Source organism: Quercus lobata, chromosome 9, assembly GCF_001633185.2.
Source record: "Quercus lobata isolate SW786 chromosome 9, ValleyOak3.0 Primary Assembly, whole genome shotgun sequence".
In the NCBI taxonomy this organism is placed as follows: Eukaryota; Viridiplantae; Streptophyta; class Magnoliopsida; order Fagales; family Fagaceae; genus Quercus; species Quercus lobata.
In genome coordinates this window covers 1,475,540-1,547,292 of record NC_044912.1, presented here as the reverse complement: position 1 = coordinate 1,547,292, position 71,753 = coordinate 1,475,540, and the positions used below count along the sequence as shown (strand labels likewise).

Sequence of the window (71,753 nt, the reverse complement as noted above, 5' to 3'; positions counted from 1 at the left end):
AGAAATGTGAACGACTCTTGTTTTTTATCATTTTGGATAATTCAAAAATTATTATTGATATGAAACACACCAATACAAACAGAAACACTTCAAACACTGAGACTTTAGCTAGTCCACTACAACAAAGGCATCTGCCCTGACATAAACTCCTTTCTCAGCATGAAAATAGTTTTATATCATCCCAACCCAGATCTACACAGAGACGCAAGTCTTTAGACTAAACTACAGCACTTGATTGGTGCTAATCATACCCAACATCGTGTTTTTACAAACAAAACAATCACAAACCCAACTACTAGCAAACTTTTAACCAGAGGTCATGAAGGATGAAACGAGGCACAAACCAGTTACAACGGAGAACTCTGTTTAGGATAAAGTTGCAGCACTTCCTTTAAACATCAACCTAAACTTGACATCTTTTCTCAAAATCTTCATATGCTTTCCTCTATTTTGACCTCTCCAAGAATTCTTGAGTTTCTCTGAGATAATAAGGAATTTCTGAGGCTCTTTCCTTTGATACTCTGGCTACCCACATGAGTGCCTATTAGGCCCAAGCATGTCCCAGTGCCAACAAGAGGCATATCATGATGACATCTAGGACACGCCTCTACCCAAGTATCCTATGTACTTTTTGAGAAGCATACTCAACTAAAATTTCATCAACAAATGTCACAAAATCAAATCCCCTATGACATATCATTCTTTCATCCTGAAGAAAAATGCATCATGATATTAGTCAAGCCAAAAACATATGGGCAACACCCAAAAGGATGTGATACATACTACTAAGCATATGCAATTACAGTACAAAATCAGTTGACATGATGTGCAAATAGCAAGGTGAAAAAACCATGCAATCAATTAGCACCAGGAAAAGCCTCTGAAGAGTTCTAAATTTGAATTTGCATCCCAAGATGAATTTTGTAGAATATTTTTCATTTGTTTTCCATTTAGTGCTACCTCTAAGTGTTCAATCATGTGTTCATTTTCTGCCTTGTAGTCACATCTCAACATCTTGATTTTAGCCATTACTAGTCTTGTGCAATTTTGAATTTTTGCTATATAGATAAGGTGGTAAAAGTATCTCTTGGCAAGCAAGCCCATTTAAAACCTTGAACAAACCCAAGAAGGTTTAACAACACATCCAATTACATGCTATAGTAGTCAAGAAAAAAGATGCAGTAAGTAATATTCATCAACAAACCCTCTACACCATTCTCAATTAACCTAATGCAAATCCACAACTTTTACCATGGGAAGATACAAGTCCAAAGCATGGCCAAACTTACTGAAATGCAACTGCACATTATCAATAGTAGCTTCAATTGGAATACATCCTATGAAAAGCCTCTTTCCCCACTTAGCAGCTGAACTCATCAAAGGACAGCACAGTTATCAGCAGAAGCAGAACCAACCACCATTTCTGCAATCATTTGGCAAGTCCTCTTTACCTCCAGAAGATAACACTCAATTCACTGGCATTTGCCTAGTTACATGAGCATGATTTGCAGGAGACACAGTGTCAACAACAATCTGCACACCCCTCGCCCCCCAAACAAAAAAATTGACAACTTGAGAGACAATATATTAGCATAACTCTAATTTACAGCAAGGACATCCTTAATGACTGTAAGAAGAACTAATTGATGTCTAGTAAAATGGAGCACCAAATTAGAAAACACAAAGATGCTTGGGAATTAATTGAGAGCCAGAGCATCTATGAACAAAGTTTCTTTGGTTGTTTCATTTCCTGATGTATGTTTAAAAACCCACTAGAGAACCAGAACATTAAGAATGTCAAAAACGGTGGTTTGCCAGCATTGAGGCTTGTATAAAGCTTCTCATTCTATCATTTTTCCTTAATTAAAAAACCATTGTTTAAGTTTAAGAAAAATAAATAATACATAAGGGCTCATATAACTTTTGAAAATATATTTTATAGTGCAGGTTGAGATACAGAGAAGAGTACAAATCATGCACATGAGATCTATCAACACAATTCCAAAATCCCATTAAAATTTCTATGGACACCAGCATTGTACCCAATCCCACACAAATCATATATACAAACAGTATGCTTCTCTCATATGTTACTTCCATGACCACTTAAATGATGTGGAGTGTTGGCAATCACATATTCTAATTTATTTTTCTTTTCTATCTGTGCCAATCTAATTCAACTATAACCTACAAACAACAATCATCACGAACCTCATAAGTTTTAAATGTATATGATGTTTATCCAAAAGAATAGAAAGCATATACATATGGCAATGTTAATCTATCTATTTCTGAAGAAAGGTTCCCTATTTTGCAATAAAATTTCCCACGTTTAAAAATTTCTTAAACTTCAAATCTTCAACAATCAACATCCAAATCCCATCAATAATTAATCAATAGGCCAGAATGCCAGAGTCAATTTGACTGGCCAAAACCTATATATGATCTAAAATCAAATCAAAAAATAAATGACAGATCATGTAGGACAGATCTAAGTTTGGAAAATTTGATTTACAAGGAAATTTAAAACAAATAAATATTTTTGAAAAATGAGGCAGTGTTAATGTGGGTAAAAGGGATGGAAAAGTAATTTCTCACCAAATCAGAAAGAAAAGTAAAAATAATTGAGATCTTTTATAAAAATTTATGATAGAAGGAAGAGCACAGAAGTAATGAAGGCAGTAGTGTGAGTAGTGGACACATTATTCTAAAACTTGTTTTCCCTCATCTTTAAGAATGGGATCAAGGGGTTGTCTCAGTCTCTCAAGGTCAAATTCCTCTTTAGAGCTTTTAGTTCTACTAGGTCTTGCCTCATAATTACAGTTATGCTTCTTTTTTCTTTTTCTTTTTTTATTGACTATTATGAATCATCAATTGACAAATAAGACCCAAATTATCAAATAAAGAGGCCATGCAATGCCTTATTATTTTCTTAAACTCTACATATCACCATGTTGTTAGAAGAGTAAGCCCACGCTTCTGCACAATCAAGGTTGACTAATTTCTAGCAATTGAATCATCAATGCTAGAAATTGATGATTATGTATTTTCAGGTAGTCCAGCCTTTTTTTTTTTTTTTGTTAATATTTTTCAAGGAGTAATGAGCTCATAGTATAATCATGATTCAATTTATTAAATGCCAAACTCCCTTCCAAGGTGAAATTGAACCAATTAAAATCAGAAAGCCCCTAATTAAAATCTAGAATCACAATAAGAAATTGCATACATAAGCACTAACAACCAATAGCCCAGCCCCCTCCTCACAGCCTGAAGCCCTTCCACCTCTGCCAAGCCAAGCAGCACACAACTTCATTACTGTGCAATGTACCAGCCATATTAACTAGAAAAAATGCCTCAAACTTAAATACAGCCCAAAACTGAACATAAAATTACAAAACCAACATGTTAAATAGTAGCTAACCTGCTGAACCAGCGCCACCATAGGGGCAAAAAGATGCATATCTTCTTCTTGGGCTTCCTTATCAAGTGACTCAGCTTGTGTATAAGCAGTACAGCAATTTGGGTCTTCCCACAAACTGTCCCCAAATAAACAATTATATTCTCCTCCAAAGGTTTCTAGCATTGCTCCGACTGGTACCATCAGAAAACATATATACAAAACAACATAACCTACAATAAGTAATACTTTCTTAGTATAAAAAAAATGCATTTTATGTTATGGAAAGAAATTTCTAGCAAAGTCAAACACAACTAGCTTGCTGGAGCTGTGCTTATGTGTTCTGAAAGCAAAACCATTAGGAAGAATAAACCCTAGAATTTTGTCACTCGTCCAGTTTCTATGAAAAATACATGATAAGAAAACAAAATTTATATGTTTCAAAAGAAACACAAAAAGTTGAGAACTCAAGAACTAAGCCCAGAACCACAATTTCAGCCCATATTAGTTGAGCATTATGATTCCCCAAAACTAAAACATCAAAACGAGATAAAATTCAAAGTTTTGTAACATTTCTACATTAATTTTCCTCAAGTTTCCTTGCAGCCAAACAGAGAAATAGTCACATACACAAAAACAAATGTTTAGATGAATATGTATAGATACACATGCTTTCGGTGATCTTTGTGGGACTTTTTTGATCTTTTGAATTTCTAAAACCAGTTCCACTCCATCATCATCATCAGCCTCAACCCCAGAGACACCCAAAGACCGATTAGTGGTGGTAGTAGCACCAAAACCCGTACTACTGGCAGTAGGACGATCATCTCTGCTGTCAAGCATTCCATGTCCCATTTATCTGATCTTGGTTTCTGAATGACAAATTAGAGGATGAGATGTTCCTCATTCCAAATTGTCTAGACTAAAAAAGTTGCATAGTTAACAAATAAAACTAAATAAATAAAATAAAAGTTTGAGCTGAGTACGTCAATAAAGATGATTCTAATCAGTAATAATTCAATTAAAGAATAAAGGAAGTTCATTCAATATATTCAACTTAGGCATTTGACCATTACTTTAGTCATATGGATTTGCATGTGCACCAAAATGGACCAAATAGACCAAAGTGGACCAGACAGGACCAATGTGGACCAAATTTTTTTTTTTTTGGATGACATAGGAGAACTTCACTCAAATTAGTTGCACGTCGCAGAGCATACTGTACAACTATCCTCACTGTTAATCAAACTCCTACGGGCAACTAACCCCACCTGCCAAAACCAGTTACCGGGTAATCCAAGGGCTTTTCACCCTTGATGGGCTAAGCAGTTTATCCTCATGCCTAGGATGCTAATGTGGACCAAATTAAACTAAAGTGGACCAAAATGCTACAATGATGTGCCTCAATAAGAGCGTAGAAGTAATAAATGATACGCTTCAATTTTTAGATATTATATAGATTTGTATCCAATAATTATTTTTATCTAATAACACGTGAATATTTGAACACCATCAAGAATCACCTACCAAATAAATCTTACTTAAATTAGTAAATCTACTTAATATTATATATATGATCATAACATCACTCATAAAATTTTTTAAGTGTATTGAAGGAAAACACTTGTCTGGAATCCACTTAGGTCCAATTCTCTGGTTTCTATACAGAGTAAACCTCCTCTGTAGGACATTGGAGAAATAGATAGACCTATTAGGGCCAAGGGGAATTTATACAATACTGTTAGGTCCAATTATAACCAGTGTCACACCAAATGCATCCATGATATCCTGTCAACATATCATACATGTCGGAACTATGTAATGGGGCGCTTATGTTGTATGTAGAATTGGGCAGAAGGTAGTATTTTCCATTTTATCATTTGAAACTTAAAAATAAAAATGAGAAAATGATAATAAGCTTCTTACACTTAACTATCACCCAAGTAAACATGCTCAAGAGCTACTAATTTTTAGACTTCCCTTCTCACCTTGATAAGGTAATAAGGCATGGCATGGTCCTTGTTCCTTATCATTGACCTCACAAGACAATGGCCTTAGACTAATCATTCAGTCAATTAAACCTTTGCAGCTTAATGTAAGATAAATAAACTTTTCAACTCCAAGAATCCATTGCTTTCTGTGGAAACTAATCAATCCGTTGTAGTCAACAATCTTTGAATTCATCTGCAAGAAAAATTCTGAAACCACCTATTATTTGGAAAATGAATTTATTGGACAGAGAAAAGATTTTATTATTTTTCCTTAACTTATAAATCTTATTCTGGTTTGTGATTATTCATCTTGAGCAGAAGCAGTAGCTGTACCTAGATTGATGGGTGTCACCCTTCAGAAAGCTAGTTCGCTATGTAAAAAATGTGATGTCAACAAATACCATAAGTTCCTTAGTATCAGATGTTGAGACCAACTATATTTTGAATGCAGTTTGTCAAAAAGATAGTGGAGTGAAGTTATGAACAGATTCTTCATAGACTCTCCTGAAATAAGCTGAAATAAGGTTGCGAAATGGGGGTTGGAAAGTTTAAAAGGTAAGAGTCTTAAAGCTTCCTTATGTAAGTTAGTCCTCATGTAAGTTAGCATGGTAGGTGTTATATACCATGTTGAGGAAAGACCACAAGAAGTAATGAAGACCAAAACAAATTTTGATTTCAAATTAAAGACAAGACACTTCTGCATAGACGCACGCCACACTTTGCTTACACAGTAGACACACACATCAACTTTTGCCTTTTACACTTTTTCCAAAACTAAATTCTTATAATGCACACACCAACTCTCTTGCACTCGCTCCGCACAATGGACACATGCAATTTACTTTACCACACTCACTCTTGTAAGGACATATACACTCACACTAGGAATTGGTGCTTACACTTCACACACTAAATAAGCACCATCACTTCCTATTTATACTTGGTTCAAGTCGGTTAATTTACCGACTTTGATATTTCTAGCCCAGTAATAGTAAACTGCTCTCTCTATGCTTCTAGACATCCTAAAATTGTGGCTGGACTTTAATTGTGCAAGAGAGTCTTGTAGAAAGAAAATTCCAAAGAGAGAGCAAGAGAGAAATTTCTAGAGAGAGAGAGAAGCGGTGTTTGATTTTTAACACACCATTTATGGGGTCATAGAAATGCCAGAATTCATGGAGGGAATATTTAAAGTAAGGAGCAGTTGAAGAAATGCGAGATTGGTGTAAGGATGACAGCTAGAGGGAATTTCATAGACTCTGGCAAAGACTAGCATGACTATTTCTCTATGTGAAAGTTGGAATATTCCACTATCATTTCTCAAAACGAAGCCAGGGAATCCTGCGCAGTCGTGCTAAATTGTTTCTTGCCGCTGTGTTTCCTGCTACATCTATAATTTTTACGCTAGGTGCGGTTGTGATTGAATTTGGTGTCCTAGTAAGATTCAATATTGCATTCAGAAAATCCAGAAAGTGTTTCTTTAAAGAGAGTTTTGCCAAAAAGATATAGACTTACAAAAAGTCAAAGACAAGAAAGTTGATCAGCCAATTTCATCAAAGCCACCAATTTCACTGGGATTTCTCTTCCTCGCAATCAGAGTCACCTTGTTCTCGTGTGCTTGAATTCCCAAGCCAATTTCCCAAACGTGGAAATAATCTTTCAATCAAATTAGGGAGTCTTATCCTCTTTGGGTGTGGTTCGTCTACATCATTAGAGGTAGCTTCTCCACTAGGTCCAGCCCCTTCCCCATCAGAGTCATCACGGCTTCGCTTAATTTCGGTATCTTTTTCTGAATCCTCAAAACCATCCTCATCATAAGGAGTGATGATGCAGCTGCTAGACCCAGCCTTAGTTTGGTTTATCAGGTATTCAATGTCTTGCTCAAATACCAGATGGGCCCCGCATTTTGTAACCTCTAAGCCTGGACCTTCGGGTTCAAATTTAACTTCAATCTGGCTGAATCCGTTAGCGTCGACTTGATTCAATATTTTTTTCCAGTTCGCTCCAAAGTGTGTAGAGGGATAATAATGATACAACAGTTGATACGATTCAATCTTACCAAATTCCTCTGATAAACAAAGGCCTGATCCTACAAATCCACCAACGGAACACCAAAGACGATGCGCACATATCATATATCCAAAATCGTGAATATGAAGTTGGTGAAGTGGATGATGCTGGCGGAATACAAAAACAACGCACACAGCAATTCCCATCAATTTGTTACCTAATAAATCTGAGGGCACTTGCAGAATCACTGAACCCCCCACATTTTGATGGCTAAACCATTTCAGAATTTCACTCCCAGGAATCATGACACAGTAACCAGAACTATATTGCTGACCCTGAAACATATAGTTCATGATGCTTAGAACTTTACATGTGAGAGAAAGGGAGACATGGAGAGAGAGAGAGAGAGAGAGACCTGGGTATTAATGATATAACGTCTTAGCATTGTTGAAAACAAGTCATCGTAGTCTTGATTCTTGATCAATTTGTTGCAATTGAGAAAACAAAATTTCGGCTGAAAATCGTATTCTGGTCTTAACGATAATGTTTCCAGTGAGGTACACTTTGTTGCATCAATACACTTAATATTTAATGGAAGCTTGGGCAACATTCGAAGATGAGTGCAACCACCCATATTAAGAGCTCTCAGATTAGATAGTTGAACAATACTTTCAGGAAGGCAAACAAAATTATTTCCCCTTAGATTTAAAAATTCTAAAGATGACAAGCACCCAAGAACATTAGGAATTGTCCGAACATTGCAATAACTTAGATCAAGTGTGGTCAAAGAGCATAAGCCTATTAAAGAACGCTCTAGCATGCCCATGGGATCTGGACTTCTTCTAGGTTGCATTAAAGGAAACCAAGTGAGCTTATTAAATGATTTAGATGATGGCCCCACGCATCCGGAGAGAGATAGTACTTTGAGATTTTTTAAGTGAACAACGGATGAAGGTAGACCCGTTATAGCAGTCCCACTCAAGTCTAACACCTCCAAACCTTCGATTTCTCCCAAATTTTCTGGCAATTCATCAAGTTTTGAGTAGCTAGATAAATTGAGAGTTTTAAGAGACATCAAACTACAAATTACAATAGGGAGACTTGAAAGGTTTTTGCAATCTTTTATAGCAATCTCACTCAAACAAAATTTTGACAAACGTGACATATTTTCCACAATATCTGGAAACTTCTTCAGTTTTGAACAACCACTAAGATTGAAAAATTCAAGAGCTTCCAAGCTGATCTTGTGAGGAAGGCTTTCGACACATTTACAACCGTTTAAATCCAATCGAATAAGCCTTTTGAGATCTCCAAGAGATGCATGTATCTTATATAGTCTTGTACAATGTTGGAGAATTAATTGCTTAAGATTTGGGGCTCCACTAAGGTCCGGGATCTCAATCAAGTTTTAAGAGTCACTGAGGTCAATGAGTTTTAACTCGTTTAAAATCTATTATAAAACAAGAAATAATTAGACAAACTCAAGCCTTAATGAAAAAGCAGAAATACAAATTAGTATATATGAAAATCTTACCATAATTCCTTTCCATAGTTGTTTGATGTCACTGCAATGCATTCTCAGTTCAACAAGTTTATTTGGTTGGAAACTAGTTGGCAGAGATTTTAAAGGATATCCATGCCAATCTATTACACATAACTCATTAGAAAGATAATTAAGGCCTTGTGGAAGTTGGATAGGACCTCTAATGAGTTCTCGTGGAAGTTGCACATAACCAATTTTAAGGAATCTCAAATTTGTCATCTTTGAGAAGGCTTCAACACTCAAGTGTTCCTTTTTAATCGTAGGTGTCTTTAAGACTATACCTTCAACAGACTTTGTTCCCTAGTATACAGGAACAATAAAATTAGAAAAATTCTTAGAAGAATGTGAAAGAATATATGTTCTTCTCTAAATTCAAGTTTAGACATGTCAACTTACAATATTATTTTTCAATACATGTAGGACATCCTCATAACGCCATAACTTGCTACGTCTACCAAGCTCCTTAAAGGATTCACAACGAACAATGTCTTGACCCATTTCTTGTAGCAAATCATGCAACCACAAAGTTCCATATTCATCAATGGTTATGAGAGATTTGTCTACAAGAAAACCAATATTGTAGGCTGGACAAAAACCAAAGCTTTGAACTGTATCTATTATGCCATCCCTGTACTCTCCTTTAAAAAAACATGCAATATCCAAAAATAATTCTTGTTGCATTTTTGTTAGCCCATCAAAACTTATTTTAAGAATATTAAAAATTTTGTTATCAGGTTTCTCTTTTAGTTTTTCTAGAGCTCTTTTCCATTCATCTATTCTTTTTCCAAATCACAAAGAACCTAAAACTTCAAGAGCTAAGGGAAGGCCATTTGCATACTTCACAAAATGCTTAGACAAATCCACATAATTTTCTTCAGGATGAGGTTTCTTGAAAGTCTTCCAACTAAAAAGTTTCAAAGCTTTATCGTCATTCAACTCTTTAACTTCATATATATGTTTCACTCCATGCCTTCTCAACAAATGCCTATCTCTACTAGTTACAATGATTATACTCCCTACACCAAACCATTCATCTTTCCCAGCTAATGCTTTTAGCTGTTCTTCTTCATTCACATCATCAAGAACAATAAGAACCTTCTTATTGCGGAGTCGCTTCCTTGGAACATTGATTCCCTCATAAACATTTGATATATTTTTTTGGGTACTCATGAGGATCTTAGAAAGAAGTTGTTTTTGTAAACAAACTGGACGTTGACTTTCAGATTCTTCTCTAATATTATCAATAAAGCTGCTAGCTTCAAAGTCACGAAAAATTTTATTATAAATTTCTCGAGCAAGAGTTGTTTTACCAATTCCACCTATACCACAAATCCCAATAAAACGGACACAATCTAACCTTTCACCCAAACATAAATCTAGCATTTCCTGCACACGAGATTCCACTCCAATAAGGTACTCAGAAACACTTAGGACTTCACAATCCAACCCATTATTTATCCTCTGAATGATTTTTTCGATAACCGTTGATTCAAGCCTATAAAAAATATAGCAAAACATTAATTTTGAAGAGGTAGAGCTAGATACATTAATTTAGGGATAAAACATTAATCAAAAGTAAAATCTTAGCTTTGTTCAGTAGCAAAAGGGGAACTCATATGTGGTACAAATTATGCATGCAATGTTTTTCAACCAAAGTACAATTCGAGCTTATAATTTTTTCCTAGGTTTGTAATATACAGGAGACAATGAAAGTTGTCATGTGGCCAAATAAAGAAAGTAGCGAAAAATAGTAAAAAAAACAAAAAATAAGAACAAATTCTTACTCATCCCGTAAATCCCATCCAAAGATACCAGCAACTTCCGTCACAGCATCTTTCCAAGTTTGCACATTCTCAGTGTTATCAATGAGATGTTTTGCAAAGGCATCCTCAAAAGTCCCCCTTAGTTTGCGCACATCACTAGGATCCACGTCATGGAAAACAGGCAGAACAATCAGCTTCTTCTTGCCCATGCACTCGTAGACCTTTGCTAGTTCAGTCAAGCACCAACTCGATGAAGCATAGTCTCTAGAGAAAATAACGGCAGCAATCTTTGATTCTTCTATTGCTTTCAAGAGTTCTGGTTTAATGAATGCTCCTCGATCGAGACTTTCATCGTCCCTAAAAGTGGTTATGCCATTCCGTTTCAATGCTTCGTACAGATGGCTTGTAAATTTTTTGCGGGTGTCGGAGCCTCTGAAACTGAGAAAGACATCGTATTTGTATGTCCATCTAGGCGTAGAAGTAGAAGAAGAAGGAAAACATGAGGAGGAGTGCCCATCGATTTGCTATCGGAAAAATACTAAAGATCTGTATTAAGAAAATGGTTAAACTAGTAAGAATTAACACATGAAAGGAAAATAAATTGGGGAAGAAGAAAGCAGAGCACTGGATGGAGTGTTTGTAAGTGGCAGACACAGCACTGGTGCAGTCTACTTGCAATTACGTGCTCACAGATAGGAGAAAATATATGTCGGAGATTGGAGATCAAAGCTCACAGATCGGAGCTCTCCCTATTTGACGTTGACCACGGTGGATCGGAGTACGTTGGCACAGTTGATTTGGGTTGTCTGTGAAGGAGTAGATCAGGGTTGATAGGAAGAGAGAGAGGAACAAAATTCAGAGAGAAAAAAAGAATTAAGCAAAGCAGAAAAGTGAGACACACAGGAAATTTCCCACGTGAGTCAAAGCAGCGTAAACAGCCATCACTGTGGCTAATTTTTTCCCCTATAAGGCGTTGTTTAAGATGCTCAAAAAGTAAAAATTAGAAACCAAACAAGGTCTCCATCATTCAGTCCTCAAGCCCAAGAAAAATCGCCTCCCTTCAGACCCTCCCTCACTTGAGAAGAGATCACCTCTCTCCCTCGTCGGCCACCGCATTCCTCAGCTCAGTCAAATCTCTGATAATATCCGCTGCTGTCCTTGTCGGCGTTGATGACCAGCGATCGGATCTTTCTAAACCGGTGGAAGACTCGCTTTTTCTCACTGTGTTGCTTTTTTTTTTTTTTTTTTTTTTTTTTTTTTTTTGCTGAGATGAGAGGGAATGGGCAGAGTAGCAACCACTGGCACAAGTATGTAGTAAGTTAGGCAACGCTTTAAAGAATAAAGGAAACTAGCATCTCGAGTTTTAGAAACTCAAGATCTACATTAAAAAGCGAGTTTTAAAGACTCGCTTTCTAAGTATTTGTGCTGCTGAGTTGGCAATTTGAAACACTTGGATCTCGAGTCTTAAAGACTCGTTTTCCACAAAACAAAAATCGAGTCTTTAAGACTCGATTTTCTTAGAAAAAATCTTGGTAACTAAAATAATCGGTGATGCTGATTTTCCAAGGAACTCAAGTCTTAAAGACTCGAGTTCCACTGGGCAAAAAAAAAAAAAAAAAAAAAAAAAAAAACACTCTTACAATTAGAACTAAAGAAATAGTTGATGATGAATTTCAAGGAACTCGAGTCTTAAAGACTTGAGTTCCACTGGGCAAAATTATAAAAACTACACTCTTCACTTAGCCTGTAAAACACAAGTGCTCACAGACTCACCTAGCCTTCTCACCCAAAAACAGAGCATCCTCACTAAGTCTCTCAGCCTCACTAACTCTCTCACTAACCTATAACTCTCACACCACATTGCCTCTCACTCTCACTCACCACATTGCCACTCTCACTGCTCTTCCCTCTCAACAAATTCATATCTCAGGTAAGGGTTTGCTTATTTGATTGTCATTGTAGTTGGGTATTAGTTATCTATGGGTGTGGGTTGAGTTTGACTATTTATTTTATAGATAGTTGACATAACTTAGTTAATTTTCCAATATTGTGAATCATAGAACTTTGTTTTGTTAGTGTTAATTTTTGAGTATTTATTGCCCATTTTGTTAACAAAATTTTATTCATCATTTCTAGGCTTTTATTTTTATCATGATCTTACAAGTTTTTTTTGACTTTATTCATCATTATTTTGGGTTGAAATGGGTAGTGAATGAATGTAATGAATGGGTATCATAAAGCTTGAACAAGCCATTACTTGCCATTAATCAGTTAATGCTTTGGATAAAACTTGTTAATGCTTTGGATAAAACTAGATGTGAGTAATAGCATCACATGTATGGTGTCAAGTAACATTAACTGATGCTCTTGGGGTTGCTCTAGTAGATATGTTTCAAATTTTCTTCTGAAGCCAAACTTAGAAACCATGGGTACCACAAGTTACATAATGGCTATAAAACTGGTAATTACCTATGAAAATTCTGGCTTGAATATGTTCAGCCTTAAGATCACATTACTTTTTTTCCCCCACTTTACGACTGTGATTTGACTAAGATAGTAACTTGACTTGAACAAGTGCACAATGCCTAAAATTGATATAATCCTATACTACGGCGGTCCACTTAAGAATGCTAATGCGAACAAGGGATTGCCATTTGAAGGGCCGGGTATAAAGACCTATTATACCCAAATTGATCGTAGGTTGAAGACCCTTAACGAATTGAAGAAGATTTTCCTGGAAGAGTTGTGTGAGAATCCTGCTATGCACAACATACAAATTACTTATCGTATGCCAAATGAAATCCTGAAGCACCAGATTAATTACAAGTATATGGCGATAGAAACAGACAAACATGTAAAGATCATGTTTGACAAGTTGGAGAGAATAGCTGAAGTAACTAACATTGAGTTGTACATACAGTTGGAGCCGCGTGCAGTCTGGCAAGAGGATATCCAACAAACAAGCACAAGCTTACAGGTTACTGTTCCGGATGCTCAATATGAGTATTCTACACATGTAGAGGATGAAGATATTCATGTCGATGGTGATGTTCATGCCGATGGTGATGATGATGACGACGACGACGACGATGATGATGATGATGATGATGATGACGACTATGTTGATGAGACTACTGCCATTAACAATGATGATGACGATAATGACGACGACTATGTTGATGAGAATATTGCCATTAACGGTGAAGATTTTGTGGATAGAGATGAGTATGAAGACACGATTGGCAGAGACCTTGGGGACTTTGAGAGGGACATTGATGACGATGAGACATTGGGTGATAGTGAACCTTATGCAGACAATGTTATTAGTGTCCAAAACATTACGAACACAATCCCTGCCTACGCAAGCCGGGTATAAAGACCTATCATACCCAAATTGATCGTAGGTTAAAGACACTTGATGAATTGAAGAAGATTGTCCTGGAAGAGTTGTGTGAGAATCCTGCTGTGCACAACATACAAATTACTTATCGTATGCCAAATGAAATCCTGAAACACCAGATTAATTACAAGTATATGGCGATAGAAACAAACAAACATGTAAAGATCATGTTTGACAAGTTGGAGAGAATAGCTGAAGTAACTAACATTGAGTTGTACATACAGTTGAAGCCGCGTGCAGTCTGGCAAGAGGATATCCAACAAACAAGCACAAGCTTATAGGTTACTGTTCCGGATGCTCAATATGAGTATTCTACACATGTAGAGGATGATGATGTTCATGCCGATGGTGATGTTCATGCCGATGGTGATGGTGATGATGATTACGATGATGATGATGATGATGATGATGATGACTATGTTGATGAGACTACTGCTATTAACAATGATGATGACGATGATGATGATGACTATGTTGATGAAAATATTGCCATTAACGGTGAAGATTTTATGGATAGAGATGAGTATGAAGACACGATTGGCAGAGACCTTGGGGACTTTAAGAGGGACATTGATGACGATGAGACATTGGATGATAGTGAACCTTATGCAGACAATATTATTAGTGTCCAAAACATTACGAACACAAACCCTACCTACGCATCTCCTGCATTGTCATTCTCTGCAAATACTTGGGAAAATATGGTTGATCCTTCACATATTGATATGCCATTTGTGTCTACTTGGAGAAAGGGGATGAATTTGTGCAAAGGGTTGACTTTTGCCAATAAAGAGGAGGTGAACCGCGTATTAACAACTTGTGCCCTCAGGGAAAACAAACATTTTACGATCATTAGGTCGACGACGAAAAAATTTTGTGCGAAATGCGTGCATGAGTCATGCAAGTGGTATGTCTGCGCAGTTATGAAGCCCGATCTCTACCAACTATGGATGGTCACTGTGTATGTGGGTCCTCACACGTGTATACCGACTGGGGTGCGAAATGATGGTAGAATGATGAATTGTAATTTTATTGCATCAGACATCCATCAGAAGTTATGTGAGGATCACACTACCCCAGTTAAGCATCTCAAATCTATGATAGAGACGAAATATAATGGCCAGAAGCCTTCTTACTACAAGGTATGGGATGCGAAACAAAAGGCGATTGCGAAGATGTTTGGAAATTGAGAAGAGTCTTACCAAAAGTTGCAAAAATTGCTAATGGCATATATTGATCAGGACCCGACTACCCAAGTGTTCTATCGTATCACATCCACTGATGAAGATGACGTCGTATTGTTGCATTATGTGTTTTGGTCTTTCGGTCCATGCATATCAGGATTCAAATACTACAAGCTGGTTATCAGAATTGATGGGACCCATCTGTATGGTAAATATTAGGGAAAGTTGTTGGTCGCAATGGCAACCGACACTAACAACAAGGTATTCCCTCTCGTCTTTGCTGTTGTGGATTTTGAGTTAGGGTCCAATTGGAGGTGGTTTTTACAATGCCTCAGAGATACGATTGGCCACGTGATAACTAACGAAGGCATTTGCATAATTTTTGACCGACATCTCGATATCAAAAATGCCATTGCAAACTGGCCTAGAAGGGATGATGGAAGTACATCGGTATTTCATAGATATTGCCTTCGACATGTTGTTAGCAACTTCAACACCCATTTTCAGAACTCAACTCTAAAGTCAGCGGCGTTGAAAGCGGGATATGCTAGTCAGATAGTGAAATTTGATGCCATAATGGAGTCCATTAAGCAAGTGGAAATTGAGGCCATTAGGAATAAGAAGAAGGTGACGGGGAAGGATGGCAAGGAAAAGAATCAAGATTATCTTCCATACACATACCTAATGGCCGAGTCTGTGGATATGTGGAGCTAGTCACATGATGGTGGGAAACGTTTTAGGGCAATGACAACTAATATATCAGAGTACTTCAATGGTGTACTGAAAGGTGCACGGGGCCTTCCTATTGCCGCATTAGTTGAGTTCACTTGGAACAAACTTGTTCAAATAGGTCATGGTGGAATTCCAAAATCTAAAATTGGAGAAAGAGAGAGAGACAGAGGAATCTAAGAAGCAAAAACGACAAAGTATTGAGAAGAAACAGAGAGTACCTTCAGCACGGTGGGCTACGAACGGCGATAATGAGCTACAATTGCTTGAGCGACTACCTTCGTGACAGTGGGCAACGAATTTACTTCAGCATTGGGCTACGGATTTGCTTTATGAACGAGTGACTAAGTGAGTGAGTGAGTTTCAGAGGGCGGTGCGAATGGGTGTTCAACTCAGTCAGTGTTTGAACTTTCAAATTTTGAAATAAGCCGTTTGTTGAAACTGTGGAAGTTTATATGTTTTGCAGAAATCGAGTCTTATAAACTCGATTTCCATGTGGCTCCACATGGCAATTTTGTCTAGCTAAGGGTGGCACAAAAACATGAACTCGAGCTTTAGAAACTCGAATTCTAATTGAATCTCGAGTTTCTAAAACTCGAGATGCTAACATCACAAATCCTTTTAAAACCGGGCAACTAACGAAAATGTTAAAATATTATTGTTATTTGGCAAGGGTGTTCCTGAGATGATCTCTTTGTTTGAACTTTATTGAAGTCTTTCTCCGTTGTGTAAAGATGGAAAGTAATATATATGCTTAGCAAAAAACGCCAGACCTCGTGTATCACCACAGACCACATAAATTGATATATTTATTAATTATTATATTTAGTTTTTTATCTTTGTTGATATTATATTAGTGTATTACAGACTTTGCAGTACTACCACTGCTACTACAGTACTACGGATTTAAGCTTTCTTAGCTCTCTTGTTTTAATAATATTTTATTGTTAGATTTAAATTTGATAGTGGGTTTTTTTTTATACGATAAATTTGATAGTTAGTAGTTTACTAGTTGGTTACTGCAATATAGGTTTTATACTCATTATATCATCCACTATATTATTGTTATATGCTTATTTATTTGTTTATTTATTAGGTTTGTTTAAGATTTAATATTTTTTATGTGTCTTATGAAAATTATGATATGAAAAAATATATTTGAATGATAAATCTCATATTTATTAGGAGACTATTTTAGTTAATTTTTCTATTTTTACTAATTTAATATATTTATTTATATTTAAGATAATTATTAAATTAATTATGACATCATCACAGTTCAACCTCAGTTCGACCTTAAAAACCTTGAATCTTTTCGTTTTACAATTCAATAAACGGTTCGGGTCTGAAAACCATGATAAATAAGATGATAATTATAAAGTGCTGTGAAAATATTGTAAATTTAGCACATCTTGTATAAAATTTGGAATGTGAGATGTGGGGATGCTAGGGAATGTGTATAAATTTTGTTCAACGATTGAACAAAAGAATTTACACGATAACTAGAAAAACTTGAGGCAAATATCTTTCTTTATTCTTTAGAGGGACTCAAGATGCAACATTAATCTGCACTCACATGCACAATAAGCTCACGCGTAGTTAATCATTATAGTATAGGATGCAACTATGTTCTTTAAATTTTAAGAAAATTCCTTGAAAACTTTAACTCGTCTATACAACTCTCATAAAATTGCCTAGCGCTCATGGGCCTTGTTTTAATGATAACTTTCATGTGAACAAGGTTTAGTCTAATAGAGTAATTGCTTGGAAGTAAATAGATTATGGCATCATTTTTACAAAATAATAGAAAAAAAAAAAAAAAAAAAAAAAACACCTGCCTTTATTTAATATCCACCACCGACCGGCCCTTCCCCTCCCTAGTCCCCACCTTCAAAAGAAAAGAAGAAATGTAAACTCGGCTTATCAATAGAAGATTGTGATGAGATATAAAGGTACTAAAGTGGGAAGACAATGACAAATGCAACCATCAAGCACATTAAGAAATTATAGTTTTATATGTTTGGTCTGGGTGCTTCTCCTTAGTCCTTACTCTTCAAGACTCAAAAGATTGTTGCATCCACACAAATAAATGGCATCGACATTTTTTTTTTTTTTTTCATTTTTTGATAATTCAAATATTTTTAATGATATGAAACAAACCAAAAGACAAATAGAAAAACTTGGAAACACCGAAACTTCTGCTAGTCCTAGGGCGGCCCAAGGCCTAGGCAACTTAGGCCTAGGCCTAAGCCCCCACCACAAAAAAAAAAAAAAAAAAAAATTGCCCTTTACAAAAAAAATGCTCCATCCTATTATAAAAGACCCAAAATTTTATAAAAAAATATGAATTTTTTCAAATGGTTGTGCACTTTTTATTATTAGTGATGTTAGGAACATCACAAATTTTACTATAGATTTACAAACTGACATGTTACCAATCACTAAAGTATTTTAAACATTCATTAATTACATTATTGAAGCTCATCAACCATTGTTATTGTCACATTATATTGTGAACATTTTGTAGTACCTTTAACATTTTCCTTTCTTATTTCTAACAAGGTTTAAAAAAAAAATTGCAAATGTCTTAGATACCAAAATTTTATAAAAAAATATGAATTTTTTCAAATGGTTGTGCACTTTTATTATTAGTGATGTTAGGGATATCACAAATTTTACTATAAATTTACAAACTGACATGTTACCAATTACAAAAAGTATTTTAAATATTCATTAATTACATTATTGAATCTCATCAATCACTGATATTGTCACATTATACTATGAACATTTTGTAGTACCTTTAGCATTTTTCCTTTTTTATTTCTAATAAAGCTTTAAAAAAAATTTTGCAAATGTATTAGATCATCAATGATGATTAATCTCCCCTAATAGTTTGAAACTTTAATATTTGTAAACTAATCTACTACAAAGTCACACATCAATTAATATCATAGATTATAAATTAGATTATGAATGTAATTAACTATGTATTGTCATATATCCAAGATAAATTAATTTTCTTTTTAAAAAATAATATTTTTTTTTCTTTTTGTTAAATTTATTTTTCAACTATGATATTCAATTCTCTATATGAAATTAATCTTAGTTTTAGTTAGTATTATTTATTAAATTATGTATTTAATACAATTAACCTCAATTTGATTAATATTAATATATAAAAGGCTCCACATAAATCTTTCGCCTTAGGCCCTAAATTAGGTTGGGCTAGCCCTGGCTAGTTCAGCACAGCAAGGGCAATTGCCCTGACATAAACTCCCTAATAAAAACAGTGTGACATTATCCCAACCCAGTTCTACACAAATTAATTGTTGAAACTTACAAACAAACCAAGTACAAACTCAGCTACTAGCAAACTATTGAGCAGAATTCATGAGCAATGCAATGAAGTATACCCCTGTTAGAACTGTGAACTGTGTTTAGGCATTGCTTAAATTACCAACAGTATTGGCAGTACAACATTTAATCACATTTCACGATAATATCTACAGACACAACTTCTGCCCAAGTATCCATTGTACTTTTTGAGAGGCATACTACACTGAAATTTCATCAACAATTGTCACAAAACAGAAGCCCTATGACACGTTTTTCTTTCATCAGGAAGCAAAGTGCATCAAGGATTTTTTTTTTTTTTAAATGAATAAAAAACAGGTAGAGGAGGGTGACCTGAGTTGGTGTCTTCCTTAAAAGACGGACATAATGTAGCATTTTATTTGAACCTTTTTCCCATGTTCAATGTTATATATCTGTAAAGTACCAATTAAACTCAAAATGATGTAATTGTAACATAGTTTTGAACACATGAAAAGAATATATTTTTTAATCTACATTAGTATTATTATTGTGGAATTTTCAAGACGAGTATATGAATATTGAGTTTGAGGCAAATGATCTTTCTTTATTCATTGGAGGGACTCAAGATGCAACATTAACTTACACTCACATGCACAATAGGCTCGGGTATAATTAATCTTTGTCGTATAGGATGCGATGTTCTCTAACGTTTAAGAAAATTCCTTGAAAACCTTAATTCCCATATATGGCTCTCATAACAATTGCCTAGCACTGGTGGCCTCGTTTTACTAGTGACTTTCATGTGAATAAGGTTTGATGATGAGATTGCAGTGCTGGAAAGAGAAGGAAAAGGCAAACAAATAAACAAAGGAGATTGTCGGAGAAGGTGCGTTTATTTATTTATTTTAATATATATATATATATATATATTTTAAGTCACTACTACGAAATTTCTTAAAAGGTATGTTAATGAATGTCATTACTTCGAAATTTCTAAAAAGTATCCTAATGCTAATGCGTTTTATTACAAGTTTCCTTTTCTTTTTGAAGTCAAGTCAACAAACCAATTGCATCCAAAAAAAAAAAAAAAAAAGTCAACAAACCAGTGCTCCATTCCATTAAATTACCATTTACATGATTCTCAACTAAATAAATAATACCATTTACATTTTTTTTTACTAAAACCATTTACAGACATAAAGTTTAGTCATTTATCATATATCCCTTAATCTTTTAATACTTAATTTGGACTAATAACATTATGTAGTATTTTATTTGAACTTTCTTCCCATGCTCAACGTTGATAAATAAGTAAAGTACCAATTAAACTCAAAATGATGTGATTGTAAGTTGTAACATACTAAAACTAGTCATTTTGAACACACGGGAAAAAATAATCTACATTAGTATTATTATTGAGGAATTTACAAGATGAGTATGTGAATATTGAGGCAAATGATCTTTCTTTATTCATTGGAGAGACTCAAGGTGCAACATCAATCCGCATTCACATGCTCAATAGGCTCGTGTAGTTAATCTTTCTCATATAGGATGTGACTACATATGTTCTTTAAAATTAAAAAAAAAAATTAAAAAAAAATTCCTTGAAAACTTTAACTCATAGATGACTCTTTTAATAATTGCCTAGCACTCATGGCCTCGTTTTGCTAGTGTCTTTCATGTGAACAAGGTTTTATGTGGCAATGTGGCATGTCAAAAGCTTTTTTCATAGCCTAATTGAGCAATTGCTTGAAAGATAATGGTTGAGGGTATTCATTTTTGTTTTAACGGTGACTCTTGAGAACAAGGTTTGATGTGGCACGTCAAAAACTATATTTCTATTCTAATTTAGTAATTTCCTAGAAGATAATAGTTTATGGTAATTGATTTTAGAAAATAATATATTAAATCTTGTAGTCTTTTTTTTTTTTTTCCCTTTCTTGAAAATTTCTAAAGGTTGGATAAAGTTTTTTTTATTTTCATCATTCTTTCCCCTTTTTAGCTTTACTTTAGCAGTCAGTCAAAAAGCCCTTCCCCCCTTCAATTCCATACCCTCAAAAGAAAAGAAGAAATGGAAACTCGGTTATAAAAAGTTGCTAAAGTGGAACACACTGACAAATGCAACCATCAAACATATTAAGAACATATATTGTCAAGTAACTAATACAACCATCAACCATCAAAGTCTGGGTGCTTCTACTAAGATTGTTGCATCCTCAGTGAAACAAACCAATACAAACAGAAACATTTGAAACACTGAATCTTCAGCTAGTACACTACAACAAGGGCATAAACTTCCTAATCAACATGAAAACAGTGTTGCAACATCAGTTCCAATAAGATCCTTGTTTGTATTTCTATTCAACTTCTACCAGTTTTTACTTGTTACCTATAATCTGTTTGCAGGGCTTCTTGCCTATTCCCTACGATATTTGCAGGGCTTCCTTGTCTATTCCCTATGATTAGGAGTGGCAATTTTTATCCATATCCATGAACCCATCCTATCCCAACCTCCTCCACCGCTTGCAAGATGCTCAACTCGGCCCAACAATTTTTTCAATTAAATAGTTACCACTCATAAAGATAATGGTGATGGCAATTGACTAATTGAGTTGAAGCAATTATGCTGCAGTGCCAATATGTGAGGTGGTCTTAATTATCATGGATGCGGCGGGACTGTTATTTGATGATATGATAACTACCATGTATGAAAGAAAATATGTTAACTGTATTAAGGAGAATTTTATTATAATTCATTCAAATAGTTTTCTATATCTTTCCCATAATTGTGCTCTTGCCATGTTCAAGTCCTAAATTATCCGCATTTTCCATGTTGCTTGTTGATTTTGTACGATAACATAGGTTGGCAACATATGTCATTCACTATAAGATCAGTGGCAGAGGTAATGAATTTCCTAAATAAATTACATTTTGCTTCTTCTGAAAGGCCTTTTATACATCCTAAGAGCTTCTTAACACCAGTTAAAACCATCAACATATGGGACATTTTATCTCTTTGCTTTGTTTTGTCTTTTCAGCTGGGGAAGAAATTAGTTTAAGAAATGCTAACCAAGCGTTACTCCTATACAACAGCTACAACCAATTTATGCATAAACAAATTATGGCAAGTGGAACATTCAGGTCTAATATCACCTTAATAGAGACGATTTGATTTTTCAACACAAGAAGAAAATTAAATTATAGCACACCTTTGGAGTTGCTGAGTCCACAGCAACTGTAGAACCTTTATGTTCATGAATTTCAGACATAAGCAAACCTACTAAAAAACAGACCAGGTATTCTATGGGGTTAAATGGAAGACCAATTTGTGTGCAGACATTCACAATACAGAAAGACATCGTATTTCTATTATTCTGTACAAAGGAAGACGATGCTGACGGAATAAAAGCCATAAAGGAAATTGATGTGCTTGAACAATGAGTTTATAGATTTAGACTGATAAACTCAGAAGGCCACTTGAAATATCGTGTATTTCGAATGGGCGCTATGAGGCAGAGGGAGCAGCATTCAAGGGTCAACAATTCATTTTCTATTAGAGTTCACGTTTAAGTGACCCTCCTCTTCTAGGTATCTTCCTGGCCAAACAGCTATTTAAATTAAATTGTTAAACCATATACTAATATATTGGTTGTTAATAGGAACAAGCATTTGAAGGAAAAGTTTTAAGTTTAGCCGCTAAAAGCAATTGCACTTTGCTTCTACTAAAATTTTAGGCCTTCAGCTTTTCTGCATCCAAATAATCTCTTAAAACTATCACCTGCTGGGTTTTGCCTTTTTAGCTGGAGAAGAAATTAGATTTTGAAATGCTAACCAAGCATTACTCCCATATAACAGGCACATCATCAGGTGGAACATACAGGTCTACCATCAACATAACATAAACTTGATTCAATTTTCAATACAAGAAGCAGATTAAATAATAGCACACCTTTGGAATTGCTAAGTCCGCATTACTCCCATATAACAGGCACATCATCAGGTGGAACATACAGGTCTACCATCAACATAACATAAACTTGATTCAATTTTCAATACAAGAAGCAGATTAAATAATAGCACACCTTTGGAATTGCTAAGTCCGCATTACTCCCATATAACAGGCACATCATCAGGTGGAACATACAGGTCTACCATCAACATAACATAAACTTGATTCAATTTTCAATACAAGAAGCAGATTAAATAATAGCACACCTTTGGAATTGCTAAGTCCACAGCAACCGTAGAACCTTTGAAGTTCATATGATTCAGACATTATCCGGTATACTGAATCTGAAAACAGACCAGACAATACTATGAGGTAAAATGGAAGACCAAAACAACAAATGATTAAGTTCCACAATTATTGATCTTCCAAATGACACCTCAAACACTATGTTTATAGTTTAGAATCTCTCGATTAACACTATGTATTCTACAAATTCACTTGAACAAAAAACTAGAATACAAAATTTTAAGACTCAAGCTCCACTTCCTGCATTTTCATGCATTACAAATCCAATTCCATGTTTTGTCACTGGATCCTGAAATGCAAGCAACTTCAAATTTCAATATTTGAATGTAAAAATAGTGAGGATGCTGTTCAATGTAGAATATACAAGCAAGAAACTCCAACAAAATAACAAATTAGATTACAAATAACTGGTCATTATTATAAATTAGTGTAAGTACTTATTAAACCTGAAAAGGAAATGTCAAAAACACCAATAACACTCAACTTTGTTAACTTGGCAAGGCCAAGTTTCCCTAAATCAAAACCCAGAAATGGAAATGTTAAGATAAAACAAAAATATTTGAAATTACCATTAAAGTTAAGAGAATTAGGATACCATATGCCTTAGGTGTAAGCATCTATAAGTGAACTATAGTTCATAAAGTAACTGCAACAATCATCAACAACCCATCCAATTTTAATTATTTTACAATCCTACAGAATTAATTAGTGATGCATGCGGCCCTTGAAGCATTTAGGTCTGCTAGATATTACTAATTGCACCAAGAGGTGGTGAATGTGATCAATAATTTGATACCTGCCAAAATCATCATCTGTGACACTAGGAGGAATTCTAGTAACAAAAACTCGAGTCCCACCCTTAGAAGTTAATACCATTTTTTCCTATTGAAAACAGTGAGTAAAATGTTCTGTAAAGACAAGTGAAGAAGAGAGCTTTTTCTCATGAACATATTGTAAAATTCAATTTCAAGAATTTTATATATATAAATAAAAAATCAAGAGATTATCCCAAGATGCTACAAATTATCTTGGGAAAATAATGGCAAGGGAAAAAGGCAACATCTACAAGCAAACTGCTATAGCTGTATAATGGAAAAACCAAATCAAATATTTCTTCAACATTTTTTTTTTCCAATAAGTAAATAATTCATTGATTGAAAAAAGGTGCTACCCTAGTAAATGGGCTGCATACATAAGAGTATTACACAGAACAGAAAAAAAAATTTTGGAAAGTGAAAAATCAAAACTAATAGAATAAAAAACTGGGGAAAGCTCAAAGAATTCAGGAATTTTAGGAGGCCTGCAACAGAGAATGAAGAAGGTGGTGAAGACCAGTCATATAAGGAAAGTCATCAAATGGTGTTGGTAAAGGCTACGAGCTGAAAATTTGATTTTTTCTTGATTTCCTATGAGGATGTCTAGCGATAAACAACTAACAAATTATGTTGTGATAACTCGGTTTTCCATGAGATAAAGAAACATATCAATGCAGATGATCACCACTTAGTACTGGTTTTCAGCATAGAAAGTTAAAAACATACTGAGCAGGCTTAATGGATTTATATTTCAAGCCAGCCATTGTAGGTACAATCTGTCCAATCTATTGTAAAAAGTAGGTGGCTTCTGGCCAAGAAAAGTGGACTCACTGCTGAGATGCTCTAGGGGGATTATATGCCTTCATAGGTCTTGGTACTATATTTATTTTTGTGCTGTTTTCCTCACCTTCTATGATGTATTTTCCTTTGTTTCTTATTGTATCCAAAATAGAGGTACACTTGAGGCTAGCTTTTCTTTAGCATTGTATCTTTTATATTCTCTTTTAAATAAACAGTGTGTCACAGACTTAATATATTGTACAATTAGAAAATAAATAGAGAAAGTTCTTTGGTAAGAGGCACCATATTGATCTTTGTAACAAATTGGTCATAACAGATATCTATGAGCCAGCTTCAAGTGCATGGAGGAAGAATTTTTTAAATTTATCATAGGCTATACAGCTTGTTCCACAAAAGGTCCTATATTTGAAGAAATTCAAGAGCTTCTCACAATATAAAATCAGAATGGTGAAAGTGAACATGAAGACATTAGGCAATACTTCATCTTGTAGATATAAGTCTTAACCCTTAATCTGAAGGATCAAGCAACATAATTTACAATTATTTGAAGTTCAATCAATTAATTTTCAATTTCAAAACAGAAATAGCTTTTGTCTACCAGCTACCAAAGATGATTTTACCTTCTTTTTTTTCTTTTTCTTTTTTAAATTTTTTGTGGCAACTAAACATAAGTTAAAGAAGGAAGTAAAAAGAGTTGGGAGTAAAACGACAGGCCAATCAAGTTTAAACACACATGCATTGAATTAGTTTAATGCAAAGATAATTTAGCACAAATGACAAAACTAAGGTCATAGGTTCTTTACTCTTACGCAAATCAAATGATTGGATACTTAAGACTGTAACTTGGGCTCTTATATAGAGCTATGGACAACTAATTCTGGGCTAACTTTGTTGCAGAAAACAAAAGGACGAAACTTAAATAAATACTAGTAATCTCATTTAGCTGACTGAGGACTCCTATAGTGAGGAGGCAACACAACTATAAGATCCATCTCTAAATACAACATGCCCAATCATCCAAATACACAGCCAGTCAATTTTCTGTTTTTTTTTTTTTTTTTTCTTAATAAAATTAAATCACAAGACAATGGGAACAGAAAGCTGTAAAACCAAAGATTTGGAACACAATACAGGAGGTAACATCAAGAGTGTAATTGATGGCATCTTGATGATATTCATTACATCACCAGGTATGCTTACAGAGTAGTATATGATGTTGCAAGTAGTCTTAAGACAAAAGTTTCTAGTGTATTGGTGGAATCCTGATGATATTCTTTATACCATGTATGGTTATAGAGCAGAAAATGATGTTGCAAGTAGTCTTGCAGAAAAGTTTCAATTGTATAGCAGGAAAAAAGCTATGTCTGGAAGCCACTTAAGTCTAATTCTCTGGTTTCTATACAAAGCAAACTTCCTCTCATGGATATTTGAGAAGTAGATAGACCTATTTGGGTTCCGGCCAAGGGGAGCATTTATATCTGCTAAGAAACCTGGAGTCCAATTCAATTGAGGTTGTGTGAGGTTTATTGGTGGAAGCTAATCTGGTTTTTTACCGCCTTTTCTAGACATGATTCATCACTTGGCTTGCTATGAGAAAAAATTATCCACTTGTGATAAATTGTTATAGTGGGGGTACAAGGGGATATTCTGTTTGCATTATGCAGAAGTTGCATAAAATGTCCAAACCATTTATTTTTTAAATGCAGTTTGCCAAAAAGATTGTGGAGGGAAGTAATGAAGAGATGCCTCATAGACTCTCCTGAAACAAATTGGATTAAATGGGGGTTGGAAAGTTTAAAAGGTAAGCTGAAAGCTTCCTCATGTAAGTTAGCATGGGGGTGTGGTTTACCATTTATGGAGTCAGAGAAATGCAAAATTTAGGGAGGGAAAATTTAAAGTGAGGAGCAGTTGTTGGAGAAATGGAAATTGGGGTAAGGATGAAAGCCAGAGGGAATTTCAAATACACTAGAATGAAGAGATATCTGTGTATTAGTTGGAATATTCCATTATCTGTTTTCCAAGTGAAGCCGTTTTTTGTATGTGATGTCCTAGTAAGGGTCAAGATGTCATTAGGAAAAGTTAGAAAGTGTTTTGGAAAATTTGGAAAAGTTAAAAACACCTGGTCCAAGATCATGTAGGTATGCAACTTTGGAAAATTTGACTGACAGGAAATTTAAATAAAGGATGATGACTAATTTTGGAATAAATTTCTGCAAACTGTTACACTCAGAAATTTTGGAAAAAAAATGAAAAAATTGGGTAGTGGTAATGTAAGTTGAAGTTTCGCATGGGAATGTTACATCTAATCAAATCACAAAGAAAAGAGGAAATAAATGTGCTATTTTTATAAATCTATGACAGAAGACTATGGGGTGAATGACATACCATGAACTTAGATATGAAGAGCTCAAAAGTAATAAAGGCAGCAATGCAAGCAGAGGAGAGGTTATTCTACAACTTGTTTTCCCGTCTTTAAGCATGGAATCAACGGAACACCAAAGCTGATTTGAATTCCATATTACCTATCAAAACAAAAAAGAACTTCCTCATCACAGCTTCTAATTCTACCGGGTCTTGCTTTAACATTACAATTTTGCTTATTTCTTTCTCTACTGTCAATCATCAGTTGACAAATGAAACCCAAATGATCAGATAACACATTTGCATAGATTATTAGTATTAGTAAGCAAGTGGCCCTACCACTCATGCTGCTATTTGTTATAAGATTAATTCTATCATATGTTTTAATTTTGGTGGTGACAGATTCTACTGTTCGAAAGCTGCTTTATGATTTCTTGATACACTATTTGTAAACCAAAATTATCTTAAGAGGGCTTAGAGTGAGGAAGACTAAAACATATACAACAACAACAAAGTCTTAGTCCCAAAATATATACAAATATAAAAATAAAAAAAAAGGCCGTAAATATTAATTAAGATTGCTTCCTGTTGTGTGCCACGTAGGATTTGTTCTCTCTCTCTCTCCCCTTCAAAACTGTTTCAGATCACCAGCTTACTGGTTTCTTCAATAAAATGGTAGTTTTCACATGACCACTTATAAAGACAACGATGGTGGAAATTGAGTAGATGCAGTGCCAATATGTTAGTTGGTCTCAATGATCATGGAGGCAGCAGCAGCACTGTTACTAGATGATATGACTAGGTACTTTGTACAAAATAAATGGGGTGGTATCAAACTAGTCATAAAGCATGGAGACAACTAATGTTAGAAATATGTCCGACTAATATGCAGCATATGCCCATGCTATGTTTGATATATTCATTCAATAAATTATAAGTTCATTCAATATATTCAAATTAGGCATTCGACCATTACTTTAGTCATATGGATTTGTATGTGTACCGAAATGGACCGAATAGACCAAAGTGGACCAAATAGGGCCAATGTGGACCGAATTGAACTAAGGTGGACCAAAATGCTACACTGATGTGGCTCAATAGGAGTGTAGAAGTAATAAATGATATGCTTCAATTTTTAGATATTATATAGATTTGTATCAAATAATTATTTTCATCTAATAACACATGAATATTTGAACACCATCAAGAATCATCTACCAAATAAATCTTAATTAAATTAGCAAATCTACTTAATATTATATATATGATCATAACATCACTCATAAATAATTTAAGTGTATTGAAGGAAAACACTTGTCTAGAATCCACTTAGGTCCAATTCTCTGGTTTCTATACAGAGCAAACCTCCTCTGGTGGACATTGGAGAAATAGATAGACCTATTAGGGCCAAGGGGCATTTATACAATGCTGTTAGGTCCAATTATAAGTTTATAACCAGTGTCACACTAGATGCATCCATGATATCCTGTCAACATATCATACATGTCGGAACTATGTAATGGGACACTTATGTTGTATGTAGAATCAAGCAGAAGGTAGTATTTCCCATTTTATCATTTGAAACTTAAAAATAAAAATGAGAAAATGATAATAAGCTTCTTACGCTTATCTATCACCCAAGTAAACATGCTCAACAGCTACAAATTTTTAGACTTCCCTTCTCAGCTTAATAAGGTAATAAGGCATGGCATGGTCCTCCTTCCCTATCATTGACCTCACCAGACAATGGCCTTTAGACTAATCATTCAGTGAATTAAACCTTTGCAGCTTAATGTAAGATAAAATAAACTTTTCAGCTCCAAGAATCCATTGCTTTCTGTGGAAACTAATCAATCCGTTGTAGTCAACAATCTTTGAATTCATCTGCAAGAAAAATTCTGAAACCACCTATTATTCGGAAAATGTTTTTATTGGACAGAGAAATGATTTTATTATTTTTCCTTAACTTCTAAATCTTATTCTGGTTTGTGATTATTCATCTTGAGCAGAAGCAGTAGCTGTACCAAGATTGATAGGTGTCTCCCTTCAGAAAGCTAGTTCGCTATGTAAAAAATGTGATGTTAACAATACCGTAAGTTCCCTAGTACCAGATGTTAACAATACCGTAAGTGCTAAACTGGTTTTCTACAGCCATTAAGAGACGTGCCGCACATGCTTTCATCCATTGGCTTGTTATGAGATACATATTATCCTCTTGGGGTAAACACTTCTAGTGGGGGTACAAGGGGATGTTCTGTATTCATTTTGAAGAAGTTGCACAGACAGTTGAGACCAACTATATTTTGAATGCAGTTTGTCAAAAATATTGTGGAGTAAAGTTATGAACAGATTCTTCATAGACTCTCCCAAAACAAATTGAAATAAGGTTGCTGAATGGGGGTTGGAAAGTTTAAAAGGTAAAGAGTCTTAAAGCTTCCTTGTGTAAGTTAGTCCTTATGTAAGTTAGCATGGCAGGTGTTATATACCATGTTGAGGAAAGAAAAAGACCACAAGACGTAATGAAGAACAAAACAAATTTTGATTTCAAATTAAAGACCAAGACACTTCTGCATAGACACACACCACACTTTGCTTACACAATAGACACACACATCAACTTTTGCCTTTTACACTTATCCAAAACTAAATTCTTATAATGCACACACCAACTCACTCGCACTTGCTTTGCACAACGGACACATGCAATTTACTTTACCACACTCACTCTTGTAAGGACACATACACTCACACTAGGATTTGGTGCTTACACTTCACACACCAAATAAGCATTATCACTTCCTATTTATACTTGGTTCAAGTCAGTTAAGTCACCGACTTTGATATTTCTAGCCCAGTAACAGTATACTGCTTTCTCTAAGCTTCTAGACATCCTAAAATTGTGGCTAGACTTTTATTGTGCGAGAGAGTCTTGTAGAAAGAAAATTCCAGAGAGAGTGCAAGAGAGAAATTTCTAGAGAGAGAGAGAGAGAGAGGTGGTGTTTGATTTTTAACATACCATTAATGGAGTCATAGAAATACCAGAATTCATGGAAGGAATACTTAAAGTGAGGAGCAGTTGAAGAAATGCAAGATTGGTGTAAAGATGGCAGCTAGAGGGAATTTCATAGACTCTAGCATGAATATATCTCTATGTGAAAATTGGAATATTCTACTATCATTTCTCAAAATGAAGCCATGGAATCCTGTGCAGTAATGCTAAATTGATTCCTGCCACTGTGTTTCCAGCTAAATCTATAATTTTTATGCTAGGTGCTGTTGTGATTGTATTTGGTGTTCTAGTAAGAGTCAATATTGCATTCGGAAAATCCAGAAAGTGTTTCTTTAAAGAGAGTTTTGCTTTGCTTCAAATATGTCTATATCATGTCTAGTTGTTCTGTTGTTGCTATTGTTATGTTGTGTATGGCTTTGTACTGAGTGTTTTCTTAATAATATTTTTCATTCATCCAACAAAAAAAAAAAACTAAGCCCAAGTTCATGTAGGAATGCAACCTAGGAAATTTTGATCGACAGGAAAGCTAAATATAGGAAATACACAAGTTTGGTATAAATTTCTGCTCACTGTTGAAGTATTCATCCACAGAAATTTTGAAAAAATCCAAATGAGGCAGTACTGATGTGACTTGTGAGTTGAAGTTACACCATGGGGAAGTAATATTTAATCAAATCACAAAGAAAAGAGGAAATAAATGAGGTATTTGAAATCTATGACAGAAAACTGGGGGGGGGGGGTTGGATGCATACCAGTAGCTTAGAAGGAAAAGCTCAAAAGTAATGAAGGCAGCAATGCAAGAGGATATTGTACATCTCGTTTTCCCTCCTCCTTAAGCATGGAATCAATGTGAAATCTGAGTCTTTTAGGCTGAACTTCTTCAACATTGCTTATATCTTTCTCCATTATCAACCATCAATTGACAAATGAGACCCCAATTATCAGATAAAGAAGTCATGTAGCAGTGATAAAGCCCACACTTCTGCACATTCAAGCTTTGGCAGTTGCTAGCAATAGAAGCTTCCATGCAATTGTATTGATTCAACCAATCTGGACGTGATCCACACAATTTATAGGACTGCCACATCAATGCACCTAGATGGAACCACTTGACATCAGTTTCCAAATGACAAATAAGACGATGAGAAGTTTCTTATTTAGAATTGACAAGGATGGTAGTTGGATGATCGTAGTCTGATAAAGAAGTGCATTAAAAATATGATTTTGACCAGCAATAACCAAACAAATGATATAATTGATAGCATAGTATCCATCTACTGCAAATATTCTAAGAAAGAAATTAATATTATAGCTTTACTCTATTAACTCAACAGAGCCAACTTGTCATATAGACACATGCACAACAGGAGTTCTAGACAAAATTTAGTCCTTAAATCAAATTATTAAAATAAAAACAGAAAATAATGATATTTTTGAAGTTTGTTATATTGGGAACCAGAAAAACAAGTCAGAACTCAGGAACCTAATTCAACTGTTTTAGGCCTAATTCAAGGACAAACTCAGCACAAAATACAAATACCAAAAAGGAAAATTTCCACAGCTTTCCAATCAACCAAGCAATGGGTGGTGTGGTGTGAAGTCAAAATAAAAAAAGAGAAAAGAAGGGTCCTTTAAGTTTTAAAATAGTTGCCCTACTTCTAAATGATAAAATAGTTGCATTATTTCTATTGTACACGACAAGAAAGCTTTGCAAATAATTTTATCTACTTTGCTGCAATTTAACTTCACTTGGAAACAGGGGCCCAAATTTTCTTCATTCCATTTGATTTTACAACACTGGAGTACCATGCATCTATAATCTATTGCATTCTCCTATGGAAAGTTGTAGTAAACTAAATACTATAAAAAGAGAGCAATAACAGAGTTCCGAATATACCATCCAGCACAATTGAAAAAAAAATGACTACCATACAATCAGCTCCACATGCTTTTTCGTCAGCCAGCAACATGACAGTTTCTCCTTTTCAACAAAGTCCAAATAAAATACTTCTTCATATCCAGTATGAGGTAGCCGGCAGAAATGAGAAAACAAATCACCAAACTAAAAAGAACCTTGTCATAGAATAAAAAGTAAAGAAATTCAACGAATTTTAAAAAAGAAAGAAAGAAATATAAAGCTACCAACAAGCTCTGTAAGAGGGAGAAAAGATATAGACTTACAAAAAGTCAAAGACAAGAAAGTTGATCAGCCAATTTCATCAAAGCTACCAATTTCACTGGGATTTCTCTTCCTCGCAATCAGAGTCACCTTGTTCTTGTGTGCTTGAATTCCCAAGCCAATTTCCTAAACGTGGAATTAATCTTTCAATCAGATTAGGGAGTCGTATCCTCTTTGGGTGTGGTTCGTCTACATCATTAGAGGTAGCTTCTCCACTAGGTCCAGCCCCTTCCCCATCAGAGTCATCACGGCTTCGCTTAATTTTGTTATCTTTTTCTGAATCGTCAAAACCTTCCTCATCATAAGGAGCGATGATGCAGCTGCTAGGCCCAGCCTTAGTTTGGTTTATTAGGTCTTCAATGTCTCGCTCGAATACCAGATGGGCCCCGCATTTTGTAACCTCCAATCCTGGACCTTCGGGTTCAAATTTAACTTCAATCTGGCTGAATCCATTAGCGTCGACTTGATTCAATATTTCTATCAATTCCGCTCCAAAGAATGCAAAGGGCACATATCTCAGCAACAGCTGATACGGTTCAATCTTACCAAATTCCACGGGTAAAAGACGGCCCGAACCAACGGAACACCAAAGTATCTGCTTTCCATAATCTTGAATATGATGCTTGCGGAATACAAAAACAGCGCTCACAGCGATTCCCATCAATTTGTTACCTAATGAATCTGAGGGCACTTGCAGATTCACTGAACCCCCCACATTTTGGTGGCTAAACCATTTCGGAATTTCACTCCCAGGAATCACGACATCGTAACAATCTCGCTGACCCTGAAACATACAATTCATGATGCTTAGAACTTCACATGTGAGAGAGAGGGACAGAGGGAGAGAGAGAGACAGACCTGGGTATTAATGATATAATGTCTTAGCATTGTTGAAAACAGGTCACCGCAGCCTTGATTCGTGATCAATTTATTGCAATTGAGAAGACAAATTTTCGGCCGAAAATCATATTCTGGCCTTAACGATAATGTTTCCAACGAGGTACACTGTGTTGCATCAATAAAGTCAATATTTAATGGAAGCTTGGGCAACATTCGAAGATGAGTGCAACCATTCATATAAAGATATCTCAGATTAGATAGTTGAATGATACTTTCAGGAAGGCAAACAAAATTATTTCCCCTTAGATTTAAAGTATTTAAAGATGACAAGCACCCAAGAACATTAGGAATTGTCCGAACACTGCAATAACTTAGATCAAGTTTGGTCAAAGAGCATAAGCCTATTAAAGAATGCATTAGCATGCCCACGAGATCTGGACTTCTTCTAGGTTGCATCAAAGGAAACCTCGTGAGCTTATTAGATGATAGCCCCACACATTTGGAGAGAGTGAGTTCTTTGAGATTTTTTAAGTGAACAAAGGATGAAGGTAGGCTTGTTATAGCCGTCCCACTCAAGTATAACTCCTCCAAACCTTTGATTTTCGCCAAATTTTCTGGTAATTCATTAAGTTTTGAGCAACCAGATAAATTAAGAATTTTTAAAGACATTAAACTATAACAACCATTCGGAAGACGTGAAAGGTTTTTGCAGTCTCTTAGATCCAATTTAGTAAGGCCAATTAAATGCTCAATTGATAATGGTAGCCCTGTTATAGCAGTCTCATTCAAAGAAAGTTCTAACAAACATGACATATTTCCCACAATCTCTGGAAACTTCTTTAGTCTTGAACAACCAGAAATAATAAAAGTTTCAAGAGCTTCCAAGTTGATCTCATGAGGAAGGCTTTCGAGACGTTTACAACCATTCAAATCCAATCGAATAAGCCTTTTGAGATCTCCAAGAGATTCATGTATCTTATAGAGTCTTGTACAACGTCGGAGGATCAATTGCTTAAGATTTGGGACTCCACTAAGGTCCGGGATCTCAATCAAGTTTTGAGAATCCCTGAGGTCAATGAGTTTTAACTCATTTAAAATCTGTTATAACCCAAGAAATAATTAGACGAACTCATGCCTTAACGAAAATGAAGGAAAAACACATTTGCATAAGTGAAAATCTTACCATAATTCCTTTCCATAGTTGTTTTATGTCACTGTAATGCATTCTTAGTTCAACAAGTTTGTTTGGTTGGAAACTAGTTGGCATGGATTTTAAAGGATATCCACGCCAATCTATTATGCGTAACTCGTTAGAAAGATAATTGAGGCCTTGTGGAAGTTGAATAGGACCTCCAATGAGGTCTTTTGGAGGATGCACATAACCAATTTTAAGAAATCTCAAAATTTTCATCTTTGAGAAGGCTTCAGCGCTCAAGCGTTCCTTTGCTTCAATAGGCATGTTTAGCATTATGCATTTAACTACCTCTGTTCCCTAGTAACCAAAAACAATGAAATTAGAAAATTTTTAGAAGAATTTGAAAGAACATATATACTTTTCTAAATTCAAGTTTAAACTTGTCAACTTACAGCATTACTTGTCAATACATGCAGGACATCCTTTAAACTCCATAACCTACTACGTTTACCAGGCTCTTCAGGGGATTCACGACGAACAATGTCTTGACCCATTTCTTTAAGTAAATCATGCATCTCAAGAGCTCCATCTGAAGCAAAGGTTATAAGAGATTTGTCCTGAAGAACATCAATATCGTAGGTATAGTGACCTAAACTTTCTAGAGTATCTCTTCTGCAATAGTTGTCCATGTCTTTAAAGAGAAATGCAATATCTAAAAACAAATCTCTTTGTGTATCATCAAGCCCATCAACACTCATTTCAAGTACATCCATAATGACTCTATTAGGTTTTGCTTCTAATTTATCTCGAGCACTTTTCCATACATCAAGTGTTTTACCAAACAATGAAGAACCTAAAACTCTAAGAGCTAAAGGAAGGCCGTTAGCGTAACTCACAAAATTTATAGACAAATCCACATAATTTTCTTGAGGATGAGGTTTCTTAAAAGCCTTCAAACTAAAAAGCTCCAAAGCTTCATCATCATTCAACCCCTTAGCTATATATATATCAAACACCCCATCCCAATAACTGTTCAACAAATGACTATCTCTACTTGTTACAATGATTATACTCCCTGGACCAAACCAATCCTTCCCAGCTAATGCTTTTAGTTGTTCATCATCATTCACATCATCAAGAACAATAAGAACCTTCTTTTTGCAGAGTCTATTCCTTAGAATTTTCTTTCCCTCTTCAACATCTGCAATATTTTTTTCTGCTCCCATGAGGATCTTAGAAAGAATATTTTTCTGTAAAGAAACTAGACGTCGTCTTTTAGACTCTTCTCTAACATTAGCAACAAAGCTTCTAGCTTCAAAGTCATGAAAAATTCTATTATAAACTTCTCGGGCAAGAGTTGTTTTACCGATTCCACCCATTCCACAAATCCCAACTAAGCGGACACAATTCAACCTTTCACCCAAGCATAAATCCAACATTTCCTTCACACGGGAGTCCATTCCAACGAGGTGCTCGGAAACAAATGGGACTTCACGATCCAACTCACTATTTATTCTTTGAATGATTTTTTTGATAACTTCTGATTCAGAACTGCAAAGAATATAGCAGAACAACAATTTCGATGAGGCAGAGCTAGAGATGCATTAATTTAGAGACAAAATATTCAGCAAACATACAATCTGAGCTTCGTTCAGTAAAAAAAGGGGGAACTCTACAAGTGTATAGTATGCACGTGGAACAAACAATATATGCATGCGATGTTGTTCAACCAAAGTCCAATTCGAGCTTATAATTTCCTAGATTTGTCATATACTAAGTAAAAGAAAGATGTCATATGGCAAAGTAAAGAAAGTAACGATAAGAAAATTCAGGAATTAAAATAAAAAATAAAAATAAAAACCATCATTCGAAAAGAAAAGAAAGGAAAAGAAATTCTTACTTATCCTTTAGATGCCATCCAGAGAGATTGGTAACTTTGGTCAAGGCTGCTCTCCAAGTCTTCACATCATCGATCTTATCTTCGAACCGATTTTCATGTTTTGCAAAAGCTTCCGCGAAAGACCCTCTCTGATTCCTGACATCACTAGGATCCACATAGTGGAACACAGGAAGGATTGTCAGCTTCTTCTTGTCCATGCACTCAACGATCTTTGCTAGTTCGATCAAACACCAACTCGACGAAGCGTATTGTTTGGATAGAACGACAACAGCGATTTTCGATTCATCTATTGCTCTCAGGAGCCCTGAGTTAATCTCTGTTCCTTGCTTGAGTCTCTCATCGTCCCTAAATGTGAATATGCCTTCTTGCTTCAACCTATCGTATAGATGGTCCGTGAAATTGTTGCGGGTGTCGGTGCCTCTGAAACTGAGAAATACATCGTACTCGTATTTGCATCCAGGAGTAGAAGAAGAAGGAATAGATGAGGAGGAGGAGGAGGAGGCGTTTTCTATGGCCAGAAAAGCCATCGGAAATATGCTAGAGATATGTATTAAAAATATATTAAAATAGTTTTTTTGAAGTGTAACACACAAAAGAAAATATAAATAAAGGAAGAAGAAAGCAAATTTGAGTCGGATTTTAATTTCAAGAAGTGGAAAAGAAAAAAGGAGATGGATAAAGTGAGTTCACAGATTTTTTACGAAATTGCAGAGAAAACTGAAAAGCTCCAAAATTTTCTTTTGAAATAACGCTGGATTCATGAATGAGTTACAATAAAAATGAGTGGAGTTTTTGTGTTTGGAAGTGAGAGAATGCTGGAGAGGGACAGGCGTTTATACATCAATAATTAATAAAGTGATCTCCGCGTAGTCGTAGTCGTGACATCAATGATATATGGGCTTATTTTCGCATGGTTGTAATAAGTAATTCTCTTCTAAGTTCTTTAGTCAAAGCAGCGTATGTGTAAAGTTGGAATCCCTGTCCTCCCCTCTGCCACCGAGGAACCATCCTAGCAATGCAGTGAGAAATCACGAGGAAGCCCTTGTAAAACATATCTTAAATTCGTACTATCGATTAAATTGATTAAATTTTATAAGGATGGGTTTTATAAGGATGGGTGTAAAATTTATGTTTTACATTATTTAATAAGTGATTACCACATCAGTATTTTACTTAAAATTTAATACATCTTACTACACCTAATAATATCTCAATAAATTTCCAATTTGGTTGGATTTATATATGGGTATTAGAATTGATTGAGTATAATTGTGTTTATTCTTAAATATGTAATAAGATGATGTGACATGTTGGGATTGGAGGGGTAAAACATAGGTTTTACATCACATCCTTATAGAATTTAATCTCTCGTTTAAAATATATATGCCAACTGAAATTTGTCACACCATTACAAATTTTACTACTATATAAGTTTATTGATTAGAAGAAAAAAAATATTAGAAATATTATTCTTGTAATTTTTTGTTCTGATCATAACTTTATTCTTCTTTTAAATAAACTTTGACCATCACAATTTTAGAATGTAATAATGTGTTAAATTATTGATAATGTTAAAATTAAATTATAATTGTAACTTTTTTGGTAATATAAATAGTTATTCACAATAAAAATTATTTATAATTTTTAATCTAATTTTATAAGTTTATAAACGAAAATTGTTCTATCTAAATAACTCAAACACTATCATTTCAACTATAATTTAATTGTTAAATATTAGTATCGATTTGTGAAGGAATAAAAACTTTTAGTTGCAATGTTTTATATATATGGAAAAATAATAAGTTAATCAACTAGTTTGTGAACAAATTTAAGCTTGTTTAACAAGAAAATGATCCAAGCTGAAACATGTAATCTACTTTGTTGATAAGCTCGAGATCGGCTTGTATTCAAAATAAAATTAAACGAACAATTTTGAACTTTTAATATCTGTACCATAAAATTTTTTTGGTTCTTCTTTGTTCACAACCCTACATAGACATAATTAACAATTTATACATAAAACATTACTGTAAGAAGGTTAAGTCTATTTGTTATTACATTAAAAACTTCAAAAAATTATGTATTTGGCGAAAAAAATCACATGAGAATTTCCAATTTTGTGTGTGTATATATATAATAAACATATAATTTCATTTTATTGCCAGATTGGGTTTTACTTCTCTCTGTAGGCTGCAAGTTTCCTATCTAACGTAACCAATGAATCCAACATTCCTCCACACGGAATTCAATTCCAATAAGTTCCTCGATTGTATTGCTATTCACTTTAATTTCTACCAGTCTTTACTTGTTACCTATAGTCTGTTTGCAGGGCTTCCTCATCTTTTCCTAAATCATTGCTATGATATTTCCCTGGTGTCAGAGGCGAGGACACCCACTTCGTCTTTATATACTTGGAAGTTAATATGAAAATCCAATAAGAACCCATATACATATACATACATGTATATATATATATATATGCCCTTTCAATAATTCTAAGTTTTTTTTTTTTTTTTTACTAACTTCAATAATTCTAAGTCTTATTTTACCGGGAAGATACCTAGAAGATGAGAGGCCACTTGCAGACTGATTGATTAATGTCGAAAAAAAATTGAATACTTGACACGTGAATGCTGTACCTTCTGTCTCACTTTTTTTCTTTTGGTTAGTCAAGACAGAAACCACTGATCAATGTATGACTATTCGTCATAACTTTTGAAAAAATGTAACATATCAATTATCATGCTACCTTTTGAATTTGAGCTCATATGCACATTATTTAGGACAGTTGTCACTCCCAATACTTTCCTACTAACCAGATTCAGATTCACATTTTGTCATTTTATTGGTGTGTTTGGAATAGTATGTTTGATTTGATTTGATTTTTACGAGATATTTCATATCGGTTAAGGTGGTAGATATAAAAGTAGTTGATAAAATAATATTAATAGTGAGTTTAGAGCTAGCCAAAGGTTTTAATATTTTATAGCTCAACTAATTGACATATTTTTTTAATAAACTAAGAGGAAAAAGGAGAAAAAAAAAGGTAAGAGAAAGAGAAGTTTTTTTTAACCCAATTTATCGAGTTTATTAATTAGACAAATTACTGAAATTTAAAAGAACCTAGGAACAATAATGAAGTGAAAATACTATGACAAATGTACTCATTAAACATGTTGGAGAATGTGCTCTCAAGAGTTTTGTTTAGCAAAATTTGTTTGATTTTTGTTTTTTGTCTCTATTTTTTTTTTTTCAAAATTTACGAAAACCTTTTGTGTTTAAATCCTAAAAATAAGTTAGTAATTTTTAATTTTTTATCACACATTTAGTATAAAAATTATAAAAATATATATTTTAATAAATATTTTGCGAATAAACTATAGAAAGCTATGAGATATCCAAACTTACACATATAGTTTGGCTTTTGGTTATATCATAACCGTTTGTCTCAATATTTTATCTTGTTTATTTATGCAGTTCTAGAAAATATTTAAATTAGGTTACAATTGTAAACCTGCCATTGTTATAATTTATTTTCCTTAACTTATTTTAATTAAAAACATTAATTGAACAAAAACATATATTAAAAAATTAAAATATATAATACTGTATAAAAAATAAATAAATTAAATCAAATCAAATAAACTGTTCCAAATATATTATTAAGAAGTAGAAAAAAAAAATCCAACCAAGTTTCGGAGGAAAGCATTGAGCAGCGACAAAAGTCCTCGTATAATGTGCGCAAATGACAAGCTTGCTCAAATTCAAAAGCTACCATGATTAACGTTATTTTTTTCTTCTTTTTTTTTTTTTCCAAAAAGTTAGAAAGTAATAAAGAAAGTCATCATTGGTGGAACCGTGGAAGTGATTTCTGCCTGCATGAGCGTGATCTGCGCGTAGAAGAGTTTGTAAAGCAAGCCAATAAAAGATCTGACAAGTGGATAATTATACATCAATAATTAATAAAGTGATCTCCGCGTAGTCGTAGTCGTAGTCGTAGTCGTAGTCGTGACATCAATGATATCTGGGTTTATTTTCGCATGGTTGTAATAAGTAATTCTCTTCTTTAAGTTCTTTAGTCAAAGCAGCGTATGTGTAAAGTTGGAATCCCTGTCCTCGCCTCTGCCACCGAGGAACCATCCTAGCAATGCAGTGGGAAATCACGAGGAAGCCCTTGCAAAACATATCTTAATAAAGTGTTAATTCTTACTATTTAAAAATGATAATTAAATGTAAAATTTACATGATCAAGTAATTAAAAGAAAATTCAAATCCAAATGATCTTGTATTGTAGAATTGAACAATGCCACGTACAATATGACCAAAAAATAAAAAATGTTGAAGAATCATGTACACATAAATCTTTTTCTTTTCTTTTCTTTTTTAAAGTTTAAATTTTTTAGCAAAAAGAAAACAATTTATCTCACTTTTGACTAACAAAAAGAAGAGTAGGCCGTTCTTTGAGTGCGCTCTTTATTCCTTACCCTGTAGAATAAGTCTCCAAAAAAGAATAAAATAAAAATGAGACAGCGTTCACATGTCTGACCAGTTAACCATTCACACATATAAAGAAGAAGAAAGAAACGGTTTGAGTTTAAAGCAGCGTATTTGTGAAGTTGAAGTGGTGAGGAACCATTAAGAGCACCTACAGTAGACGTGGGATATGTGCCAATGCTAAATATTTGGCACATATCTCACCCCAAACACCATTTGAAGACTTTTATCAAATGTGCTAAATGTCATATTTTTTGCAATATACTACAATACAATCACAAATTTCTCACGGTACGGTAAGATATGGTATATGAATTTATTAAATTTTTATTCCTGTTTCTCTCTCATATCTCTTTCATCTTCTCCTTCAGCAACTCAGTATTCACTGCCTCCATCTCCACTCTCCCGTACTCTTTCTTTTTCCCTCTTCCCTTTTGATCTATTCTCTTCCCATTCGTGAATATGAGCCACCACCGATTTCCTCTCTACCATCACTGATCTCCTTCACCGGTTCCCCCCCCCCCTTTTGTTCGCTCTCCCCTCCCTATTCTATCTCAGAGTCGCCTATCGGCGTGGGTCTCTAGGTTGTGGGTCTCTGTTCTATCTTGAGCTGCCGATTCGCTGTTCGTTGTTCTCAGAGTCGCCGATTCGCTGTTCTATCTTTGAAGGTTTCATCGATTCACCATTTCTCTAAAGGTTTCATCGATTCGTTCTACATCTACTGCATACAGGTAAGTTCTCCGTCTTCTCTGTGATTCTCTGAGATTGTCATATAGTCATATAGTCATTGATTCTCCGTCTTCTCTGTGATTCTCTAAGTTCTCTGTGATTCTCCGTTTTTTGGTTTTTTTTTTGTTTTAAATGGTTTTGACCGTTTGATGTCTGTTTCTTCGTAAGAAACAAAAATGAGCTCTGGGTATTTTTGATTCTGTGCATGTTGGATTTTCGGTTTCTGGGCATGTTGGATTTTAGGGGACCTTTGATGGGTTTCTTTCAAAGTTGAATATTGTGTTTGCTATAATGTGAATTATGATCGTTTTATTCGAAAAATGGACTTTGGGGTTGGGAAATATTTATTGGTTAATTCTCATTTGATTGAATTTGGTTTTTTTCGAATGAGTGGGGAGGGTTTGGTTGTTTGTTTGAATTGTTCAAGTTTTAAGCCTTTGGGATTAAAACAGTGAGGTCTTAGTAATCTAATTAACCATAAAGTATGCTCATGATGCTAGAGGAATGAACTACAAAAAGATATATATATATAGTTAATTGGTGGAGTTGAAGGCTGAAATCAATTTTAGGTTTAATAGGTAGAGGTGTTGATGGTAATGATGAGTTCTCCAGTATACTGTTTGCATTCTTGAGTCATAAGCACTTGCGAATTTAATGTACCCTTAGGTTTGTAGATATTAAATTCTTAAATGGTTATGGCCTGTTGAGCTAATGTAATTTAGTTACACAAATATGTCACTTGATTGATTTAAATTGTTGAGTTTGAAAGGGTGGGCATTCTTGCTACTAGTTTGTAGTTTTGTACCTACTACGTTGTAGGACATTGGTTAGCATGCTCAATGCCAATGTCTATTACCTTAGGTACCATATTAGGGAATAGGATAGTGAGTTTTGCTCTTGCACCTATTTGTAGACATAATAGGATTTTCAAAGGTCAATACAATCTGCTAGATAGGATAATGAGTGTCTTAACTTGATCCCTTTTGATGAAAAGCAATTAAAGAAAAAAAAATAATAAGAGAGAGAGAGAGAGAGAGAGAGCTAACTATTCATAACTATTTAGTCCTGGGATTGATATTATATCTCAGGTGTTTACTGTTAGATAGGCAACATAGATTCCTTAACTATTTACGGAATGATTAATTTTCTAATGCTGCACCATTTAATAAATCCAACCATTGTAATCCCTATAACTCTAAGGCATCTTGCAATCATCAGAAAGGCATTTCCATTTCCTCTATGTGAAGTTGCTAGCTAAGAACAGATGATTCTGACTCTCACCTTCATCAAGGCATAACACACATTGGTTTCTCTGAGTGATTCCATGAGAGAGAGAGAGAGAGAGAGAGAGTGAGTGAAATTCTAGCATCTTTTCTTCCATAAACCTGTTGTAAAGGGGTCAATGGGATGCCCTTTTTTGAGGCTCTTCTTTTCATCGTCCCCTGCAGTTGCTTTCTAAATCTTACCAATTATTGAGAAAGTTTTGGTGGGTCTATGAGGAGAATGTGACATTTTTCTCAAACTTTCTCCTTTTCTCATTATCAATAACAAACCAAATGTTGGAGAGAATAGAATTTTCAATATTTATCTTATTTTCTCAGCAAGTGGACCGTATGTAGTTTAAGACTGTCAGTTTGCAACCCATGGGAATTGGAGAGTTGTGGCTATGATGGTTGAGTTTGTAGATTTGCAAAAGATTAATTGACCTATTTGATAAGTACTAGGCTAATTGAACTAAGCAGGGGGCACTGCCAATTCCTACAGGAAGTTTCACTGTCAAACTGGCTATATCATTTCAGTTGCAAACTAGACACTAATAATTATAATTACCATAAAATTGTGTTGAGTATTGAAAACATTCAACTTTTTGTTTGTCATGCCTCTGCTCTGTCTCTCCATTTTTTTTTTTCCTGTGTTTGTGTTTTAACTTTTCATCATTTGGTTGTTGAAGACTTCTTGCTGCATTGAGGAAATCTTGAAGTTCTTGAAGAAGAAGGACTTTGATGTGACAATTTCAGATGATGCCGGCCGTTTTGTGTGCAATTATGTATATTGTCATTCTCTCCGTTTTGCGGAACAGAAGGGTCACAAATCTTTATTTGTCCATGTGCCTCTATTTTCAAGAATCGATGAGGAAACCCAGATGCATTTTGTAGCCTCCCTTTTGGAAGCTATTGCATCTACGTGTTATTGATATGAGTGCTTATTTGAACATTTCTTGTTTGTTTGCCATCTTCTGGTGCATGTGAATCATTTGTGTCAATACCAATCTAGTTGTAAAACATCTACCTATATGAACTTTGTGGTCTGCTGTTTGTTCATTTGTGGTCCTTCCTATTCAGAGCAAGTCATCAATATGTAAAATTCAGGTGTATGTTATGTCAAGAAACTGCTGCCCAATTTCTCAAAGTCTGTCATTTTTCTTTTCTCTTGAATTTCTCAAATTCAGGTGTTTGTTCATTTTTTTTCTCTTGTGGTTTGTTCAAACTCAGTATCTTTTTGAGTTCTTGGTTTCTAGATAGGTCTTGTTTTGATCAGTTTGAATTCTTTGATACTGGAGACAGCTCCTTTTGCCCATTTGCTCTCACTCAGTGACAGGTTCAACGTTTTTTTTATTTATTTTTTATTTTAAGGTGATAGGTTCTGAGGTTTTTTTATTGAAGTTCCCAGGTTCTTTTTTTTTTTTGGAAGGTGATAGGTTCTAAGTTTTTTTATTTTTATTTTTATTTTTTTTAAAAATGCTTAAGGAAATATTAATTTTTAAAAATATCACAGTTGAATTATGAGGATTGTTTGAAAATGTTACCGTTAGAATTGATGAGATTTGAAAATATGACTATTGTAGGACAAATGTTACCGTTGGGAAGAAAGAATAAAATAAGAATTAAAAAATAATATTTAAATGAAGTGGTAAAAATATAGAACATCTGATAAATGAGATATTGTAAAATGATGTAGTAAAATAATAAAATAAGCTTTTGATGTGGCAAAATGACATAATTTTTACAACGGCTGCTACGGATGCTCTTATATTATAGCAATGGAGTAGGAAAAGACAAGATATCTTTAAAAATTGTAACTTTTATTCTTAAATAGACTATTGGATTTTGTCAGAGCATTACACTGGACATTAACAATTAAAATATACTAACTTTATAGCACGCGCATTATGCTCCTAGTCAGAAACTCACTATCTAATCCTAAAACACAATGAATGTATAGCAGCTAAGACATGATAAGATTAATATTTAACTCTAAAATTGAGCTCAATGATTGCGCATTAGACCAATGCATGTGAAATATTAGTTTCCTACTTAGTGAGGGAGATAGAAATTTATACAAATCAATAATTTTTTGTTAAATGAATTAAAGATTACTCATTAGAGTGTATTAATTTTTTGTGGGTTCTAGTTAGGTCAATTGGTAAAAATGTCATTAGTTGAAACTTTATAAATAAATAAAAAAGTTTTAGGTAACATAAAATGTATATAAATCAATTAATTTAAAGTAAATTAAATAATAATCGGCACTTTTATATGCCTTAGTATACAAAGGAAAATTTTGTCCTAAAAAAAAAAAAAAATATATATATATATATATATACACAAAGGAATATCATAGAAATATAATCATAACATTAAACGAAAACTTTTCTTTTTGTTTATGGGTTGCAATGTATAACATGTCTCAAATTTGTAACCATAAAATTTATAGCATCTTTTCTTAAAAAAAAAAAAAAAAAAGAAAATATAAATAAATATAGATAAATTGGGGTGTAAAGTGTTAATTCTTACTATTTAAAAATGATAATTAAATATAAAATTTACATGATCAAGTAACGAAAAGAAAATTCAAATCCAAATGATCTTGTATTGTAGAATTGAACAATGCCACGTACCATAAGACCAAAAAATAAAAAATGTTGAAGAATCATGTACACATAAATCATTTTTTTTTTTTTAAGTTTAAAGTTTTTAGCTGCTTCAATAACAAATACGGTAAGAAATGAAGATCTGATTCGACATGTCCGAGTATAAAGAATTTGTAGAACCAATACTTATTTTACTTAATCAGTACCAGCAGAAGAGAAAAGTGAGAGGGAGTAATAATTTTTCTACATGATCAGTTAGCAAGTGGCCTCACCATCTTCCAGGAATCTTCCTGGTAAAATTATTGAAACATATAGGCCCCACTTCTCCTTCTATAATGACTAAAGTAATTTTCAATTTTGAGTCAAAGCAGCGTGTACATGTCTGTAAATAGAGTTGAAGTGGGTGTAAGAAGACTAGCTAGGAAGACCAGCAAACAGATCATAGGTTAAGTAAAGAGTGGTGGAAATTAACTGGAAAGCAATACAAACAACGATCTTATTGGAATAGAATCCCGTTGGCTGCTCATTGAAGTAGAAGAAAATAACGCAGCCTGTAGAGAAATCTATAGTAAAATTATGTGAATGTGCGTACTATGTAGGAAAACATAAGTATATAGCATGAGCTAAATTTTATGGATCAAAAAGTATATATTTTTATAGAAAATTAATTTACTTGATTTGGAGTCCCTAATTTTTGCTTAAAGAGGAAGACTTAGGTACAGTACTTAGGTATTGTTCTTTACGTTCTTCTTTTAAGATTCTGTAATCTGAATTTTTTCTCATTGGATAGAAGTGTTTTTTTTAATTAAATAGTTACATAGCTGAATCTTAAAAAGAAAACTTAACAAACAGTACCTAATTAAGGTAATGTATCTAAGTTTTGTCCTTATTTAAATAATTATCCGTTGGTATTATAACTAATGTCAATTAGATGAAAAATTGTTCAGCTCAAAGATGGTGTGGAAACAAAATATTTAAGAAAAGGATTAAATAGATTCTTGGATAGAATTTAAAGATGCAAGAGCAATCATAGCTTTGTGGTAAATTTTAACTGTAATTAATGAAACCTTTAACCTGGTCATTGCAATAGGTTGAGTGTGTTGTATTCCAACATATTATATTAAGGAAAAAAAATAAATAAATAAAAAGACAAAAATTAACTCCCACCAAGTTTTGGATGAAAGCAATGTACACCGACAAAAGTCCTCATATAATGTACAGCTGACAAGCTCGATCAAAAATCAAAAGTTAACATGATTAACGTTGCATGTTTTTTCAAAAAGTTAAAAGTAGAATAGAGAAAAAAGTGAGACAGATGCTCCGGCTTTCACGTCTCAAGTATTATTTTTTCTACATAATCAATCACTTTGCAAGGCCTCTCCATTTCCCGGAATCTTCTAGGAAATAAAAGATTTAGAATTATAGAAATATATGGGTTCTTTTTTAGCTCTGATTTATTCATAATAGCCTTATTATTTAAAGCTCTCTCTCTATGCAGGTTTTGAGTGCAAACTCCATGGGATTTGATTTTTTTAGGGTAATACAAAACTTCTTTATCATGTCCTAATTTTTCAAAAATTGATGTGTCTCTATGTCATACACATACCCATATTTGTATCTGTGTCTATGCTTCTTAGATTATATTACATTTATCTTATTTTCAATTATGAAAAAAAAAAAAAAAAAAGAACAGCAAAGACTAATAATGCCAGTAAACTGTTCTAGAGAAGTTTAAAACTCTTTTCTTACGAATTTCTTACGACTTTCTCCTTATATAGCAAGCATTTCACAGCAAACAAGAGAAAATTACAAACTGCAGTACAATACATTTATCTTGTTCCATTATAATATATTAATAGTATACTTGTAACGATTACAGGGATTGAAGTACAAGTTCATAATCAATGAAAATGCTATCCTTGTGTCCCATGAATCCAGTGACAGTCCTTGACAGCAACACCAATAACTACCATGTCTTCAGTGTTCAGTCCTCCCTATTGGAAACCAACAGAAAGAAATAACACAAGTCAGTAGACAAAAGTGGGTCTAGAAATGGACTCACATCTAATTACATCATATTTAGATCGATAAATTCAAATGCATGCATATCAACTTAGCTAGAATCACTCTTCTTGTTAAATAAAATAACATATATATGAAACCAAACAATGAAAATGAAGATCAAGATGCAAGAATCAATTTTTTGGGGAACTAAGAAACACTTTGCTGGGTGGCTGCAATTGCTAACCTTAATGCTTTATAGCATACAGGTATACTGATCTAACATCTTCATACTCCCTAATAAAGTCATTAAGCTGATTGACTAGTAATTTAGCAGATTCCTATGGAGTGGAATAACTCATTTACTGAGTTGCTTGAAATTCAATGTGTGACAAAGAGTGCTGGAGGTTTGGGGCTCAAGAGAGTTGAGGATGAGGCATATATGGAATCTTTTTGCTCTAGTTGGCTCAATTTGAGTGTGGTAATTAAAATTTCTCTAAAATGCTCTTGGGGATGGAGAAAACTATCATTGGTGGAATCTTGATTATATTCTTTACACTAGCCACCAGCTATGGTTACAGAGTAGTATGTGATGCTGCAAGTAGTCTTAAGGCAAAAGTTTCAAGTGTATTGAAGGCTAGGAAAAACAACATATGCATTGATTTAGATTAAATTAAACGCATATGCATTGATTTCTCCCATATACTTTTATTTATTAAGATTTAAGTGTTTTTAACTGGATCTTCATATCACATTTTTCTTATTACGCTCCAATTGAGCCTTCTCATTCATCACATCATTGGCCACTATATTATTCTTTTTATTATTTATTTTTTACTTTTAATTTTTTGAAAATATTAAAAATATAAATATATATTGACTTTACAAATTCATCTTAGGCAGTTTTAATTTTACATATTCATTTACTTTAATTTTGATGTTATAACTAAATAATAAATCAATAAAAAGTTAAAATTAAAATATTGTCTATTCATATTCATCTTGGGCATAATGCGAAGAGCATACATGCTAAAGTGGAAACACAATAAAAAATGCACAAGATGCAACATTAATCCACACTCAAATGCCAATAGGCTAGTTAATCTTTCTTGCATAGGATGCAACTATGTTAATGCAAGAGCAAAACCAAAATTATTTTAGAATTTACATTTTCAAATTTTTGTATTTATCTCATAGGAAATTGAATAATTGTATACTTTTGTTCGGATATGGATTAAATTTGAGATTAGATAGGGATTAGTATGAGTTCAGTTAAGATTAGTTTTCATTAGTTATCTTTTACTATCTCTTTATTTCTTGAGTGCTCTAGCTCTATTAAAGAGCCTAGTTTATTTGTATTAGAAGATAGACCTGATTAATGAAATTCATATCGGATATTTTTCAATAGTTGGGTGTTGATTCATAACACCTTAGGTGTTGATTCCAAGTACCCTAAGTGCTAAGTCTTAAGTTTATCTTTACTTTCCTTGTTACTTTTATTTTTGTCCAGCATCATATGTTCTTTGAAGTTTGGAATTCCTTGTTGAAGTTTGAAATTCCTTGAAAAACTTAATTCGTATATACTACTCTCATAATAATTGCCTAGTGCTAATGGCCTCATTTTAATGGTGACTTTCATGTGAACAAGGTTTGATGTGTGGCACATCAGAAGCTATATTCCTGGTCTAAAGTGGGAAATACAATGACAAAAGAGGGATGGAATACAAACGTGCAAAAGTGGGAAGCCAATTACAAATGCAACCATCAAACATATTAAGAAATGATAGTGTTAAGCGCCTGGTCTAGGTGCATCTCCTTACTCCTCAAGACTCAAAAATTGTTGCATCTACACAAAAGAAATGTGAACGACTCTTGTTTTTATCATTTTGGATAATTTAGAAATTATTATTGATATGAAACACACCAATTCAAACAGAAACACTTGAAACACTCAGACTTTAGCTAGTCCACTACAACAAAGGCATCTACCCTGGCATAAACTCCTTTCTTAGCATGAAAACAGTGTTATATCATCCCAACCCATTTCTACACAGAGACGCGAGTCTTTAGACTAAACTACAGCCCCTATATTGGTGCTAATCATACCCAACATCTTGTTTTTACAAACAAAACAATCACAAACCCAACTACTAGCAAACTTTTAACCAGAGGTCATGAGGGATGAAACAAGGCACAAACCAGTTACAATAGAGAAATCTGTTTAGGATAAAGTTGCAGCCAGTTCCTTTAAACATCAACCTAAACTTGACATCTTTTCTCAAACTCTTCATATGTTTTCCTCTGTTTTGACCGCTCCAAGAATTCTTGAGTTTCTCTAAGATAATAAGGAATTTCTGAGGCTCTTTCCTTTGATACTCCAGCTACCCATGAGTGCCTATTAGGCCCAAGCACGTCCCAAAGCCGAGAAGAGGCATATCATGATGACATCTAGGACACACCTCTGCCCAATCTTTCATCCTGAAGAAAAATGCATCATGATATTAGTCATGCCAAAAACATATGAGCAACACCCAAAAGGATGTGATACATACTACTAAGCATATGCAATTACAGTACAAAATCAGTTTACATGATGTGCAAATAGCAAAATGAAAAAACCATGCAATCAATTAGCACCAGGAAAAGCCTCTGAACAGTTACTAAATTTCAATTTGCATCCCAGATTGAATTTTGCAGAATTTTTATTATTTGTTTTCCATTTAGTGCTACCCTCAATCATGTGTTCATTTTCCGCCTTGTAGTCACATCTCACCATCTTGATTTTAGCCATTACTAGTCTTGTGGAATTATGAATTTTTGCTATATAGATAAGGTGGTAAAAGTATCTCTTGGCAAGCAAGCCCATTTAAAACCTTGAATAAACCCAAGTAGGTTTAACACATCCATCTACATGCTGCATGGCCATGGTTTAAGCATTTTGAAATAGTTGTCAAGAAAAAAATGCAATAAGTAATATTCATCAGCAAACCCTTTACACCATTCTCATTTAACCTAGACGCAAATCCACTACTTTTACCATGGCAAGATAAAAGTCCAAAGCATGGCCAAACTGACTGAAATGCAACTGCACATTATCCATAGTAGCTTCAATTGGAATACATCCTATGAAAAGCCTCTTTCCCCACTTAGCAGCTGAACCCATCAAAGGACAACACAGCCATCAGCAGAAGCAGAACCAACCACCATTTCTGCAGTCATCAACAAGTCCACTTTACCTCCAGAAGATAACACTCAATTCACTGGCATTTGCCCAGTTACATGAGCATGATCTGCAAGAGACACAGTGTCAACAACAATCTGCACACCCCTCACCCCCCAAACAAAAAAAATTGACAGCTTGAGAGCCAATATATTAGCATAATTCTAATTTACAGCAAGGACATCCTTAATGACTGTAAGAAGAACTAATTGATGTCTAGTAAAATGGAGCACCAAATTAGAAAACACAAAGATGCTTGGGATTTTTTTTTTTTTTTTTGATAAGTAAGAATGTTATATAAACGAAAGGCTACTCTATGTATGAAGAACAAAGAGCAAACCCAGAAAATACAAGAAGGAAATAAAGAAAACAAAAAAGAAAACCAATCCACAGATTAATTACAAAGAGAAAGAGAGCTAAAGAAAGAAGGGAGAGAATCACTAGACGTGAGTCCCCAAGCCCGAGACCAATCAAAAAGAGTCCCACTAAAAGAAGCAAGCATCTGATCACCGGAATTATCCAAATCCTCAAAAGTTCGCCAATTCCGTTCTTTCCAAATGCACCAAAAGATGCACAACGGAACTAAATTCCATATCTGAGACAAGTGCTTCCCCAACCAATTCCACCAACCAAAAAGCAAGTCTGGGATCGAACTAGGTACAACCCAAGACAGGCCAAAAGTTATAAAGACAAAGCTCCATAACCGATAAGTCATCTCACAATGAAGAAGTAAGTGATCTACTGTCTCTTCACAATGTTGACACATAATGCACCAATCCACAAAAACCAATCTCCTCAATCTTAGATTATCACCCGTTAGGATCTTATTCCAAGCTACACACCAAACAAAAAAGGAAACTCACCTAGGGGCCTTTACTTTCCATATAGCTTTCCAAGGAAAGACAATTGAAGGAGAATTCCTTAATTTGTTATAATATGACCGAATATCAAAATCCCCATTAAGCTTCAACTTCCATCTCATCCGATCTCCCACATCCATTGGAGGAGTATTAGCTCCCAAAATACGAAGAAAATGCAACCCTTCATCCATCTCCCAATCATTAAATTCTCGAATAAAACGAACATCTCAAATTCTTCTATCCTCTCCACCCCCTGCCTTGAAAAAGAAGTTTCAACAGATACCTCCTTATCAATGGCAATACCATACAACCTTGGGAAAGCCAAGAGAAAAGGTTGACCCCCACACCACCCATCCTGCCAAAACCTCACTCTATTCCCCAACCCAACAACAAAATGACAATTTTTGCTAAATTCCTCCCATCCCATGCGAATGCCTCTCCACAAACCACACCCATAAATTCCCCTACCCAGTTTTGAGGTCCAACCCCCCCATTCTTCCCCATATTTTGAAGCTACCACCCTCCTCCATAACCGATCCTCTTCCTTCCTAAACCGCCACAACCATTTCCCCAAAAAGGCCTTATTGAAAGTAGTAAGTTTCCTTATCCCCAAACCCCATTGGCTATAGGAGCACAAATCTTATCCCATCCTACCAAATGAGTTTTGTTATCACCCCAAAGAAAATCCATTTGCAACTTTTCAATTCTATTAGCCACATGAGTAGGAATTGTGAATAACGATAGAAAATAGGTAGGAAGACTAGAAAGTGTACTCTTGAGTAACATCAATCAACCCCCCTTAGACAAATACAGCTTCTTCCACCCAGCTAATCTCCGCTCAAATTTTTCCAAAATAAGATTCCAAATTGAAGGGGAATTATGTGAAGCCCCCAAAGGCATGCCAAGATAAGACATAGGCAACTTTCCAAATTTGCAGCCCAAAATTTCAACCAGGGCATGCACATCATCAACCTCCCCTATTGGAACCATTTCACTCTTATGCACATTAACCTTCAAACCTGTTACCGCCTGCAAACTAAGTAGCAACAACCGAATATGAAGGATTTGCTCCACATCCGCATCACAAACCATGGGATTTAATTGAAAGTCATAGCATCTATGAATAAAGTTTCTTTGGCTGCTTCATTTACTGAGGTATGTTTAAAAACCCACCAGAGAACCAGAACATTAAGAATGTCAAAAACTATGGTTTGCTAGCATTGAGGTTTGTATAAAGCTTCTCATTCTATCATTTTTCCTTAATTAAAAAACCATTGTTTAAGTTTAAGAAAAATAAATAATACATAAGGGCTCGTATAACTTTTGAAAATATATTTTATAGTGCAGGTTGAGATACAGAGAACAGTACAAATCATGCACATTAGATCCATCAACACAATTCCAAATTGGCACATTGTCCCATAAAAATTTCTGTGGACACCAGCATTGTACCCAATCCCACACAGATCATATATACAAGCAGTATGCTTCTCTCATATGTTACTTCCTTGACCATTTAAATGATGTGAAGTGCTGGCAATCACATATTCTAATTTATTTTTCTTCTCTCTATGCCAATCTAATTCAACTATAACCTACAAACAACAATCCTCACGAACCTCATAAGTTTTAAATGTTTATGACGTTTATCCAAAAGAATAGAAAGCATATACATATGGCAATGTCAATCTATCTATTTCTGAAGTAAGGTTGCACATTTTGCAATAAAATTCCCCATGTTTATAAATTTCTTAAACTTCAAATCTTAGATAATCAACATCCACATCCCACCAATAACTAATCATTAAGCCAGAATGCCAGTGTCAATTTGACTGGCCAAAACTATATATGATCTAAAATCAAATTATGATGTCCTTAACAGAAGTGCACAAATCTAAAATCATATCAAAAAATAAATGACAGATCATGTAGGACAGATCTAAGTTTGGAAAATTTGATTTACAAGGAAATTTAAAACGAATAAATATTTTTGAAAAATGAGGCAGTGTTAATGTGGGTAAAAGGGATGGAAAAGTAATTTCTCACCAAATCACAAAGAAAAGTAGAAATAATTGAGATCTTTTATATAAATTTATGACAAAAGGAAGAGCACAGAAGTAATGAAGGCAGCAGTGTGAGAAGTGGAATGTTATTCTAAAACTTGTTTTCCCTCATCTTTAAGAATGGGATCAAGGGGTTGTGTCAGTCTCTCAAGGTCAAATTCCTCTTTAGAGATTTTAGTTCTACTAGGTCTTGCCTCATAATTACAATTTTGCTTTTTTTTTTTGGCTATTGTCAATCATCAATTGACGAATGAGATCCCAATTATTAGATAAAGAGGTCACGCAATGCCTTATTATTTGCTTAAACTCTACATATCACCATGTTGTTAGAAGAGTAAGCCTACGCTTCTACACAATCAAGGTTGTGACTAATTTCTAGCAATTGAATCCTCAATGCTAGAAATTGATGCTTATGTATTTTCTAATTGTCCAGCCTTATTTGATTTTGTAAATATTTTTCAAGGAGTAATGAGCTCATAGTATAATCTTGATTGAAATTATTAAATACCAAACTTCCTTCCAAGGTGAAATTGAACCACTTAAAATCAGAAAGCCCCTAATTAAAATCTAGAATCACAATAAGAAATTGCATACATAAGCACTAACAACCAATAGCACAACCCCCTTCTCATCGCCTGAAGACCTTCCACCTTAGCCAAGCCAAGGAGCACACAACTTCATTACCGTGCAATGTACCAGCCATATAAACTAGGAAAATTGCCTCAAACTTAAATACAGCTCAAAACTGAACATCAAATTACAAAACCAACATGGTAAATAGTAGCTTACCTACTAAACCAGAGCCAAGAGCCACCGTAGGGGTAAAAAGATGCATATCTTCTTCTTGGGCTTCCTTATCAAGTGACTCAACTTGCGTATAAGCAGTACAGCAATGTAGGTCTTCCCACAAACTGTCCCCAAATAAACAATTATATTCTCCTCCAAAGGTTTCTGGCATTGCTCCAACTGGTACCATCAGAAAACATATATACAAAACAACATAACCTACAATAAGTTATACTTTCTTAGTAAAAAAAAAAATGCATTTTATGTTAAGGAAAGAAATTTCTAGCAAAGCCAAACACAACTGGCTTGCTGGAGCTGTGCTTATGTGTTTTGAAAACAAAACCATAAGAAAGAATAAACCCTAGAATTTTGTCACTCGTCCAGTTTCTATGAAAAATATAGGATAAGTAAACAAAATTTATATGTTTCAAAAGAAACCCAAAAAGTTGAGAACTCAAGAACTAAGCCCAGCACCACTATTTCAGCCCATTTTAGTTGAGCTTTATGATTCCCAAAAACTAAAACATCAAAACGAGATAAAATTCAAAGCTTTTTATCATTTCTACATTAATTTTCCTCAAGTTTCCTTGCAGCCAAACAGAGAAATAGTCACAAACAAAAAAATGTTTAGATGAATATATATACATACATATGCTTTCAGGTGATCTTTGTGGGACCTTTTTTGATCTTTTGAGTTTCTGAAACCTGTTCCACTCCATCATTATCATCAGCCTCAACCCCAGAGACACACAAAGACCGTGTAGTGGTGGTAGTAGCACCAAAACCGTACTACTGGCAATAGGACGATCATCTCTGCTGTCAAGCATTCCATGGTCAATTTATCTGATCTTGGTTTCTGAATGACAAATTAGACGATGAGAAGTTTCTAATTCCAAATTGTTAAGAATCATGTCTGGATGCACTAGTAGACTAAAAAAAGTTGCATAGTTAACAAGTAAAACTAAATAAATAAAATAAAAGTTTGAGCTAAGTACATCGATAAAGATGATTCTGATCAGTAATAACACAATTAAAGAATAAAGGATAAACTATAATTTCATTCAATATATTCAACTTAGGCATTCGACCATTACTTTAGTCATATGGATTTGTATGTGTACTGAAATGGACCGAATAGACCAAGGTGGACCAAATAGGGCCAATGTGGACCTAATTGAACTAAAGTAGACCAAAATGCTACACTGATGTGGCTCAACAAGAGCGTAAAAGTAATAAATGATACGCTTCAATTTTTAGATATTATATATAATTGTATCAAATAATTATTTTCATCTAATAACACATGAATAATTGAACACCATCAAGAATCATCTACCAAATAAATCTTAATTAAATTAGTAAATCTACTTAATATTATATATATGATCATAACATCACTCATAAAAAATTTTAAGTGTATTGAAGGAAAAGCCATGTCTAGAATCCACTTAGGTCCAATTCTCTAGTTTCTATACAGAGCAAACCACCTCTGGTGGACATTGGAGAAATAGATAGAACTATTAGGGCCAAGGGGCATTTATACAATGCTAATGGGTCCAATTATAACCAGTGTCACAACAGATGCATCCATGATATCCTGTCAACATATCATACATGTCGGAACTATGTAATGGGACACTTATGTTGTATGTAGAATCAAGCAGAAGGTAGTATTTCCCATTGTATCATTTGAAACTTAAAAATAAAAATGAGGAAATGATAATAAGCTTCTTACACTCATCTATCACCCAAGTAAACATGCTCAAGAGCTACTAATTTTTAGACTTCCCTTCTCACCTTAATAAGGTAATAAGGCATGGCATGGTCCTCCTTCCCTATCATTGACCGTAGCAGACAATGGCCTTATACTAATCATTCAGTCAATTAAACCTTTGCAGCTTAATGTAAGATAAAATAAACATTTCAACTCCAAGAATCCATTGCTTTTTGTGGAAACTAATCAATCCGTTGTAGTCAACAATCTTTGAATTCATCTGCAAGAAAAATTCTGAAACCACCTATTATTTGGAAAATGTTTTTATTGGACAAAGAAATGATTTTATTATTTTCCTTAACTTCTAAATCTTATTCTGGTTTGTGATTATTCATCTTGAGCAGAAGCAGTAGCTGTACCTAGATTGATGGGTGTCTCCCTTCAAAAAGCCAGTTCGCTATGTAAAAAATGTGATGTTAACTAGTACCAGATGTTAACAATACCGTAAGTGCTAATCTGCTTTTCTACAGCCATTCAGAGACATGCCGCACGTGCTTTCATCCATTGGCTTGTTATGAGATACATATTATCCTCTTGGGGTAAACACTTCTAGTGGGGGTACAAAGGGATGTTCTGTATTCATTTTGAAGAAGTTGCACAGACAGTTGAGACCAACTATATTTTGAATGCAGTTTGTCAAAAAGATTGTGGAGTGAAGTTATGAACAGATTCTTCATAGACTCTCCCGAAACAAATTGAAACAAGATTGTTGAATGGGGGTTGGAAAGTTTAAAAGGAAAGAGTCTTAAAGCTTCCTTGTGTAAGTTAGTCCTTATGTAAGTTAGCATGGCAGGTGTTATATACCATGTTGAGGAAAGAAAAAGACCACAAGACGTAATGAAGAACAAAACAAATTTTGATTTCAAATTAAAGACAAGACACTTCTGCATAGACACACACCACACTTTGGTTACACAATAGACATACACATCAACTTTTTCCTTTTACACTTTTCCAAAACTAAATTCATATAATGCACACACCAACTCACTCGCACTTGCTCTGCACAACGGACACATGCAATTTACTTTACCACACTCACTCTTGTAAGGACATATACACTCACACTAGGAATTGGTGCTTACACTTCACACAGCAAATAAGCATCATCACTTCCTATTTATACTTGGTTCAAGTCAGTTAAGTCACCGACTTTGATATTTCTAGCCCAGTAACAGTATACTGCTTTCTCTAAGCTTCTAGACATCCTAAAATTGTGGCTGGACTTTAATTGTGCAAGAGAGTCTTGTAGAAAGAAAATTCCAGAGAGAGAGCAAGAGAGAAATTTCTAGAGAGAGAGAGAGGTGGTGTTTGATTTTTCACATACCATTTATGGAGTCATAGAAATGCCAGAATTCGTGGAAGGAATACTTAAAGCGAGGAGCAGTTGAAGAAATGCAAGATTGGTGTAAGGATGGCAGCCAGGGGGAATTTCATAGACTCTAGCATGAATATGTCTCTATGTGAAAGTTGGAATATTCCACTATCATTTCTCAAAATGAAGCCAGGGAATCCTGTGCAGTCATGCTAAATTGTTTCCTGCTACATCTATAATTTTTATGCTAGGTGCTGTTGTGATTGTATTTGGTGTCCTAGTAAGAGTCAATATTGCATTCGGAAAATCCAGAAAGTGTTTCTTTAAAAAGAGTTTTGCTCTGCTTCAAATATGCCTATATCATGTCTAGTTGTTCTGTTGTTGCTATTGTTATGCTGCATATGGCTTTATACTGAGTGTTTTCTTAATAATATTTTTCATTCATCCAAAAACAAAAAAAAACTAGGCCCAAGTTCATGTAGGTATGCAACCTTGGAAAATTTGATCGATAGGAAAGCTAAATATAGGAAATACACAAGTTTGGTATAAATTTCTGCTCACTGTTGAAGTATTCATCCACAGAAATTTTGAAAAAATCCAAATAAGGCAGTACTGATGTGATGTGTGAGTTGAAGTTACACCATGGGGAAGTAATATTTAATCAAATCACAAAGAAAAGAGGAAATAAAAGAGGTATTTGAAATAAATCTATGACAGAAAACTGGGGGGTGGATGCATACCAGTAGCTAAAAAGGAAAAGCTCAAAAGTAATGAAGGCAGCAATGCAAGAGGATATTGTACATCTTGTTTTCCCTCATCCTTAAGCATGGAATCAACGTGTAATCTGAGTCTTTTAGGCTAAACTTCTTCAACATAGCTTCTAAATCTACAGGGTCTTGCTTCACAAACAATTTTGCTTATATCTTTCTCCATTATCAACCGTCAATTGACAAATGAGACCCCAATTATCAGATAAAGAAGTCATGTAACAGTGAAAAAGCACACACTTCTGCACATTCAAGCTTTGGCAGTTGCTAGCAATAGAAGCTTCCATGCAATTGTATTGATTCAACCAATCTGGACGTGATCCACACAATATATAGGACTGCCACATCAAAGCAACTAGATGGAATCACTTGACATCAGTTTCCAAATGACAAATAAAACAATGAGAAGTTTCTTATTTAGAATTGACAAAGATGGTAGTTGGATGATCGTAGTCTGATAAAGAAGTGCATTAAAAATATGATTTTGACTAGCAATAACCAAACAAATGATATAATTGATAGCATAGTATCCATATACTACAAATATTCTAAAGAAAGAAATTAATATTATAGCTTTGCTCTTTTTCTTTTGATAGGTAATAACAAATTTATTGATAATAGAAGTACAATGGATTTACGATAGTAAACTCACTGCACTGAAAAAAATACAAACCAATCAAAAAGAAAGGTTAACAGAATTAAGAAAATTAAACAAAGAATGACAATGTGTAAACCCCCAAATACGGGACCACTCAAACAAAGTCCTAAGCAGCAAAGACTTCACACAATCTACAAGTCTCTCAGTTTCCTCAAAAGTTCGGGCATTGCGTTCCTTCCAAATTAACCACATAAGACACGCTGGAACCATATTCCACACATTTGAAGTGTGACTCCCCAACCAATTCCACCATGCAGAGAGGAGAAAAACAACGTTCTTCGGCATCACCCACTGAACCCCAAACAAACGAAGGACTTCACTCCACAAGGTATGAGCATACTTACAATGGATCAATAAGTGATCCACAGTTTCCTCTTCACATCAACAAAGGCAGCACCAATTAACAAGAGGTAAATCCTTCTTAACAAGGTTGTTTATAGTAAGAATCCCACCCCTAGCAGCTGTCCATAAAAAGACAGCCACCCTTTTAGGGACCTTAACACACCAAATGCTCTTCTAAGAAAAAGACACCGACGGGGCTGCTAGCAATGAGAAATAGAAAGAGCGCACATCAAAAACACCACTACGGTTCAATTGCCATATCATGGTGTCATCACCCCCTCTAGGTAGCTTGGATGAGATATGCGCAAAAAAATCATAAAAGATCCCTGTCTCCCAATCCTTAAAAGCACGACGGAAACGTAAGTTCTGGCTTCTACCACCCCCATCTGGTGCATAGTCAACCATATCAGAAATCATAGCTGACTTATCCATAGCAATAGCAAACATAGCCGGATATAAATCCTTCAGGGCAGTAGGGCTACTCCAAGGGTCATACCAAAATCTGATACGAAAACCCTTACCTGCTGCATACAACACATGACCAAAAAAGCTCTCAACAGAGCTAACTTGTCATATAGACACATGCACATCAAGAGTTCTAGACAAAATTTCGTCCTTAAATCAAATTATTAAAATAAAAACAGAAAATAATGATATTTTGTAAATTTGTTATATTGGGACCCAGAAAAACAAGTCAAAACTCAAAAACCTAATTCAACTATTTCAGGCCTAATTCAAGGACAAACTCAGCACAAAATACAAATACCAAAAAGGAAAATTTCCACAGCTTTCCAATCAACCAAACAATGGGTGGTGTGGTGTGAAGTCAAAATAAAAAAAGAGAAAAGAAGGGTCCTTTAAGTTTTAAAATAGTTGTCCTACTTCTAAATGATAAATTAGTTGCATTAGTTCTATTGTACACAACAAGAAAGCTTTGCAAATAATTTTATCTACTTTGCTGCAATTTAACTTCACTTGGAAACAGAGGCCCAAATTTTCTTCATTCCATTTGATTTTACAACACTAGAGTACCATTGCATTCTCCTATGGAAAGTTGTAGTAAATACTATAAAAAGAGAGCAATAACAAAGAGTTCCGAATATACCATCCAACACAATTGAACAAAAATGACTACCATACAATCAGTTCCACATGCTTTTTCATCAGCCAGCAACATGACAGTTTCTCCTTTTCAACAAAGCCCAAATAAAATACTTCTTCATATCCAGTATGAGGTAGCTGGTAGAAATGAGAAAGCAGATTACCAAACTAAAATGAACCTTGTCATAGAATAAAAAGAAAAGAAATTCAACGAATTTTAAAAAAGAAAGAAAGAAATATGCAGCTACCAACAAGCTCCGTAAGAGGGAGAAAAGATATAGACTTACAAAAAGTCAAAGACAAGAAAGCTGATCAGCCAATTTCATCAAAGCTACCAATTTCACTGGGATTTCTCTTCCTCGCAATCAGAGTCACCTTGTTCTTGTGTGCTTGAATTCCCAAGCCAATTTCCCAAACGTGGAATTAATCTTTCAATCAGATTAGGGAGCCTTATCCTCTTTGGGTGTGGTTCGTCTTCATCATTAGAGGTAGCTTCTCCACTAGGTCCAGCCCCTTCCCCAACAGAGTCATCACGGCTTCGCTTAATTTTGGTATCTTTTTCTGAATCCTCAAAACCATCCCCATCATAAGAAGTGATGATGCAGCTGCTAGGCCCAGCCTTAGTTTGGTTTATTAGCTCTTCAATGTCTCGCTCGGATACCAGATGGGCCCCGCATTTCGTAACCTCCAATCCTAGACCCAAGGTTTCAAATTTAACTTCAATCTGGCTGAATCCGTCAGCGTCGACTTTATTCAGTATTTCTTTCCAGCATGCAAGGCGTGTAGAGGAAAAATATTGCAGCCAAAGCTGATATGATTCAACCTTATCAAATTCCTTGGAAAAAATATGGCCAATTCCAGCTTCTCCATTAACAGTACACCAAAGATGTCCTTCATCATGCTTGCCGAATACAAAGACAGCACACACAGCGATTCCCATCAATTTGTTAAGGAATAAATCTGAGGACACTTGCAGATTCACTGAACCCCCCACATTTTGGTGGCTAAACCATTTCGGAATTTCACTCCCAGCAATCATGAGAGAGTAATCAGTAGCATCTTGCTGACCCTAAAACATACAATTCATGATGCTTAGAACGTCACATGTGAGAGAGAGGGAGAGAGGGAGAGAGAGACAGACCTGGGTATTAATGATACAACGTCTTAGCATTGTTGAAAACAGGTCACCGGAGTCTTGATTCTTGATCAATTTATTGCAACCGAGAAGATAAAATTTTGGCCAAAAATTGGATTCTGGTCTTAATGATAATGTTTCCATTGAGGTACACTTTGTTGCATCAATCCACTTAATATTTAATGGAAGCTTGGGCAACATTCGAAGATGAGTGCATCTACCAATATAAAGATATCTTAGATTAGATAGTTGAATGACACTTTCAGGAAGGCAAACAAAATTATTTCCCCCTAGATTTAAACTTTCTAAAGATGACAAGCACCCAAGAACATTAGAAATTGTTTGAATATTGCAATAACTTAGATTAAGTTCGGTCAAAGAGCATAAGCCTATTAAAGAATGCTCTAGCGTGCCCATGGGATTTGGACTTCTTCTAGGTTGCATTAAAGGAAACCTCGTGAGCTTATTAAATGATTTAGATGATGGTCCCACGCATCCGGCGAGAGATGGTACTTTGAGATTTTTTAAGTGAACAACGGATGAAGGTAGGCCCATTATAGCAGTTCCACTCAAGTCTAACACCTCCAAACCTTCGATTTTCCCCAAATTTTTTGGCAATTCATCAAGTTTTGAGCAGCCAGATAAATTGAGAGTTTTAAGAGACATCAAACTACAAATTGCAATAGGGAGACTTGAAAGGTTTTTGCAATCTCTTAGATCCAATTCTATAAGGCCAGTGGAGTGTATCACTAATAATGATAGATCTTTTATAGCAGTCTCACTCAAACAAAGTTTCCACAAACGTGGCATATTTTCCACAATATATGGAAATTTCTTCAGTTTTGAACAACCACGAAGATCAAAAAATTCAAGAGCTTCCAAGTTGATCTTGTGAGGAAGACTATTGAGGCACCTACAACCACTCATATCTAATAGAATAAGTTGTTTGAGATTTCCAAGAGATGGATGAACGTTAGACAGTCTTGTACAACCATTAAGAATCAACTGCTTAAGATTTGGGGCTCCACTAAGGTCTGGGATCTCAATCAAGTTTTGAGAATCACTAAGGTCAATGAGTTTTAACTCATTTAAAATCTGTTATAAACCAAGAAATAATTAGACGAACTCATGCCTTAATGAAAATGAAGGAAAAACACAATTGTATAAGTGAAAATCTTACCATAATTCCTTTCCATAGTTGTTTGATGTCACTGTTATGCATTCTTAGTTCAACAAGTTTGTTTGGTTGGAAACTAGTTGGCATGGATTTTGAAGGATATCCATGCCAATCTATTATGCGTAACTCGTTAGAAAGATAATTGAGACCTTGTGGAAGTTGGATAGGACCTCCAATGAGGTCTTCTGGAGGATGCACATAACCAATTTTAAGAAATCTCAAAATTTTCATCTTTGTGAAGGCTTCAGCACTCAAGCGTTCCTTTGCTTCAATAGGCATGTTTAGCATTATGCCTTTAACTACCTCTGTTCCCTAGTAACCAAAAACAATGAAATTAGAAAAAGTATTAGAAGAATTTGAAAGAAAATATATACTTTTCTAAATTCAAGTTTAAATTTGTCAACTTACAGCATTACTTGTCAATACATGTAAGACATCCTTATAACTCCATAACCTACTACGTTTACCAGGCTCTTCAGGGGATTCACGACGAACAATGTCTCGACCCATTTCTTTAAGCAAATCATGCATCCAAAGAGCTCCATTTGAAGTAATGGTTATAAGAGATTTGTCCTTAAGAACATCAATATCGTAGGTACAGTGACCTAAACTTTCTAGAGTATCTCTTATGCGATAGTAGGCCATGTCTTTAAAGAGAAATGCAATATCTAAAAACAAATCTCTTTGTGTATCATCAAGCCCAACAACACTCATTTCAAGTACATCCATAATGACTCTATTAGGTTTTGCTTCTAATTTATCTCGAGCACTTCTCCATGCATCAGGTGTTTTACCAAACAATGAAGAACCTAAAACTCTAAGAGCTAAAGGAAGGCCGTTAGCGTAACTCACAAAATTTATAGACAAATCCACATAATTTTCTTCAGGATGAGGTTTCTTAAAAGCCTTCAAACTAAAAAGCCGCATTGCTTCATCATCATTCAACCCCTCAGCTGTATATATATCAATCACCCCATCCCAAGAAGTGTTCAACAAGTGTCTATCTCTACTTGTTACAATGATTATACTCTCTGGACCAAACCAATCATTCCCAGCTAATGCTTTCAGTTGTTTATCCTCATTCACATCATCAAGAACAATAAGAACCTTCTTATTGCAGAGTCTATTCCTTAGAATTTTCTTTCCCTCTTCAACATCTGAAATATTGTTTTCTGCTCCCATGAGGATCTTAGAAAGAAGATTGTTCTGTAAAGAAACTAGACTTCCACTTTCAGACTCTTCTCTAACATTAGCAATAAAACTACTAGCTTCAAAGTTACGAAAAATTCTATTATAAATTTCTCGGGCAAGAGTTGTTTTACCGATTCCACCCATACCACAAATCCCAACTAAGCGGACACAATTCAACCTTTCACCCAAGCATAAATCCAACATTTCCTTCACACGGGAGTTCATTCCAACAAGGTGCTCGGAAACAAATGGGACTTCAGGATCCAACTCACTACTTATTCTTTGAATGATTTTTTTGATAACTTCTGATTCAGAACTGCAAAGAATATAGCAGAACAACAATTTCGATGAGGCAGAGCTAGAGACACATTAATTTAGAGACAAAATATTCAGCAAACATACAATCTGAGCTTCGTTCAGTAAAAAAAGGGGGAACTCTACAAGTGTATAGTATGCACGTGGAACAAACAATATATGCATGCGATGTTGTTCAACCAAAGTCCAATTCGAGCTTATAATTTCCTAGATTTGTCATATACAGGGAGGGCTAAGTAAAAGAAAGATGTCATATGGCAAAGTAAAGAAAGTAACGATAAGAAAATTCAGGAATTAAAATAAAAATAAAAATAAAAACCATCATTCGAAAAGAAAAGAAATTCTTACTTATCCTTTAGATGCCATCCAGAGAGATTGGCAACTTTGGTCAAGGCTGCTCTCCAAGTCTTCACATCTTTGAATCGATTTTCATGTTTTGCAAAAGCTTCCGCGAAAGACCCTCTCTGATTCCTGACATCACTAGGATCCACATAGTGGAACACAGGAAGGATTGTCAGCTTCTTCTTGTCCATGCACTCAACGATCTTTGCTAGTTCGATCAAACACCAACGCGACGAAGCGTATTGTTTGGATAGAACGACAACAGCGATTTTCGATTCATCTATTGCTCTCAGGAGCCCTGAGTTAATCTCTGTTCCTTGCCCGAGCCTCTCATCGTCCCTAAATGTTGATATGCCTACTTGTTCCAACCTATCGTATAGATGGTCTGTGAAATTGTTGCGGGTGTCGGTGCCCCTGAAACTGAGAAACACGTCGTATTCGTATTTGCATCCAGGAGTAGAAGAAGGAGGAATAGATGAGGAGGAGGAGGAGGCGTTTTCTATGGCCAGAAAATCCATTGGAAATATGCTAGAGCTATGTATTAAAATATATTAAAATAGTTTTTTTGAAGAGTGTAACACACAAAAGAAATTATAAATAAAGGAAGAAGAAAGCAAATTTGAGTTGGATTTTAATTTCAAGAAGCGGAAAAGAAAAAAGGAGATGGCTTGAAAAGCGAGTTCACAGATTTTTTACGAAACTGCAGAGAAAACTGAAAAGCCCCCAAATTTTCTTTTGAATAAACGCTGGCTGAGTTACAATAAAAACGAGTGGTGTTGGTGTTTGGAAGTGACAGAATGCGTGAGAGGGACAGGCATTTATACATCAATAATTAATAAAGTGATCTCCGCGTAGTCGTAGTCAATTACTTATTTTCGCAAAGTTGTAATAAGTAAGGCTCGTTTGGTATCTCAATTAGAACACATTTTTGAGTATTTCAAATAATATTATATATACTTTTTTACTTATACATGTATAAAAACACTCAAACAACATCACTCAAATTTCTCTGTCAAACACCCCACCCCTCGTTCTCTTCTAAGCTCTTTAGTCAAAGCAGCGTATGTGTAAAGTTAGAAATTTGGTATCCCTGTCCTCGCCTCTACCACCGAGAAACCATCTTAGCAATGCAGTGGGAAATCACGAGGAAGCCCTTGCAAAACATATCTCAAAATTTGTACTATCATTTTATTTTTTTGGAAAAAATTTGTACTAACATTTAAAATATATATGCCAACTGAATTTTGTCACACCATTATAAATTTTACTACTATATAAGTTTATTAATTAGAAGAAAAAAATTTAGAAATATTATTCTTGTAATTTTTTGCTCTGTTCATAACTTTGTTCTTCTTTTAAATAAACTTTGACCATCACAATTTTAGAATGTAATAATGTGTTAGATTATTGATAATGTTAAAATTAAATTTACTCTCTTTTTTTTAAATAAAAATATATAACATCATAAGATTTAAAAAATTTCTAAGAAATCTAGAAGATTTTAATGGTAAAAGAGAGTAATTTTAAATAAGGCTATAAGTGAACTTAGCAAAATGCAAGTCAAGCATTCAAGCTAAAGTGTCCCTCTCCCTTCCCATCTTCTCATTAAAAAAAAAAAAAAAAAAGGCCTTGACTTCTTGAGTTTTATGCAATTTCCCTCTGAGTTAAAGAGCGTACGTGTAAAGTTGAAGTGGGTGTCTTCTTTTTCAACAACAACAACGAAGAATTATTGTAGCAATGAATTTGGAAGGCCTTGCAAACATATCTTAAAATCTCAGTAACAATTATTCTAAAATATTCCGATTGGATTTTGTTACCAGTAAGGGAAAGTGTGAAACTATTGTGAATTATTGGTGTGTCGGTGAGTTTGTTGCTCTTTTAAATAAGCATTTACCATCACAATATTAGAATTTGATAGTATGTTAAATAATTACAATAATGTGTTAAAATCCACTCTATAAATTTAAAATAGATTGATAAGATTTTTAAAATTTCACGGCTATCTAAGAAAGCTAAAAAAAAAAAAATCAATAGTAAAAAGGAGTTATAAAGGAGCAAATTGGAGTATAAATAAGTATTTATTTCCTCAAATTTGTAGCCATGATGGTATGAGAAGCAAGTATAGTTACGTTGAAATAATAAATGCGCATTTTTTTATATATAAATAAATAGTTTCACTAAGTGCACGTTTGGTTTAAGATTAAAAATTAAAATTATTTTATTATTTAGTTTATTTTTACTATTATTTATGAGTGTCACTGTATTTTTTAGCACTATTTATAAGTCCCACTATACTATTTTAACTAACTTTTACCTTTATCTATAATACCTTTACTACGGACACCCACTTCATCTTTATTGACACATACAATGGGAATTACCTTTCTTTCTCTTTTGATGGATAAGAAGAGAATTACTTGGAAGTTAATTAGAAAATTAAATAAAAACCCATATATTTCTATTATTCTAAGTCTTATTTTACCGGGAAGATACCTGGAAGATGGGAGACCACTTGCAAACTTATTGATTGATGTTGAAAAAAATGAATACTTGACACATGAATGTTGTACCCTCTGTCTCACTTTTTTATTTTGGTTAGTCAAGGCAGAAATCACCTAGAAATTATGTCTATTCGTTACCTTTTGAATTTGAGCTAAAGGTCATCATGTGCACTTTATTTAGGACAGTTGTCTCTGGGCTCTGCCCAATACTTTCCTACAAACCGGCTTCGAAATCACATTTTGTCATCTCTTTCTTAAAAAAAAAAAATTAAAAAAAAAAAAACTCTTAATAGTTTCATGTTTGGATTTTAGAATTGTTGGTTTGATTTGATTTTATTCGATCTTCACAAAATATTTCTTAATGAGATGACAGTTGTGAATGGTAGTTGATACGTTAATAATTAGTTCACAACCAAGATTGTTAACACCTTGTAATATTTCTAATATAGATATTCAAAATTCAAATTTTTACTTCTCAACTATTTAATTATATATTAAAAAAAGGGTGAGTTCATATAAAAATCAATAAAACCTATTAACTCAATTTTATGTTCTTGCTATTGATTGATTTTCCATGTATTTTGTACTTCTGTCAGTTAATTTGTATTTAATTGAGAAGTCAAGTATTGGAGTTGAAGTTGCTGCATTGAGCATATTGGATGAGTGAATTTGGTGTGTCATGCGCAATGTCAAGCAAAGTGCAAGTTTTGAAAATCTGTTACTTGCAATCTCGCCTGACACTCAATTGAGCAAGATTGTTAGAACCTAATAGAATTTTAGTTACACACTTCCCTGTTGTACCCATCCAATTAACTCTTATATAGCCTTCTCAACCCACGAAATGCAATACTTGATTCTCATATTGAAGTGTGAGAGAGCTACCCTTTACCCTAGAGCAAAAATCTATATTGTCTCTCTACCTTTAACCTCTCCAATTTTATCAACAAAAATAAAAACTCTCCAATTACCAAATCCATAGTGAGGAGATTCAAAACCTTACACACATAGAATGAAAACATTGATCAAACTTATAATTTTTGATTTTGATACCATAATAAATTATTAATTGTGCCAAAAGATTAAACTGTTATAAAACAATTAATGTAATCATTTAATTATAATTCTAATAGGTGACTCAACTTGCAAAACCAAAAACTAACAAGGAAAAAGGATTGGTGTAATTAGTTGGGAGCAAGAGCGCAAAGCTCAAAGGACAAAGTTTAGCTACGGCTACAACCTTACTCAATATCTTTTTTTTTATACGAATTTTAACAAATTCACCATTGAATTACATTTTCATTTTATATCCTCCATGCTTGAAAAAATTTTAGAAAATTAAAGAATAATAGCTATGTCATCAATAAATTATTTAAATTACAAGTTTTTGTAGCTTAAAATTATGTATAAAATATAAACGTATAGATCATACAGTAAATAATATCCAATTGACACAAAATTTGACATGTGTATTAAGAGTATAAAGAATGTGCAATTCAACGATTAGATTTTCAAAATACCTTACTCAATATCTTTTTTTTTATACGAATTTTAACAAATTCACCATTGAATTACATTTTCATTTTATATCCTCCATGCTTGCAAAAATTTTAGAAAACTAAAGAATAATAGCTATGTTATCAATAAATTATTTAAATTACAAGTTTTTGTAGCTTAAAATTATGCATAAAATATAAACGTATAGATCATACAGTAAATAATATCCGATTGACACAAAATTTGACATGTGTATTAAGAGTATAAAAAACTTGCAATTCAACGATTAGATTTTCAAAATATGTTTCAATGTTTATTTTATTGAGTAAGGTTGTAGCCTAAGATTACAACCAATTTTGTAACTAAACTTTATTCAAGCACAAATGCAATTTCATTTATATAGTTTGGAGGGTTTGTAAGTGCGATGTATTGCACAACTATTCTAGTTAGTGCATTAGTTGGTGCTATAGTCTCCGGAGAGTTTTGAGTTTTTTTTTTTTTCTCTACAAACACTTCGTGGTGTTTGGGTTCTTGTGTTTGCTATTGGGATTTGCTTTTATGATTGTGTATCCATGCATTGGCTAATCATATTAAAAATTGGACTTAATTTTTTAATTAGGTTTAAATTGATATAAGCCATAAATTAGGGTCTAAAGTGTAAAATTTCACTATTTAAAAATAACAATTAAATATAAAAATTACATGAAGAGATGAAAAAAAATCAAAGGAAAAAAGTGAGACAGAGGATTCATTTTTAGGTCTAATTCGATATGTCAACATAAAGAATTTTTAGAAGCCTAGAAGTAAAAGCAATGTTTATTTTACATAATATCAATGTTGTAAGTGATTTTTGAGTAGTGATGACTAAACAAAGGAAAAAAGTGAGATAGAGATAGAGGATTCATCTATACTATCTATAAAAGGATTCCTCTCTTTGGACTGTATTTTTATGTTTTTCAGAAATACCTCATAAACTTTATGTTTAATAGAAACAAAACTTGAGGATAACTTGATAAAAATAAATCTTTAACTCCACGTAAAATGCTTACAAAATATAACACTCTCCTATTAATCCATGTTTTCAAAAAAATCTTATCCAAAAATTAAAATAAAATAAAAAATAAAAAAAATAAAAACTTCTTAGTCCACTTTGATATTTCCCTCAAGACCACATTCCAACTTTTTTTTTTTTTTTTTTACCTTGTCAAGACTCATCAGTTTCTTTTATTTATTTATTTTTGAATTTCTAGTTTCCTTAATTCCTAATCTTACGTACACTGGACCAAAAAAAAAAAAAAAAAAAGTCTCACGTACACTAGACCAAAAAAAAAAAAAAGAGAGCCTCATCACACACACAAACACGTGTAATGAGGCTAGTTTTCTATACTACTATTTAAGAGCTTCCCCTGTTTATGGTCTTCTTTTTTTGGCTTAAAAATGGTCATGCATCCCTATATTTAAGTAAAAACAAAACTAAAGAGCAATTCGATAAAAATGCAACTCTAACTCCCACTAAAACATAGGGCTACTCTCCTATTGATTTTCAGATTACTTTATCCACTTATAAATTAGATTCTTAAAATAAAAATTATATATATAAAATAAAAGTACAATTTTTTTTGTTACAAAATAAATGTGTAATATTTGTTCATTTTTTGAAGCTAGTTCATGACACTTTTAGTTGTATTAGTAGTTCTAAATGTGTAATATTAATAAGAAAATGTGTAAACTTAAATTTAAATAAATGAAAAATTATGATATATTAAAAAAAAAAAAAAAATCGTCACACGTGAAAAAAGGATAAATTATTGAAATATATGGATTCTACTACAGATCCTACTTCAAACTTCAAAAAGTAGTTTTGAGTCAGAGTAGCGTATGTGCAGTGCAAATAAAATATAAGTTTTCTGCTTAATGAGCACTTAGGTGGTCATCAACCAAAGCTACCCATCTGTGATTCTGTATGGACAAATTTCACCAAAACTGAGCAACCTTAATTAAGGCTTCTTCTAACAAAAATTGAGAGAATCAACTATAAGAAAAAAGTCTCGCATAAACCAATTATAAAAGTATCCTTAAATAACAAGTCAATCATAGAGAAAAATCACACACAAGAAATATTGTTCGCAGTAACTTCATCACCATTACATTTTCCAATTTACCAAACTGACCCATGGACTGCCTCAATCCTTCACTATTAATATGATCTCAAAGAATACCCAGAATCTGAAAAAAGAAAAAAAAAAGAAAAAAAAAAGCGTTCAAGTAACACCAACAAAATGAGCATGTCCTAGTGTTAGAAATTTACATACCACTACTAATTAATGTTTGAGTGTTTATTCTTCTTCTAACTGTTTGAAACTGCAATCAAATATTAACACTTAAAATTGGAACAAAGCAAGGAACAAACTAAATAGTCTAATCAGATTTGGTCACATTTTAGATAGAATGAATTCACTTGTATGAAGAATGATGACTTGCAAGTTGCAAGTAATGTAGTTGTGGGAACCAGGTATGAGGCTGTTGGGCCTTAACTCACTTGGGCTCACAATTTATTTATAGTGGGTTTGAGGATTTCCTACTCTGAGTCGTTCTCGACAGAGAGACTCAAAGCCACACTCAGTTTCTGCTTATCACTTGACTGTTTTCTCTCTATTTTTCTGAACCCTTTCTTCCTCCCAAACTTCTGCTATTTATAGCTAAGGTTAGTGGTGAGATTACGATTTCAGCCTCTATTAGTGCTATTGAAGGTCCAATATTATCTGATTTAAGTGGATATTTAGGTAAGAGTGGGGTGCAACAATTATGGTATTGGAACTTGGTTCCAGCTTAGTCAATAGTGCTCGGTAATACAGTTTACTGAGCATATCATGATTTTCCCGGACACAGTTAATACGCTTGTTCGGGAAAGCTTATGCCGAGCGCTTATTAGAATTCAAGGCCCAAAATTAGTTTTTACGCTAAGGCAAATCCAAGAAGGGCTTAGGGC

At 34.2% G+C, this 71,753-nt stretch overlaps 5 protein-coding genes across 26 annotated transcripts; 1 reads left to right on the top strand and 4 right to left on the bottom strand.

Moving 5' to 3' along the window:
- Nucleotides 1–30: 30 nt before the first annotated feature.
- On the bottom strand, nt 31–5,752 carry LOC115959454. Of its 3 annotated transcripts, none has more exons than XR_004084881.1 (3): nt 3,422–3,625; nt 1,290–3,284; nt 31–709 (listed from the first exon to the last, which is right to left on the bottom strand). XR_004084881.1 is itself a non-coding variant. In XM_031077861.1 (3 exons), exons 1-3 carry the CDS (start codon nt 5,462–5,464, stop codon nt 608–610), a joined length of 390 nt encoding a protein of 129 aa, XP_030933721.1. In that variant the 5' UTR covers nt 5,465–5,752; the 3' UTR covers nt 31–607. The 3 variants fall into 3 exon arrangements, 1 of the variants encoding a protein (XP_030933721.1); XM_031077861.1 differs by lacking the exon at nt 1,290–3,284 and adding an exon at nt 5,386–5,752 and having other exon boundaries at nt 3,422–3,630; XR_004084882.1 differs by lacking the exons at nt 31–709; nt 1,290–3,284; nt 3,422–3,625 and adding exons at nt 3,732–4,269; nt 5,386–5,752.
- Nucleotides 5,753–9,727: 3,975 nt separating this feature from the next.
- LOC115960000 (TMV resistance protein N-like) lies at nt 9,728–12,624 on the bottom strand. The gene is made up of 3 exons (XM_031078693.1): nt 12,583–12,624; nt 10,723–11,225; nt 9,728–10,433 (listed from the first exon to the last, which is right to left on the bottom strand). The coding sequence occupies exons 1-3, from the start codon at nt 12,622–12,624 to the stop codon at nt 9,728–9,730; spliced, it is 1,251 nt and encodes a 416-aa protein (XP_030934553.1).
- Nucleotides 12,625–23,329: 10,705 nt separating this feature from the next.
- LOC115959450 (TMV resistance protein N-like) lies at nt 23,330–37,475 on the bottom strand. 11 transcript variants are annotated; one of them, XM_031077839.1, is made up of 10 exons: nt 36,629–37,475; nt 35,181–36,279; nt 34,777–35,085; nt 33,612–34,691; nt 32,756–33,537; nt 32,472–32,606; nt 31,327–31,669; nt 27,589–27,725; nt 23,548–23,876; nt 23,330–23,414 (listed from the first exon to the last, which is right to left on the bottom strand). In XM_031077839.1, exons 1-5 carry the CDS (start codon nt 37,153–37,155, stop codon nt 32,809–32,811), a joined length of 3,744 nt encoding a protein of 1,247 aa, XP_030933699.1. In that variant the 5' UTR covers nt 37,156–37,475; the 3' UTR covers nt 23,330–23,414; nt 23,548–23,876; nt 27,589–27,725; nt 31,327–31,669; nt 32,472–32,606; nt 32,756–32,808. The 11 variants fall into 11 exon arrangements, with proteins under 11 accessions (XP_030933699.1, XP_030933709.1, XP_030933700.1 ...); XM_031077840.1 differs by lacking the exon at nt 23,330–23,414 and adding an exon at nt 24,384–24,469 and having other exon boundaries at nt 23,474–23,876; XM_031077847.1 differs by lacking the exon at nt 23,330–23,414 and having other exon boundaries at nt 23,474–23,876; nt 32,472–32,647.
- Nucleotides 37,476–41,165: 3,690 nt separating this feature from the next.
- LOC115959996 lies at nt 41,166–44,262 on the top strand. Its single transcript, XM_031078687.1, has 3 exons — nt 41,166–41,252; nt 41,707–41,853; nt 43,803–44,262. The coding sequence occupies exons 1-3, from the start codon at nt 41,166–41,168 to the stop codon at nt 44,043–44,045; spliced, it is 477 nt and encodes a 158-aa protein (XP_030934547.1). The 3' UTR covers nt 44,046–44,262.
- A 5,321-nt stretch (nt 44,263–49,583) lies between these two features.
- Nucleotides 49,584–65,563, bottom strand: LOC115959452 (TMV resistance protein N-like). Of its 10 annotated transcripts, none has more exons than XM_031077852.1 (12): nt 64,776–65,563; nt 63,330–64,428; nt 62,925–63,233; nt 61,751–62,839; nt 60,897–61,678; nt 60,614–60,747; nt 58,482–58,863; nt 56,450–56,660; nt 55,302–55,508; nt 54,656–54,832; nt 50,761–51,013; nt 49,584–50,201 (listed from the first exon to the last, which is right to left on the bottom strand). In XM_031077852.1, exons 1-5 carry the CDS (start codon nt 65,285–65,287, stop codon nt 60,950–60,952), a joined length of 3,738 nt encoding a protein of 1,245 aa, XP_030933712.1. In that variant the 5' UTR covers nt 65,288–65,563; the 3' UTR covers nt 49,584–50,201; nt 50,761–51,013; nt 54,656–54,832; nt 55,302–55,508; nt 56,450–56,660; nt 58,482–58,863; nt 60,614–60,747; nt 60,897–60,949. The 10 variants fall into 10 exon arrangements, with proteins under 10 accessions (XP_030933712.1, XP_030933720.1, XP_030933710.1 ...); XM_031077860.1 differs by having other exon boundaries at nt 54,656–54,871; nt 56,450–56,646; XM_031077850.1 differs by having other exon boundaries at nt 56,450–56,646.
- Nucleotides 65,564–71,753: the final 6,190 nt, after the last annotated feature.

Coding starts and splice junctions, on each gene's coding strand:
- LOC115959454 (XM_031077861.1), bottom strand. CDS start 5,464: ATGATTAGTCTAAGGCCATTGTCTTGTGAGGTCAATGATAAGGAACAA. Junction 3,631..5,385: donor TGCCTTATTACCTTATCAAG/GTGAGAAGGGAA, acceptor TACTTATTGTAG/GTTATGTTGTTTTGTATATA. Junction 710..3,421: donor TGGTGGCGCTGGTTCAGCAG/GTTAGCTACTAT, acceptor ATTTTTCTTCAG/GATGAAAGAATGATATGTCA.
- LOC115960000 (XM_031078693.1), bottom strand. CDS start 12,624: ATGAATTTGTTGAGAGGGAAGAGCAGTGAGAGTGGCAATGTG. Junction 11,226..12,582: donor GCAGTGAGAGTGGCAATGTG/GTGAGTGAGAGT, acceptor TTTTTCCGATAG/CAAATCGATGGGCACTCCTC. Junction 10,434..10,722: donor GGATGGGATTTACGGGATGA/GTAAGAATTTGT, acceptor TATTTTTTATAG/GCTTGAATCAACGGTTATCG.
- LOC115959450 (XM_031077839.1), bottom strand. CDS start 37,155: ATGGCTTTTCTGGCCATAGAAAACGCCTCCTCCTCCTCCTCCTCATCT. Junction 36,280..36,628: donor GGATGGCATCTAAAGGATAA/GTAAGAATTTCT, acceptor TATTCTTTGCAG/TTCTGAATCAGAAGTTATCA. Junction 35,086..35,180: donor ATGTATTGACAAGTAATGCT/GTAAGTTGACAA, acceptor TTTGGTTACTAG/GGAACAGAGGTAGTTAAATG.
- LOC115959996 (XM_031078687.1), top strand. CDS start 41,166: ATGTCTGACCAGTTAACCATTCACACATATAAAGAAGAAGAAAGAAAC. Junction 41,253..41,706: donor GTATTTGTGAAGTTGAAGTG/GTGAGGAACCAT, acceptor GTGGGTCTCTAG/GTTGTGGGTCTCTGTTCTAT. Junction 41,854..43,802: donor TCTACATCTACTGCATACAG/GTAAGTTCTCCG, acceptor TGGTTGTTGAAG/ACTTCTTGCTGCATTGAGGA.
- LOC115959452 (XM_031077852.1), bottom strand. CDS start 65,287: ATGGATTTTCTGGCCATAGAAAACGCCTCCTCCTCCTCCTCATCTATT. Junction 63,234..63,329: donor ATGTATTGACAAGTAATGCT/GTAAGTTGACAA, acceptor TTTGGTTACTAG/GGAACAGAGGTAGTTAAAGG. Junction 61,679..61,750: donor GTTGTATCATTAATACCCAG/GTCTGTCTCTCT, acceptor TGTATGTTTTAG/GGTCAGCAAGATGCTACTGA.